Below are 58,721 nucleotides of genomic sequence, written 5' to 3'. Positions count from 1 at the left end.
TATATGCGGAATTTGTCATCTTATACTTTACATCTAAAGATCGCGGAAAGTGCTCACACCACTCGTGCCTCAGTGGTGCAGCGGTTAAGTGATGCGCCACTGCCCCGCGGCAGGTGGCTGTTTCAAACACAGCCACCGGCGGGGCTTGTGAGACACCGGTTGCTCTTCCCGAGCAACCTCTCGCGGCCAATCATTACTTTAACTGCCACCTGCTACGGTGAGCAATTTGATTACAGCCCGTGGGGCAGGTTGTAACGATTTCACAAGATCACGTGATCTGGAGGCAGTTGGGCCACCTGTTTGTTCACTTACAGCTTAGTCACCGACGATGAACACACCACCACCAATGACGCCGGATGACAACCTTAACACTAACGCGTAACACCACGTCTCGAATTCGAATCCGAGTAAGAGAAGCATTAGACACTGCTACTGGATGAAGAAACTATTAATACGCTCAAGCAGTGGTAAGGGGCAGCGGGCGAGTTTTATACGGCGCCTGAAGCAAGGAGCAGCCGCGATCAGATCTTGTCCCCAGGGAAGCGCACATTAGTATTGTAGAGACAACCCGTTCCGGCATTCGAGCAATGCATAAAGGAGGAGTAAGCGGAATATTGCCATCTCAAAAGCGCATTTATGTGGCCAGTGCTAACAAAATGTGCAGTAAGACTTGCTGGAGTGGAAAATTGCGTACAGGAATCATACGGTCAAGTCTACAGCATTAGCGAAACATTGCATTTCATGCCGAAGCTTGAAGGTACAATTTGACATGATTTGAAGGTGACCACTGCAGACTTGACCTACTCCAAATAAATTATCCGGAATATCTTACTGTATTCAGGATATTTTGATGTATCCTGAATATTCAGGAATAGTATACATGATCCATTTTGACGCACCTGAAACATGACCGCGCCTTAATAAGTCATAGGGCGTCATGCAGCGACTAACTTTGACTGTGTACTCAGTGCACGCCTGTTATCGATGATTGACGCCAAATATTTCGATGTCTGAAACAAGCAGTGGCGAAAACAATGGGCCAATACTGCGAAAGCTCACCGACACGAACATAGAGGCCCGGCCTGTTGCTTGAACTCGGTAAACACGACTGCCATTTGAATTTCTTAGCCGCTGTTTATGACCCTTCTAAAAGATTTAGCTGCGATCAACGCTGAAGCCTACGAGAGGATGAGGAGAGCATTTGCGGAGTGGGGGAAAGAGTGGGAGTGGAGAGGAGGGATGAAGTGTTATGTGGAGTGGCTCGGACTAAAAAGATGGCGCCTTACAGATGGCGTTTCCGGGTGTTGACTTGAGCCAGTTCAGCCTTTGTGCATCCTGCTTGCATTCGGTGACCAAAGGCAACACACCCCTGCTGTCGACAAGCAACCGCGACGCCTTGTGTCTCCTCCACGTGCTGGAAGCTTAGCACTTACATTGCTGTTACGCATATGCACGTGTGAGTGTTGCTTTAACCAGAATACTTAAATGCTTCTGAATGACTCTGCTTTAACTAAACCTAATAACAACACTGTAATTTTTCGCACAACTGTGAAAGCACTTATCCCCTTGAAGAAAAATTATTTAGCTAATAACCGACGCGCCAAACTTTTAAATTAATGACAATGAAAGTTACATCTTTTCAAGTGCAACCCAATCAGCTTCTTTCAGAATAGCCTGATTATTACACAGAAAAAATTGACTACTTCTGCGACTTAAAGTTGTTTAAGAACTTCATCTACGTTTCTACACCTGTGTGTATATATTTTGTTAGCAACATTGTGCCCAGCCTGCAATGTCCCGTACTTGAAACGTATACATTAATAATACCAGTATTTAGGATTGAGATGTTTTTATTACTAAGTGATCCATATTTATGAATTTATATCTCCGGCAGAGACGTTCCTTATGTTAATATAGTTATATAAGGCTGGTAAACCCGTTGTGTGAACAGACCTAGCTATGTTAATACAAGCTCAAAGTTAAAATATTCCGCTTCTTTCTCAGAAACTCCATCATCGATTACCTATAGGAGGGAGCGGAATATTGCGAAAAATTCACCCCACGTAGACTATATAATAAATCACTTCTGTCTTCCTGACAGGAGCGGAAATGTGCACATACGCATTTTAAGAGACTCCGCTCCTACCAGGAGCCCTAAGAGGATTCTGGTGTAGGCTAGTTGGTGCATACTTTCTACGACACAGATTGACACAGCGCAACGCAACGAGGACGAGAAGAAACACGAAACACAGGACGGGAAGGCAGCGCCCGTCCTGTGTTTCTTGTTTCTTCTCGCCCTCGTTCCGTTGCGCTGTGTCAATCTGTGTCGTAGACAGGAGCCCTAATGAGGAAAAAGAGGCTCATGAAATCATAAAGCTAAAAAATGCACATTTTCCTTCTCAGCTGTGAAAATATCCTTGTAATGGGTGTTCACAGTGCGCCATCTCTCTCTTCCTCGTTTTTTTTTTTCATTGCTGAGTAAAGATCACTTTTATTCCGCGCTACTCGCCGTCACCCTGCATAAATTGCCGCTGCTGTCCGGCACAGTTTTAGCGCAAAGAAACATGAGAACTTTACCGTTCTGGACGTTTTCAACCTTCATGCATTTGACTTTTCGGACAGTGAGATGTGATAAGATTGAAGCGTGCGGAAAAAAGCCTGGTAAGCGCACTTTCTGCTTTGCTTTGAAATATTTTCGTTTTGATTCAATTCGAAGCTTAGAAGTCTTATTTGCTGGTGTTTTTGAAGTACAGAGCCGAAATAGCACACAGAAGCAAGCACAATTTCTGCGCTTTAGATGAGTAACTTTTCTCTGCGTCTTGGCAAGTCCGCAGCAGGCATGCGTCAGGCCGCATTAGCCACTACAAGTGGACAGATTTTTTTATCAAGGGAAAAAAAAACCCAGGTGTGCATGGACATTATTTTTAACATGCTGTGGCGCTTCATACCTTATAACAGTGGCTTTTTGGAGGAAAGAGAAATAAGTGGCCACATGCGCGTTTCACAATGAGTCAGATGGGAGTATGCCCATCCATTGTGCCGGTAGTATTTGAAAGCCTAAATATAAGTTTGAGCGTTTAAATAAAGTACCTGGAGAGGACACTGAAAATGGGCAACCATTTCGTTAACATGAAGGTGGTGTTGCAAATGGGTTGCAAGCCCCAAGGGTAGCGTTGGCCTGGCGGCCTGGGGCACAGCTGGAAACATCCGAAGGTCCTGGCAAAGGATGAGTCGACTGCCAACAGAACAACTTGTTTATTCTAGCATCGCAAAAGAGCAGCCGGTCAGGGCGACCACGTTACTCGACGGAAGAAATCGAAGTCTCCCTTTGACGTCCGGGCCAGCTGCCTTTATACCCTCGGAGTCGAGGGCAGGAAGGAACGGTTCGGGATGAAGCGCACGAGACGGCGACGCACGGACATGTTGAGACGTGACGTGTCGCGTCCGCCGGGCCGGCGTCGGTCAGACCTCCTCGCCTCCCAGTTGGGGAGCTCCTCTCCCCGGCTGCCGCGCTTTGACAAGCGTGGGCACCAACATGCACACACACACACGCACACACGAAGACACGTGGCATTGAAACCTGCCTAGACGCGCTTGGCGGGAGGCGTTGCGGCAGCACTGAACGGGCCAAAATGACCGCCACTTTGAACGAAGCCCCGGCGTCCGACGTGCTCTGAATATCAGCTTGCTGCGCCTCCGACCCTTTCTCATTGTTCGACAACGACGGCCCCGCAACTACCGCCTTTGCAGCGAGCTCCCGAACTCTCGATCTGGTTAAGGCCTGAACGCTAGCCTCACCAAACAAAAGCCCCTTCTCGCGCAGGAGGGGATCGGACCTGTTCGAAAATAGGTACGGGTACTGGGGGGGGGGGGGGGGGGGGGAAGCATAGATGACACTGCGGCCTCCGTCTAAATTGCTCCGAAAGGTCCTTCAATAAGCACTTTTGCTACGGGCAGACACACGCTATGAGCTTCCACGGCTTGCTTGATCCATGCGCACTCGCCCGTGAACATATCGGGTTCTACGTAAGAGGGGTGAACTACATCCATTGTAGCTGCGGAATCACGAAGCACTCGGCACTCTTTCCCGTTCACGAGGAAGTCTCGCATGTAAGGCTCGAGAAGCTTCATGTTCTCGTCAGTGCTGCATAATGACAAAAACTCGACTTTTGTTTTTGTTTCTGGACACTGCGCCGAAAAGTGACCCGGCTTCTGGCACGTATAACACACGCGCGCTTGCCTCGTCTCGAACCGCTTTCTGCGTTCGGCTTCGGCTGCCGCCGTCTCCTTACGTTCGGTCGGACTGCTTTCACTCGCATCCGGACTACGTGTGTCCCCCCTTGCTCTCATGGGTGTGAACTTCGGCCTCTCAGACTTGGAGCCAAATTCACCCTTTTGACCGTCCTTAGCTCCGCGAGCCCGATGCGTCACAAACTCCTCGGCTAGCTCGGCGGCTTTAGCCACTGTACTAACGTCTGGCCTATCCAAGACCCAGTACCGCACGTTCTCAGGTAACCGACTATAAAACTGTTCCAGCCCGAAACACTGCAGAATTTTCTCGTGGTCACCAAACGCTTTCTCTTCTTTGAGCCACTCCTGCATGTTTGACATAAGCCTGTAGGCAAACTCTGTATATGACTCACTTCTGCCTTTTTCATTTTCCCGAAACTTCCGACGGAACGCCTCCGCTGACAGCCTGTACTTTTTTAGCACACTCGATTTCACTTAATCGAAATCCTCTGCCTCCTCTCTCTTCAAGCGAGCGACTACGTCGGCCGCCTCGCCGGGTAACAAAGTGAGCAAGCGCTGTGGCCACGTTTCCCGAGAGAACTCCTGCTTCTCGCACGTTCGCTCAAAGTTAACCAGGAACAAACCAATGTCCTCTCCAAGCTTAAACGGCCGCATCAGGTCAGTCATTTTGAACGATACTCGTTCTCCTGCACCGTGTGCCTGACTTCCATTACGAGCGCGTTCCATCTCTACCTCGAGACGCTTCATTTCCAAAGCGTGTTGACGGTCGCGCTCTTCTTTCTCGTTATCTTTTTGTTCTTTACGTTCGCGCTCGTCTTTCTCTTTTTGCTCTTTACGTTCGCGCTCGTCTTTGTCTTTTTGCTCTTTACGTTCGCGCTCCTCTTTTTGCTCTTTACGTTCGCGCTCGTCTTTCTCTTTTTGCTCCCTCTCCTCAATGGTCTCAAGACATTCCGACAGCTCGTCATCCTCAGCCTGCAACTCAAGAACAGCCCTTAGCAGTTCTGGTTTTCTGAGTTTGTCTGAGACATCCAGACCCAACTCTCTTGCAAGCTCCAGCAATTTCGGTTTGCGCAACGACTTCAAATCCATGGCTGCTCCGAATGCTGCTTTCTCTACTGCCTACTATTGTCTTGCCGCAAACTAACCCGGCAGCAACGACAACACAATTACCAGCTCTGTTTCTGACACTAACAAAAGCCTGGCAAAACTCAGAAGAAGAAAGTCCCGCACTCACCAAACCTCGCAGCCACCAATTCAGCGCAGTCGTTCCGCTGCAGGCAACCAGTCATCACACAGGGCTCGTTGCACTGCTCCCGGATGGTCGTTGTACTGCTCAGCATACAGTTGACCGCATATCTTCGCTGCTGGCCTCCGTTGTCGCGATCTCACCGCTGGCAACCAGTTGTTGCAAATGGGTTGCAAGCCCCAAGGGTAGCGTTGGCCTGGCGGCCTGGGGCACAGCTGGAAACATCCAAAGGTCCTGGCAAAGGATGAGTCGACTGCCAACAGAACAACTTAATTATTCTAGCATCGCAAAAGAGCAGCCGGTCAGGGCGACCACGTTACTCGACGGAAGAAATCGAAGTCTCCCTTTGGCGTCCGGGGCAGCTGCCTTTATACCCTCGGAGTCGAGGGCAAGAAGGAACGGCTCGGGATGAAGCGCACGAGACGGCGACGCACGGACATGTTGAGACGTGACGTGTCGCGTCCGCCGGGCCGGCGCCGGTCAGACCTCCTCGCCTCCCAGTTAGGGAGCTCCTCTCCCCGGCTGCCGCGCTTTGACAAGCGTGGGCACCAACATGCACACACACACACGCACACACGAAGACACGTGGCATTGAAACCTGCCTGGACGCGCTTGGCGGGAGGCGTTGCGGCAGCACTGAACGGGCCAAAATGACCGCCACTTTGAACGAAGCCCCGGCGTCCGTTGCATCCGCGCCGGCTATACCGCGCGTCGTAGGCGAAACGTAACAGTGGTGTACTGTAAGCACGCACAAGAACTCGTGTAAAAAAAAAACTTTTTCGATAATGCGATTGGGGAAATAGAGCTAGGACATGCTGTGATGGTCCACTTTTTGTTCCACATTGCTCTGTGTATAAGTTTCATTATTCTACGTAGAAACATGTTCAGCGAAGAAAATCTATTTTGTTTTATGCGGCTCAGATCCTTCCCAGCCAAAATGAACAAATTGTTTTTAAAGCACATGCTTTGGTTTTCCGAAGTTACATTCATTTGTGTATTGTCATTTGTGTATTTATATAGTGGAGCACAGCAGATGCGATGGCATGTTTTTTTGTCTTCTTGTCACCTAGATTTGTGCAGCGAGGTTAAAGATTTACAGTGACTGACCTGATTGTCGAAGCAGAAATAATGGAGCAGTGCCTGAGGGACATTCTTTTCAACAGGCATTTTGGCATCGTCTCGCGGTGCAGCCTTGGCGAGCAGGTATATACAGAAGTGCGGCAAGAACATTATCTTGGGCTACCCTTGGACCACACCTATGATGATTAAGGTACGACATACACCAAACCTTCCCGTTTTCAAAGCGCTAGGTTTGGAATTTAGACAACAGCTCATATTAGCACTAAAAAACTCAGAAGATGAAAACATTGAAATATAATGCGCACAAACCTAGTAAACTGGGTGGCACGAGGGACATGCAAACGAACGCGTCCTACCCTCATCTTCTGATGGATAGTAAGCTCGTCTTTACCTGTGACTACATTGAAGGCGGCATGTTGAATCCAAAGAGCCAGTGGTGTTTTAGAGGAACGCAGCAGGTACGATGGGTGGGAAAACTCAGGAATGCTAAGCCTAGAGCCAGGTCGGAGAACTGGATTCGGAGATCTGATTGGATTTGGGCGGAACAGTTCGCGCATTGCAAGATCCAAATCACGGCTTATAGATGTGATCTGACGAGACAGGTCTCCGTACAGCAGTGGAGATAGCGGCACACTGAGCGTGTCAAAGTAGGTTTGCAGAAGGGTTGAAATGCGGGCCAATTGGCTCATAGTAACTTGACGTGAGCACTCCTTCTCTTGTATCTTGTCTTTTGTGACTGTTTTTTTTTTCAAGTAGGTCTTATCGAAAGATTATCGTGTTCCGATGGTAAATAAGCTACTTTGAGTGAAAATTGAGCTTTGTATGAGTGAGAAAAGAAAAAATTAAATACATATATCATCGCACCCGACTGTATATAGAAGTAATTTATTTTCAGTTCTTTTTTTCTACGCGAGGGTTCCTGAGGCCAGGCTTACACGCCATTCACCTCTAGAGAGTGATCAGAGGGTCCTTTTGGGGATTGGTGTCGCAAGTCCTAAGAAAAAAAAACACCATCATAGCCTGAAAGAGCCATTGAGTCGATCTTTATTGCGAACACAAATTGGATGCAGGAGAGATAGGTGTCCCTTTAACAAGTCTGGTGATAGTGAAGATTCAGTTGTTACGCGGTTTAACGAACTTATGAGTGACATTACGTGTTCATTAGCGCTATGTATAAGTTAGCGCAAAAATTAACATAATTTCAGTGTTAATATAATACCCAGCCTATACCGGTTAGTTCGCCTAACAACAACTACACAAAAATACCCCACGTTATAAACAGTTGCCCAACAGTTATTGGGCAAGGAGTCTGTAGACCTCTCTCCAGAGTCTCGGTCATCGTCAGAGCAACGCAATAACCTTAACAGAATATTTGGTAGAAGCGTCGACTAAGGCTGATTCGGAGACATAACTCTCGGTATTTCTTGCGACATCTAGCACAACTGTGCAAGACTTCACAAACAAAGGCTATCCGCGATTTTATGCCTACCTTTATTTCAAACTGTTAGGCATCTGGACACTGTTTCGAGAGACTTGACTCCCATTCATCCAATCTCGGGCCAAAGACATCAATCATCAAGTACTTTAAAATTTTATTGTTCTTCTCGCTTCGTTATTATAGACGACTCTCGACAGGAAGCTTTGGTCCGGAACCAGTGTCTATTTTAACGTGGCGCGAAGGTAAACGTAATTTCGGATTACCTGGACATCGCAACTTTAGGCACCGTAGAAGAAACATGCACAGTGCTGCTCTTTAGTGCCTCAGTAACTCCATTCGCACGACACGCAGCTTAAACTACACCTGCCTGCATGCCATGTGCCAGTGCAAACACTGTTCATGTATGCATACAAGGTGCTTCACATAAGACTTTACGCAATTTAAAAAAAAAGGCTTTTTGAGTTAGAAGATTACTTTTTTTTCGGCATAGAATTGTCAGCGGTGTACCACGTCAGAATACAGCTAAGAAGTGTTAACTAGTAGGCTGGTTAAATGATACTAAGTAGCTAGAACTGTTAGTCACCATATTTACTGAGAGGCATGTAGCCCGCTCTAAGTAAGGTTCATATCAGCTTAAAGAATTTGGAAAACGCGGTTATCCTTGGCGCGTGATCGATTAATTTTGGCTATTTAGACGGGTTACGTGCAGTGGAGAGGTTGCGTTGCCTGCGAGCTTGTCGAACGTGCTTGTATTTTGGCGCGATGTAGTCAGAATTTCTTGAGCAATAGCGCCGAGGTTAACTACATTTTCGAAATTCTATAAAGTGATACTGACATTACTTACGGTGGACCACACGCCCCACGATAAATTACGAAACTAACGGTATTAGTTGAAAAGTTAACTGCAGAACATTAGTTAACCGGCTTACTAGCTATTACGTCTTAGCTACATTCATCGGCGCTACACCACTCACAATGCTATGCCGAAAAGAGCGTTATTCTAATTCAAAAAAGTCTGTATTTAAAAATTGCATAACATCTTAAATGAAACTCCCGGTGAAGCCCTTACCGCTGAAATAATAGTGTGTATGGCGACTTGCCGCTCAAGGTGAATCTCTGTAATCGTGAAGGATCTGGAGGGCATATACATAGGAAGCTCACTCGAGGGCATTTTGTTGCTCAGATTCTGTGAGTTTTCATGCGAGCGAGACGCTGAGCAACATATAAGGAAATATGAGCGGCTATCAGCACGAAACTAACAATGAACAAGGGATGCTAACTGAGAGCATTTGAAACTGAAGATAAGAGTCAGTGTACTGGTTTCGTTTGGAGTTCTGCATCAAAGTTAACGCGAATTATACTAGGCATTTACGAAATGAAGTTATCACTGTTCAGATTATCTTTATATGTCATCAACTTGTAGACAATGTTGAGCGCTAGCTCGTCGTTAATAATTTTTGTTATTGATTTTTGTTTATTTAATGTAAAGAAAAATATACATGTCATTTTAACGCATTTCAGGTTGCTGAAAAAGCTTGCATTGGGATGCACCTTTGCTACTCTCACAACGAAGAAAAGAAGAGACAGGTGAAATATCTACCCATACATCAATCAGCAATAGTCATCGTGCCAGTCGAAAGGCGAGGATAAAAAAGATTATTTTACGCAGTGCGAAAGAGACCATGCCCAGCAATTCTGGGCAAAAGACTTTAAGATGGAAAGAGATGGAAAGATGGAAAGAGATGGAAACTGTGTATGAAAGCAATTTTTTCGTATAATTCTAGATTTCACTATAACAATCAGTATATCCACAGATCCCTGGACAGCTGTCCTGAATTTTTTTCTATCCATATTTTTGCTATAGTCAAAAGCGTGCACCATTGTTTTTCTATGGCAGTCTTTATATGATCGATGCGGTCGATGAAAACACTTTAAAAGAAAGATATTCCTAGAAATGGGAAGAATGAACCATTACATTCAATATTTCCTTAACAGTACCTTACAATTTCTTATTTTCAAAATTTTTGTCTGAGCATGTTTCAGCACACAATACTGCATTTCAGCACACAATACTGCAGTACTGCAAACAATATTGCTCTGGTCATCACTGCTTCAAGCTGGACAGGTTCTGATTACGGGAAGTTGTTTACGGAGTGCCTAATTTATTCTTCCAAATAAGCTGGTAGAGGTAAAGAAAATGTGGATTAGTGTCTGTGATTTCGGTAGCAATGATGCAAATACTGCAGTGCCACTTTGATAAATTATAGTGGCACGTACTGTTAACAATATTTTCCTTCTAGAAGCCCCATTCTAAAAAAAGTTTCTCAGTGACCGAAACAAAATAAAACTCGTCACGTGTTTTCAGACTTCATTGGAAAAAAGCGCAATAATGCGGGAGCGCACACGTTTCAAAAGATTATACCTACATTTGTCGCCATTTCATTAGTATGCAGTGTGTGCATCGCAGCCTGGTTGCAAATGCAAGCGTGATGAAAACTTTCGGTGCTATAGATTGTTTCTTAAAGCCATTGCGGTGACAAGTGGTTATGGCATTCGGCTGCTGACCCGAAAGACGTGGGTTCGATCCTGGCCACGGAGGTCGAATTTCAATTGAGGTGAAATTCTAGAGGCTCGTGTGCTGTGCGATGTCAGCGCACGTTAAAGAACCCCAGGCGGTCTAAATTTGCGGAGCCCTCCACCACGGCGTTCCTCAGAGCCTGAGTCGCTTAGGGACATTAAACCGCCATAAGCCAAAACCAGATTGTTTCTTAAGTGGACAGCATTGATTTTAAATACGAAGAGCTTTGCAGCAAGCAATGCAAAAGCTATGTCCCTGCATTGTTATCTAGTATAATAATAAAAGAATTACCACAGCATACTTAAGTATTTCTTGGCAGGGACATCATTAGATTTATTGTGTTTTAGCAACACCAAAGGTTGTTGCGTGAGGCCTGAACAGTGGCTCGAATTCTGCCTAACGTATTTTAGGGCGCAATTCCATTTTATGATTTCCCATTACTTTAAGCTGACGCACCGCAGAGCTAGCTCAGCAGTAACCGTAGTTAATTCCCCATACATTTCGTTCCACTATTGTGCAAGCTAGCTCATTAATACCTAAGTTTGGCATATCAGTTCGTTACAAGGAAATGATTACTAGTAGCAAAGCAAAGTCTACACAAAGAGTAAAAAGAGCAATGTAAAAACGCAGTACGCTGTACTCATAGGTAACTTCAGGGCTAATGCAGACAAGAAGGAGGCATGAGACCAGGCTGTGGGTGATTAAGTTCTAGGAATATTAGGACGCAGCTATTAGCAGAGTTTGAAATACTAAGTAGTCTACAGATCACGGAAACCTTCCGTTAACGGGAATACCAGAAGTGTACTTGGAAGAGCCTGAGGGGCAAGACTAAAAATCAAATAGTTTTCTTATTTTGATATTGTTTCCGTATCATGGACTCGTGCAATATGTGGCGGTGTTCGGTTAGGCGACTAGCCACCACAGGATGGTGAGATCTCGCATTAGTCTAGATTTTAACAAGGAAATGTGGAGACTAGTGAGGAAGAAACACATTAACAACCTAGCGGTAAAAGGGATGTAGACGATTTGTCGATCAGGATGAAGAGCAGAAATACTGATTACACCGGCAACGACAAATTTATTGTTGAAGCGATGAAGAAATCTCACTAATACCGTCCCAGAGGGCGCAATAGAAACAGGGGTGGGGAAGCTAAATAGGATATTCGTAAGCTTTCTGAATAGATGCAGTACTTAAGAAGCGGATAGAAGATTTAGATAGAAGCAAACTGGCAGAAATGTCAAAGCTAATTATAAGCGTAAGGTTTGAAACGAAGAGAAGCAAGATATGGAGAGAAAAAACATGCCACTCTCTACGAGAAATGGCTCGCGACCTCGTGCGTACTGGGATTTTGGAGGAAAGTTAACAGGATCTCAATCGATGAGAAAGTGGACGGCAAAGACATTAAAATTATATATCCATCAGCTCAGTGTGTTTTGCTTACAAGACATTTACTAAGATAGCCGCTAATAAACTTTGAGGAACCATACACCAAATTCAACTAAATACATGGTGGCTCTAGTTCCCGTGAGAGGACTCCACTGTCAAGCGTTGAGGATAAAAGTTAATAGAGAGTACCTAAGTGAACCCTTATACACTAATGGATTTGCCTTGGTAAGTAAAGAACTGGGAAGCATTATCGATGACTTAGCCAGGGAAAACAAAACTACAGGTTAAAAAATTAGCGTCACAATATTTAAAGCAATGCTAAATAGTGCCGGCAGCGCACAACAGTTAACGATAGGCAGCGAACAATTGTAGTTCACAGGAAGTACATCTTCTTAGGGCAGGTGGTAACCGCTGACCCGGAACACGAGAGTGGAAAAACTTCTGCAATAAGAAGGGTGTGGAGTGCATTTAGCAGGCACTTACATGTGATGAACAGCAGCTTTCTTATATCCTACAAAACGAAAGCATACAACGATTGAATCTTGCCAGCTCTCGCCAATGGGCCAGAAACCTGGCGACTAACGAAAAGGATGGAAAATAAGTTGAGGACAGCCCTGGGAAGTATGGAAAATAAAGTGATAGGCGTAACTTTAAGAGGCAGGAAAGGAGCAGAAATGGGAAGAGAACAATGGCCAATTAATGATATCCTAATTGAAATCACGAAGAAGTGAATATGGCCAAGGCAAGTAATGTGAAATTAAAATAACTGATAGTCGCTTGGGGTTACGGAATGGATGCCAAAGGGAGGTAAGCGTAACAAGGGGAGGCAGAAATTTAAGCAGGTAGTCGAGGTACGGAAGTTAGCGTTAATAACGTGGCCGCAGCTGGCACAAGACATGAATAACTGTAGGTACGTATATGAGAGAAGCGTTTGCCTTTAAGCGGATGTAGTTATGCTGCTGCTGGCGATGATGATGATGATGATGATGATGACGGTGGTGATTAATTAGCAATGAAGTCCAGCACGGAGCTAGTCATATTTATTTTTTTTAATCAATTAACCCTCGAACTCCCAGCAGTCACCCGAACTACTTACCTTAGCTGACAGAGTGACTAACATGTCCTGGATCAAAAAGAATGTCTTTTGGCTTCGAAAGTTTCAGAAAACAGGCATCTGCTTTAAGTAGCCGCGTTGTTGCAGAAAGATTGGACACGAATGTCATATGTCTTATGGTTTGATGCCTAATCTGCCTTAGGAGATGCCTTTGATCTCAGCAGACTAGCTTTTCTCTTACTGATAGTGTAGTTTGTTCATTCTCGTTTCATTTGCCGGTGCGAAGTCGCGCAACATTTAATGCATCATTTCTACTTAATTCTGCTGTTAATTTCTAAGTTTGCTACGCGTTCCCTGCATAAATCGATATTTCTTGCAGAGTGACGGCGCCTTCAGACAAGGTCTCAGGAAATGCATTGTAGCTTCGACACGGATACTGTATGCCCTACAACCTGTATGTATCACTCTGTGTCGTTTGCTGAGCTAAAATACTTGCATGCCTGCTTACACGGGCTTTCTTTTTAATCACAAAAAGCTCAAGCACAGCCACTGCGTAGCCACAGAACAGAGTGGTTCCTGCCAAAATTTTGTGTACTTTCTGCGTTGCGAGAAATGATTTAAAACGATTTCCATTAGCTTGTGGTTGTATAATTACTTTCGAAGCACAGAAAACATCCGCACACGGGCTGTTCACAAATCATGCGTTGATTCTTGCATTACTTGTTTCTGCTTACATGCGTAGCAGGTAAACAGGAGACAGATACATTCTGCGTCGCTCTTCTGTAGAGCGCTTCAGTGGCGCACTGCTTGGCTAACAAAGTGAGATCCCGCCACGGCTACTGCATTTTTGAAGCAGCGCTTGCACACAAGCAGAGCCACATAGACCTGCATGCCTGTTCTATGCTCTACATAAGAACTTTATCAAAAAACAGAGGCTGCTGTTTAATTCCAGTTTTAGTTTCCGCGGCACACCACTCGACCGCTCTACGCAATGGTGACGCAGACTGTACACCTCTTGTTATGCTTATTCAGCATGAACACTACTTCATGCTGCAAGGTTAGTTTGTGACAAGCCTGCTTTTTGTTCACGGCTGGCGTAGGGTTGCATATTATGGCGTCACCTGTTTTAAAGACGTCACCAGGCTAATGTTTGTTGTAAACCCTTTAGGCGTAGTCTCCATTGCACGTGTTTGGCCAGTAGGTATTGTTTTTTTAAAAACAGATACGCTGGTACGAAAACGCCGACTTGTTTTAGCTAAGCTGCTAATGTTTTTATGGTCGCAGGAGCATCATACACCAGAATACATATAATACATACATAATAAGTGTTAGGCACGCGCGTTATGTGGACAAGAAACCTTCGAGAGCAATTCTACAATTTCCTTGCTTACAGCTGGTCAAACTGCATGAAGAAAAGCATAACAAACAGCAAACTTCAAATAAGTGTTGAAAACAACAAAAAGCAAAGCCCGGACGCCCTCTTGGAACTTATTTTCAAAGTGCAGAGCTGCCACGACATATTAAACCCTGCGTCTTCAAACTATAACTGTTTGTTACACTTTGCCTAACCCCAATACATCTTAGGCTTGGAAATTACACGCGAGACCGGTTTCTGTTTAATTATAAACCATGCGGTCATCGCTGCCACTTCCCATTCACAGAAGGTGTTCTGTTGGCGCAGGGCTCAGTAGATGAAAAAAAAAAAGTCTTTCGTAAATCGTAGAGCTAAATAATGACATAATACCATTAGGTAGGAATAATTTTTTTCGATAAACAGGTGTTTTAGTTCTTTGAACAACTTCATACCTAGTTCATTTTCTAGTTGATGGCAGAATCGCAACGTTTTTCTGTGCCAAGTATCACCATGCCTAACTCACCCTGGGTAAAGATTACAGCCAAGGATATTTTCCGCCATGCATGTGCGAGCGGCTAGTCTGCAGAAGCTGGGCCTTTTCAGTAGCTGTAATTTACTCAAGCCCTATAGCTAGCTGTGCCGCGCATAAGCTCGGTCAAGACAGAGCAGAGCATTGTTTGGCTTGCAGCACATAATCTGGCTCGACGCACCTCAATACTACCTACTCATGCTTTGCTCCCTTGGCTTAGGCCGAGAGAGACTATTTGTACGTAAGGTTTTCATACGTAAGCGTATCTCCCCTTTCCTCGATCCACTTGACGGCATTGGGTGCTACTCTTCCCTCGCTCTTTTTAACGCTCCTGTCGGCACCCTTGATAGCCACAGGCCGTATTCAAGTTGATCATTTATAAAGCAACGGGTCTTTTTAGCATGAACAACCGACGGAGGCAGAACACTGAACGGCAATGTTTTCCCTGCGTATTAGGAACTAAACTTGTGTTTTGCGCAGCCCCAATTTGACAGAAATCTTCGAACATGTTTGCGCTAAGCAGCGGCGGGGCATAAAAATGCTCGCCTTCGCAATTATTCCTGAAGTCCATTTTATAGCATCTTCTTTTACAAGTTGAGTCTTATGTCATGAAAAGTGTATATATTACCGTGGTACAAAAGAAGTACCGATTTGTGTAGCGCGCAGCAAAAGCAAAGCGAAACTTCGTGCTTTCGTTTCAAGTGACAGACATGATGATCTCATGAGCTATAATACTTTAGGGTTCTCAGATCGCAAGAAACACCTTGCTGTGGGTGTCAGGCGCCCTCTGAAGCGATCTTCTTCCAGGTGAATTTCTCCCAAGCACGCCAGACGAGGGAGAAACTGCCTGCAGAATAGTTAACTTTTGTCATCTACTGCTTCCTGATGACGCGATCGATGGACGAGGTATGAAAAAAAGATAGAAAAACTGAACCGAGTTGCCCCGTCTGCAAGCGTCCAGCGCCGTCCAACACGGCTCACAAGTACGCGCTCCTGCGTTCTGCCTCATTATGGCGAGTTATCGCGATAACTCACCTAGCTCTGAAACGGAGGGGGAAGGTGATGTCGTTCAGTGCCCCTTTCTGTCGGATGTTCAACACGATAGGACTTATATCCTCCGAAGTGGCGAGAAGAGAAGCGGGGAGCTTACACCCTACATAGGCTAATGGAGCGCAAGCAGAGACTCGGAAGTCTAAAAGCAAGCAGAGGAAACTTGCGCCTGTCGCAATAGGGGCCGCATATACTTGACAGGAAAAGTTGGGTAAACATTTAATTTGAGATACAACGGCACTCGCATCTTTGCCGGCAGTAAAATCACTTATGATGACTTCAAAATCAGGTGATTTGTAACGAAGAACAGGGATTATTATTTATTAATTCACAGCATGCCAAAATTACGATAAGCATTTTGAGAAGCGTAGATCTTTCCTAATGTATATAAGTCGGTGACTACAACTGATTAAGTGCTGATTCACCTAAATAGTCGCGGGAAAAATGGACGAATGCTCATTATAGGTCATTTTACAATGCAGTAATATGTATGCAGCAAAACATAAGCTATAAATAATATATACACTGGTGAAGTTTATATTTCTTTTATAGGGTTAGCCTCAGCACCTGTTTTGGAGGCGTAAATGGATAAACATCAGTCGTTGAGCTTTTCATTCTTACTATTTTGAGGTTTGTATTCATTGTTGAGCATAAATTAGTATTCTAAGTATTCTCATTTGGATCCGTATGAAACACCTCAAGCATTTCAGTAAAACTTCGTCTGGTTTACTTGCTGCGGCAAAAATAGAAACACAGTTAATGTTAAAAGGGCAACGACTATAACCAAATTAAACTATGCTTCCCAATAAAAATAGATATCTAGCCCTTTGTAACTATACGTTGATGTTTGTTCAGATGCATTCACTGCTGACAAAGATGCTCAAAAACGCAACACCTGTTCTCGCCACTCGATTCAAACTAGTAGTGATCTATTATTGCAAAAATACAAAAAAGGAAGGAAAAGATTATTGCCACTGGCGGCAATTGCTATCTAATATCTTAAGTACCCAAGCTGCTGCGGGCGGAAATAAAGTGACAGGGAGAGGATAGCAGGAGAGGAGAGCGATAGCGAGAAATGACAGGGACTCGATTCGCACTCGTGACCCAAAGGCTGAAAAACACTAGTGATGACCATTTGGAACTGAATGGCGATCTAACCTAGTCTCAGAGATCAGTGCGCGAAAATTGGTCTTCACGTTTTCGCAGCTTTCTTCTGTATTGATATTTTTTGCCTTTTTTAGCTTATAAAAGTTCAGTTTTCGATTACTGTAGCCTCTTCGAAAATAATCTCAACATTGTAATCTATGTTCAAACCATCGATTATCAATTTGTTTTGTGTATCTATTCAAACGTTAAGAAAGAATATAGGTTAGAATACATGATTTGTTGCGAAGCTTCTTTCCTTTTCAATAGAATCCGCCGAGCATGCGTCTTTTCAACGGAAACCCAATTAACTTTTTTTCCGGAGTTCCGTTTCCTTTCTTCCACAGAAAACTTTCATATTCACGGAGGAGCAGTTCGAGTCTTTGGTGACGCATTTCAATGTGAGCAGCTAAATCTATATACCTCAAACTTTTCAATTCTGCAGTCAGTTGCGCTCAGGATAATGGTAGATTGCACGAAAAAAGGAACACAATAAACTAAGAAACACACATTTAAACACTGCTTTAGTACTCAATCGTCTTATTTGCACCAACAATCTTCGAGTTTTTTCAGAACCACGAAATGCTGGAGATATTCGCGTCTTAAGCAGAACTTTCTGAGCCTTTCAATTTCCCGAAGAAGCAGGAATGGTTTGCAGGTCCAGAATTTAGCTTGCAGTCTGTTCAGTGCAGAAATATCTACATTATTTCAAGACGTCCGCTTAAGAAAGAGTAAGCGAAGTGATTACATGCGTGCGACATTCGCACTTTAATAGGACAGAGTCTCTTATGTAATACGAGCTAGCATCCTCGGCTATCTTTCGCGGTTCATTAATTAATTAATTAATTAATTAATTAATTAATTCAAAAGTTGTATTTTTGTCTGAAATCACATTAGCACGTTTTTATACATGTGTGCGTTTTGAATGAATCGATTATGAAGGATGACTTATACTCAAAAGCTCCTGGTTGAAGCTCCTGAGCTAAAACTCTTTTCTTGCCTACATTTTATTTTACCTTCGTTCCGGCGCCTTCAAGATGTGTCTTAGAGGTGACATGCTACCTTTGGATTCTTCAGTGATGCAAGCTTCACTGCGCTACATCTTGAAGAGCTTCAAGATGAATGGCCCTCGTCAGTGAGCCACCTTCAAAGAGACCTAAATACAGAGATGCTGGCAATTTTCTGGAAACTGAGGTGAAAACATAAAATGTATGCAGGAAAATAAACTAATGAACAAGCATGAATCTCAAATATTTGTGCCGTTACTTCCCTTTTTTTAGACAGGCTGCAGCTACCGGCACTGAAAAACTCATCTCCCCTCTTCATCCCTGTAGATAGAAAGCCCAGGCAGGGCTTCGTAAGACAATTTATAGAAAATTACTTCGTTGGGAACTGAAATGACCAAATAGTCGTTTCCAGCACATTCAATTGGAGGTTCTGCTAATGAAGGATTGAACGCAATAATAAAGAATAGATGGTAGGTGTAGAAAGAAACTTGCCTTAGAAAGGATCCTAGGATACACAACTAGCTGTTATTTACCTTTTATAATCGGCGGTGACAAAGCGGAGGCATAGGAACGCAGAGAATATTTTATTACCGTCATGAACTGTATACTTAAAATACTCGGTTCAACATATGTGCCAGATCTCAGGTGGATCCTGCATTTCTACCTGAGTAACACCTATTTTATTTTTGACCAGGTGTTTTACAAACAGGTTCACGGCACAGCCATGGGTGCTTCGATTTCGGTTACCGCTGCAAACCTTACAATGGAATGGCTGGAAAGCCGCACACTAGATTCATTCAGCCCACAACCAAATATTTTTGTGCGGTACGTGGATGACTGCTTTTCTGTTATCAAGAAGGATGCCTTACTTGATTGCACAGCGTATCTTAACATTATCGAAAGAGCCATCCAGTTCACAGTCGAAAAAGAAGAGAATGGACAACTTCTATTTTTGAACGTCTTAGTGAAACAAAGCCAGTCCGCGCTCACATTCAAAGTGTACAGGAAGAGCCGCACTCATACTGGCCGCTATCTTCACATTAACGCCCTTCACCCAGCCTCTCACAAGAGCTCAGTGGTTGCCTCGCTTTTTCGTCGAGCAGACCGCATCTGCACAGAGCCAGAAGACGTGAAGGCCGACCGTCAAAGAGTCCGCAAGGTTCTCTCCAAATGTGGCTACACGTTGCCTTTCGTCAACGGTGTGGAACACAAACTAATGCAACCCCCCCGATCTGACAGTGGCCTAGCCGCCAAAAACGTGCACCTGTGCCTTATGTGCCCGGGATCAGCGAAACCTTGGCGCGCATATTGCGATCTTACGACGTTGAGGTGTTAGACGTGCCGGCGAAAAAGCTGCGACAAGCCCTCGTCAACGTAAAGGACTGCCTGCATGCCAAACGAAAAATTTTCGGGCGTAGTATACAGTATACCGTGCAGAGACTGTGACCAAGTGTATGTGGGGGAAATTGGAAACTTTATTAAAAAGTTGAAACAACACCAGTATGATGTTGCAAACAAGAAAGCTTCGTCAAATGCTCTCGCCGAACATTCTGAAAGCAGGCAGCATGATATAGATCGGAGCAACGCGCGCATTTTAAAAACCGAAAAGATTCTCCAAAGCCGTTTATATCTAGAATCCTTAATCATTCAGACAACTGAACACACTCTTAATCGTACTGACGGGGCACTTCCTAGTGCATACGCCCGCGGCCTGGGGCACATTTTCAAGCTTAAATAGCTTCACGTTAAATAGCTTCAGCTTCACATTTTCAAGCTTAAATAGCTTAAAGACCTTTCACGTCTGTACCTGTTTGCGAACAAGGCTCCCATGTGGGGGTCAAAACGCCATTTAGGTGTTCATTTTTATTTGGTCAGTGTTCTGCCTTCTTATTCAACATATTCTTCTAGAGAAATAACGCTGCCAGGCGTCCCTGTACAAGCAGGCTTTGCGCTAACAGTTGAGTGGGTGCCATGAACACTCCTGCGACGCGAGTTTGTTCGGAAGGGGGAGCAAAGTGCCCAGTGACAACGTAGTCTAACCCTACTGCAACCCCTCTAAAACGTCGTCGCCCCACGGAACCCACATATTGTTGTGAAGAGCAGGATTCGAGCGTTCGTCAGGCTCCAGGTTTCCGGGCGGAACAGCTGTCTGCTCGTAGTACTCCAGACGGGATAGAAGCCTTTGCACAACCTGCAAAAGAATACATTTGTGACATCAGAAAGCCACCCGTACGCGTAAGCGAATATGGGTGTCACTGCTGTTAAATTTTTACAAGGAAATGCCTGCCACTTGCACTTTTCTCCAGCAGCATCTGCACAGTGCCGTCATCTGGCGCTCCCGCTTGGCGACAGCGCCTTATTTCAATGCAACCCCTGCATTGCAGAAAAAAGGCTAACAGCCCGGACAGTTTTAATTATTGACTTGCATCTATGATTTCAGATTACTCTGTGTAGTCTGGAAGGCATTAAGTATATTTATTATGTTCCAGAGCATTTTTAATGTAGCCTCCTTTGAGGAAAGCGCATGTCTCTTACCTTCAACTATAATTCTAACTTTTTTTAGCACTACTATTAACCTCTTGCTAAGTAACAGAAGGGCATGCATAGGTGAGGTGACTTGTATAGGTGAGTACTTAGGGCTCAATTTTGGCTAAGAAAAGAATTAAAAATTCTACAGTGTACGATTCGGTGCACAGCCCGCAGCCTCGTACATTGTCCGCTCCTTCTACATGGAATCGCGTTGTGAGTTTCATTCCATATTAGGCGATACTGAAAAGCAAAATGCTGTGTATTTCGCACCTATATATAGTCCGGAAAACCCAAAATTTTATATCTTACACATGCACAATATGAAATTTACAGTAGTAAATTCATAATAAAATAATACATTCTACAATAGAACAGTTCGTAGTAAATAGTACAACAGTAAATGGTAGAATTTACAGTAGTAAAATATACCCAGCTATTAGAGTGCCCGAGGACCACACGGCGAAACAAAAATTGATGTCATGCTCAGATTTTGTGCGCATTCTTCGCAATGTTAGAGAAAAAAATGGACAGGCAATTATGACAGTCGGTAATGCGAAATTTGAGTGCAGCTCTTCACACGCCTCCTGCCACCGCTGGCAGGTGGCGCTGCTAGCCTCCCTGCGGGACCTTCCCGTGGCAGCCACCTTCCGTTTGTTCATTCTTCCGCTCTCTCCGTGGCAGGCGGCGTTTCGGTCTTCTACCACCTGCCACGGTTGTCAGGTGGCGTGTTACGCAGACTACGGTGACAAAGACGACGTCTACGATGCGCAAAGCCACGAATGTGCGCATAATTAGCGCTGCTCTCCAAAACAATTTCTCAATGTTTAAGCTTTCGCGTTGCTTTCACAAATGACAACTTTCCGAAGGAGGTTAATAGCGACTTCCACGACTGGTGACTCGGCAATAAAAGGGCTTCTTTTTACAAGCACATCGACAGTCATCTACGGCACTGGAGAATTCCTTGTGGGTATCGATACGCTCTATTTCTTTTTGCTTACGTTTGGCTAGGTTAGGTTACAAGGCCCAGATTTCAGAGGGCTGGAGATTTTGGTATTTAAATTCCCTATCAATCGCACAAAGTTCTTATTTGCTTATTGGCCATTAATATTGAACACAGCCATTTAAGCAACTGAGGAAGCTAACTTAAATACTCAAGGGGGAGCTTCAGGATCAAGTTTAAACGGATCAATTTTTAAAGCGTAGGTTAAGACAAATGAGATGAGAAGCGGATGGGACAACCGCTCTTGCCTTTTGTCTTTACCTGTGCTTTCAAAATTCCGTGTTTTATACCAACTAGCCCCGCAGACAACTTTGTTGAATGATCAGCCTAATCTACTGCAGCATGACCAACCTCTGGTTTCTCGTCTGCGATATTGTGGTACTCGCATGGGTCTTCAATTATGTCGAAGAGGCACGGCGCAACTGTTGAGTCACAAGCAGTGCGGGGTAGCGCGTGTACACTTTCACATTCCAGTGGCTTTGAGTAGAGCACGCCGTCGGACAGTAACTCCTCCTTTTCGCCGCACAGAGTCCTCGTAACACCTGCGCTAGTGAACATTCTGGCCACGACCGAGTCTTTGCAGGCATCCAAGGCCCGGCTGGCGCCGTTGCTGTCGGGATCCACATTGCCGGACACAGGAATCCATCGGTCGCTTCGCCCGCCGAGGACTGTGCCGACGACGAGCTTGTACTGGCCCTGAATTACGGCGGAGTGGTTCTCGATGGGGTCGATGTTCAGGAGCACCTCGCTTCTTGGCGCGGCGGATTTCGGATCACGAAGAGACCGCACGTGACTGACGCCGTCCAAGTCGGGGCCAAGGTCCCCCGGAGATCCTCCTGTGAGAAAATGGGCACGAATAAATGAATTGTTCTTCTGTACTTTCTTCTGTTATGAGACAGTAGTATTGTAAATAATAAGGGAACAAACGTATACACCTGCAGAAGTTTCATTTTTCGCCGGCCAAGGAAGGCGTATAGGTACGAGCGGAAGGGAGGCAGGGGCTCTTCAAACAAGAGATGTTCATCCTTGAGATTCGAATTTGTGCAAAAAGAAAAGGTGCGGTTTCAGTAAGAGAGTGGCACCTAGTGTTGTTAAATATCAGAACGAACGTGGTTACTGTCGTTCCTTTTAGCAAATAGCAGGGCAGAAGAGAAACATTTCTTAACTTTACTCCTGCTCACCTGAATACAGTACAAAACAATTAAGATTTGTGACTTCCCCCACATTAACACTAAGACACTGTAACGCTCCGCTGCAGTCATTTATTGCAAAGAAAGCTTTAGCTTTTGTGACTGTACGTTAATTTCCAGAAAGTACCCCGGGCGATGCAAGAGTAAAACGAAAAGAAAAAGAAATCAGGTACCATTATTTTATTGAGGAACAACATTACTGACGTACCTACATCTGCCGAGAAAGATTATTTGTTCTGATACCTCCTGACAGGGAAATAATATATGCTCAGAATCAAGCATTTATCAGAATGGTCTCCCTCCAGCATTTTACATTCAGATGATTCTCTTCACCTCGGCACTTGACATGTCTGCTAAGGGTTGTGTCGATAAGGAAGCTCTTTTTGAGCCAGAGTTTTTGATGTACAGGAAAGGTTTTTCTGCCGGGCTCGCTGACACTCAAATATTCATTTGCAAGGGACACCTACCGGCCATCTCGTACAATGTGGGCAACCAGTCAGTCACGTGGAAGAGGCGGTTGTACACGGATCCTGGCCCAAGCCAGATGTGATCGGCAGTCCAGATAAGACCTGGTACCCGCACACCACCTTCCCACAGCGTGTACTTCTCTCCCTTCAAAGGCCAGGGCGAGGCAGCATCTAGGCCGTCAGTAGTGGCGCAGGCGCCATTGTCGGAAGTGAACACTATTATGGTGTCTTCGAGCATACGTCTCTCGTGGAGTGCCCGGACCACGATGCCGACAGACTCGTCCAGAGCAGACACCATGCCTGCGAATCCAGCCGCAGGAGGATTAGACACGGAGGTTTTGGCACTCTTGCTGAGTCCAAAAAAAAAATGCCTACTAGAACTGCGAGTAAATAAGCTCAGGAGAAAATAATTGATGTTTCGAAACATCTGCTATCAACAGGGAACAAAAATTATTACAACACCACAAATTTAGGAAGAATGTTGTCCTAATCTAAAAGCACGTAAAGATAGAAAAGAGAACAGAATTGCCTTTTAGGACCACGAGCTCCATTCGCCAAAAAATGGGAAAAATTCAAATTTCAAGCGCTTTAATAAGTTTGCAATGGAGCTCATTGTCTGAAGGCATCGTTTCAGTTATTTAATTGTTGGATCGAGAGAATTTTTAGGTAAACTTTAATTTCGTAGGTTTAACGTCCTGACCAACGCGCGCAGATATCGTGCGACACATGAGCGTTTTTCTATATCGCTCTTATCTAAATAATACGGCCGTGGACGGCATCGATCCGGCGACCTTAAGATCAGCAGCCCAACGCAAGGCCATTGATCCACCGCGGCTCATCAGGTGAGTGAAAACGGTTTGCTTTTCAAGCTTTTGCGAGCAGCGTTCCCCATCGCTGTGAAATGTCTTCGTGTCAAACCGTGGGCACACTTCCGTTTTTGGAACAGTCAAGGCAATATAAGACGAAATAAGTCAAGCCCAAGGCTCGTAGACAAATATTTCTGGTGCTGAAATTCTAAAGATATGAAAGCAAGGAGAACAGATTTCGACTTGTGTTTTCGCAAACGTGGATTTCACGCCCTAGAATATACATGGGCGATCGTGTCGAAACGTCTCACTGAGTAGACAACGCTGGCACATCTCAATGGGAGTTTTCACCATCGTTGTCATCAACGCGTGCGGGCAGCGGGGGCGAGACCGGCCTCAAGCGTAAAGACATTCTGAATTCATAAAAGACCGCGCTGTCAGTACAGAAGCATCAATCGCCTACGTATTTAACCTAGGCTTTTAGAGGTCCCTGACAGGTAAGAAACAAACTTTCAGATAGTAGAGGTGCCATATGAAGTTGATCTATATATCGTGAGATTACTGAATTCCAATGGAAACGATGACATTTTCACTTAAAAATGGGATTTAGAAATGCTAGAAAACGTAAGCAAATTAAATACGGTCTTCTCCACCATCGGCTGTATACGCAAGCGAAACAGTGTGACGTTAAGACAGTTATCGTATATGCAGCCCTACAGCGTCAATCACTTCGAGTCGGCGGCCATGGAGTCCTTTGCGCTTTTGACGTCATGAGTTTGAGTCCACAGAAAAGAAACAACTTTCCCAGCGATAAAGACATCTTTTGCTGTCCATTAAGCATCAACGTATAGCCTGACTCAGCCGCCAACCGGTTTTTGCCGAGGTCAAAATCTGGATAGAGTTCTTCTCAATCCTCGTTGAATTTCAACGAATCAAGAATATTATTTTTTGCCTTAGTGTCTAGAATCTCAGAAATATCACTTTTTAGTTGCGTGCTCAAAGTTGAATTTCGACGAATCAAGAATATTATTTTTTGCCTTAGTGTCTAGAATCTCAGAAATATCACTTTTCAGATGCGTGCTCACAGACTTTACGCTTTCTGTAGCTCCACAGTTCGTTTTCACCTTTTCTTGCCATTTGATCATTGCCAATCTTTACTCAGCTATGATTCGCCACGGTCCCGTACTCTGACGAGCCGCGATCATGCAGTTGGCGCCGTTTATGATGCCTCTTTTCTATTGCCATGAATCAAGCGGTTTCAAACGGCTGAACACGCGGGGAATGTGCAGAATGGCTGCGATATGATGAGGCAAACTTGCATGCTGCATGAAGCACCCGCACGACAGCGGAGCCTAAATGGCAGCCATCAAAAAAATGACAGCCTAAGCCGAGCTATTTGTGTATGCGATGCGCTTGGACAGCCTACAGTGCGTCCTTGAGTGACAAATTTTCATAGAAGGTGGGCTTATACGGTGGGCGCAGCTGGCAAAAGACAGGGTTAATTAGAGAGACATGGGAGAGGCCTCTGCCCTGCAGTGGGCGTAGTCAGGCTGAAGACGATGATGCTAATGATGACCTGTTTTCAAGTACTCGTTCACGCGGTTTTAATTCTATATGCGTTGTTGGGCAAATACGTGGGCCCGGGATAGGTTGATGGCAAAACTAGGGAAGACAGGAAAAAATATATGAAACAGCGTAGGACGGACACGACAAACGTTTATCGACATTCAAGGTCCCCTATGACTTTATCAGTTGACCCTTGAACATGGTGTGAAATATATACAGGTGTTAACACAGCACGTGAAACGCACTGAGCGCCAGAGGCCAGATAAAGCACCACCATCGCTACACGAAACCAAGCCTTTAATCGCCATGTTTTATATCCGTGAAGAGATAAAAGTTCGACGAAAAAAAAAAGAATATAGGTGAACTATCTCGTTGCATAGAAACCAAATGTTATCGCGCACTCTTGGTTTTTGGCCTTTGGCCAGCCAGCCACCGCCCACGCAACCACACCATACGCGTTCGCCAAGTGTTTTTTTTTTTTAACGAGGACACTAGACCGGGCGGGCAGTGAAGAGCGCAAGAGGAGGCGGAAAGCTAGTGATCTTTCCATCGGGTGAATCAATGAGGGAACGCCGGGCGAGGGTTACTTCTTTTTCATTTAGGTTTCTACCCATGTAACAGCTTCAAGTACAGCGCGAAAATGCGCGGTTTAGCTGTGTCACCTCGTGGCGCCTAAACAAATGTCGCGGCCCGCTGTGTCTCCATATATGCAGGGTGTCCCAGCTAAAACAAAGTGAAGTTTTTTTAGGAGTTATGTAAGGTACCGGCTACAATTTTTTCGCTCCACTCACTTCAATAGGTCGTCGATATTAACCCATAAACTTATAAAGTATGTTTTTAAGCGCTGCCGGTCAGCAGTCGCTGGAACTTGTCTCGGAACTAGGAGCAACGCGAAGCTCTACCGTGGGCAGCCCAGAAGGCGCCCATCTAGCAGCGCCTAAACAAGTCGCGGGTTAAAGCGCTGTACTTGCCGTTCATTCAGGCGCCCAGATCTCATTGTCATGTGGCATTTTAAATGTTTTGCTGGGTTTTATTTTTGCCTGATAAAAAGCCCACGCTAAAGCTACCTCGTCGGAAGCACATGGCTCGGAGCATTTACATGGCGCCTGACAACTTTCTAATTCACACCTGATCGTTTAAGCCATATTTAAGTAATTAGTTATGACAATTAACAATTAAGGTAAGCGCAATTAACAGATACCAAAAGAAACTTCGCATACTCCTAACAACAGTCATTTGATTTCAGCTTGAAAAAACCTTATGGTTATATCTGCTATCTTCATTTCTGCCGGAACAAGCTGTATATCTTACACTATGCCATTGAGTAACCGCCATCCCCGCTAATGTTGTCTTGAAGCCATTGATTGTGAAATAGTAGGCTCTAGTGAATTCGGCACGCCTACATAGAGACTATCGGCGGTTTATATAGCACGGCAATTTCATACACGCCAACCCAAGAGCGTAACATCGCTGATCTAGTGATTTACAGGCGCACTGACCTCTTCAGTAATACTGACATACGATAAATTTGCAACGAGTGCATGCCTTTACCACTATGAATGTATCAGGGAGTTTCGATACAGAATGAGTACAGTATTTGGCTATCAGCAACTATCCAACTATTCGTGAAAACAGCTTTGAATTATGGTGCAGCTTTGGATTGTGGCTGACTGCGCAGTCGTATTGTACAGCATACCGTACCGGCGTACAGGGTCCTGTTGACATGTCCGATGCCTTCGTATCCTCGCAGATACTGTTCGGGAACCTGGAGGCGCTCTCTTTTGGTGGCAAAGTGGGGCGCCAGGTGAGCCAGATAGAGGAACATGGGCTGCAGCCGCATGCATGCATTAGAACATTGATGCATGCTCTGGGAGGTGCTAGGAGCCAGTACAGTCAAATCACTGACAAGAAAAGAAAATAACATTGGCGGTGCAGTTTTGACTAAAAAAAATGCGCTGAGTTTAAAAAAATACTGGTTTGCGGGATGCATTTATTTCTTTCACAAAACGTTTACGCAAGGCAAAAATGCCATCGGAGCAGAGAGCATGTCGCAAACTTTTTAGGTCACAGCTTCGAAGCCTGATTGCGCCGCTAACGTCGCCAGATTTTCAGTCAGGTTGGATAATCCGGTACGTTTCTGGTACTTCGTACTTTTCTAGACAGGCAACAATTTTATGGGCCAGAAACTTACGCCCATCATTTCTTCCCACCTTTGGAATGCTACATAATGAACCGCACCCTTCGGCATTAATAGTTTTCAGTATCTTTTTAAGTTATATAACCGGAATTTTTCATCCTTTCTTCACATATGTTTCACTTATGCTTCATCGCCGAATGTTATGTACACAGTTTCAAAAACCATAATGACAAGGTATGGTGTCCAAGTGGCGACTTGAAAACACTTATCGCTGAAACATGGGCATGCCGGAGAATGCCCACGTTTTGTTAAGCGAGTAACATGATTTTGAGTGCTGCGGTCACTGACGATGTATCCGTGGCTACATCAAAGAAAAGCAATCGCGATATTTGACCGCACACTTCTATACGATTCGATTTCTTTTTGCTTAACACAGCACGAGATCGTAGTTCAAAACGGGGGCGAGCAACAACTTCTCATGCGGCACGTGGTCTTGATACTCATAAATTGAAAGTTTATGTTGGAGAGTATTGCAAAGCTTCTTTCCGCTCCAACTACGGCGTGCACTGTAGCCATTGCTACGGTGCGCCCTGGTCTTCGCTAATCGCACAACAGGGTAGGCGACTCAGGCTCGCCAGTCTGGTAAGATGTTGCGTGACTGACTTGATCGCGTACTCACGTTTTGTCTGCTTAGAACCCTTTGAACCTATTGTAGGTCCTCTTAATGGCCGCACAGCCTCTTGAAACAAAGCGCAGCTTTCGTTTATGGCTACACAGCGTTTTGCGATCCTTCCAAGTCAGGTACCCGCATGAACAAGTCGTGTTGTACTTTTGTAGTAGTTATGTAGTACTATGTAGTATTACAAAAAGACAAAACAAGGAAATCACAGCCGCGACAATTGCTACCTAATATCTTAAGTACCTGAGCTGCGGCCGGCGGAAATATAAGGGACAAGGAGAGGATAGCGAGGCAAACATCTCGAATCAAAAAAAAGTGCACACGGGAGTGACAGCGAGAAAGGGCAGGCGAGAGATATGCGCACTACTTACAGAATGCGTAAACAAGTTTGCGCCAGTTGCGCGCGAGAGTCCCGGGCCTGTCTGAAGTAAAGCTGCGCGCAAGCGACCACTAGGAATATTATTTTACAAGACATGCAAACACACTGTATATAAACAAGGCCACGTGGGCATAGTGTCGTGTTACTGTAAATAGTCACTCACGGCACACTGCAAAAGAGGCCGGGATGGGGCGCGCGGACGTTTATTGTCCAACCTTAGCAGCACACGTCACTGAGAGCACTGTAAAGGCATGTGAAAGCGGGACAATACGTGCACGACGGCTCACCGTCATATCACGGAGGCGCGCTCTGCCGCGCGGCCACATGGGTGTCCTTAGATTGTTCGGAATGATTCCCAACGCACTGTAGGCCCCGAGCATCCCACAGCGTTGGGAAAGTGGCACAGCTTGGGAGTAGCAGCTCTAAAGTGTTTACTGCATCACAATCACTGCACGCGTCGCTGAGCGCCATTCCTGTAGGTGCACCCGTCGTTCAACGAGCCACAGGCAACCGATGCGCACTTCCATGATCACCGCGCGATGGGGCACGTTAATGAGCACTTGTCGACGACGGAGATGCGTCCTCCAGTGCGCGCGTACTAGACATGCGCAGAACGTGAACTTGAGCAATTAAGAAATTACGTTTCAACCCTTCAAGTGTGCAGTACTCAAGAAGTACTTTGGTTTGGGCTAGTTGGTTCATAGCTGTAGATGATGTCAGGACGGCGCGAAAAGAACAAGGACTAGAGAGGCACAAGAACCGCTTGTCCTGTTGTGTTCTTGTGCCTCTCTAGTCCTTATTCCTTTCGCGCCATCCTGACATCATCTACGTGTAGTACTCACAGCCCCTACTTGTGAGAGGGAAAGTTTACCTGAGAACATTAACATTAAACATATGCGACAAAGAAAACGCACAAATAGCATTTGCTTACAATCAGCATCAATAAAAATTGGCGGAGGTTTGGCATAGTTAAACATGGTATTCAGAGAAAGCTGCACAGCAATGTTTCTTTTCGTGATGTACATATTTGTATCGAAATCTGTCAAAAGCATAGGTGAAAACAACTTAGCTAACGCTCTTCATTTTTATATCGAATTCGCGAATCATTTGTAAAATTTTTTTCTCTCCTTCTTTTTATTTATCGATTTCAACACTCTCGGTTATGTTTTATGTCAAATAATTTATATTTTAAATCGTGACCACAGCTCGTAGCAATAAAACGCTAGACATTCGAAAAGCGTGCTTAGCGCATGCATGCGGCACGCCTTACATGCCACTCACATTCAGTGGTTATTTTTATTGGCAGACACAAGGCGTTTACTGAGTATCAAGACGCAAGTGGAGCTTCCAGGCGGCGTTTCAAGAACCCAATGTTAAAAAACTGGGTAAAAAGCAGCAAGTAAGTGTTGCGTCTGCCGTTTTATATTCATCTTTCGACGAGAAAGAAATTTGGGGTCTAACGACAGGACCTTGTCAGACATAAGAGCAAGGAAGTTTCCGCACCCTGTCCTTCGGATGGCTTCTGATTATGGACACAGCCTCTTCGCTGACGATGTGTGTGTAGTAGGCTCCATCATCACTCCTGGATGGCTGGAGGCCCCGCCAAAAATCCAGGCCGTGTGGCATACCAGGCTGCGCGAATTGCCGTTGCTTAAAATCTTTATTCAATACGGCTTTCACACGAAACGCTGACGCTGCAAAGCAACACTAAATTCTCGAAAGAACTTGAAATGGAAACTAATTTGCAACCCACATTATCCGCATTGTTTATGCGACAGGGCTTATTACAGATGAATTAGCATTGGCCTGGTAATATTTTTTTATAAAGTGTTTCACAGCAGTGTCACCGATTTTGTAAAATACAACCTTTGTCCGCAAAGTTTCGAGACTGATTTATTTTCTTCTCTAGAAATGATTCCCCAAAACATATGTTGGTGCGTATGTGTAGCGCCGTTCTTTCGGGCTCACCTCAGCTATTTATGTTAATTGCTGTGGCAGTCGCTAGATGGCACTACATGTAGAAAAATGCGTTGTCACTAGTCGTCTGCGCATTCTACTGTGAGTGAATGTGGAGAGATGGACGTCCACCTCGAACAGCGTGTAAACATAAAATTCTGTGTAAAGCTTGGCAAGACAGCCAGACAGACGTATGAGCTCCTTCGTGACGCTTACGGCAACGAAACATTATCGCGGCCGCGAGTTTTCGAGTTACACAAGAGGTTCGTTTCGGTGAGAACGTCGCTGGAAGACGGCACAAGGCAGAGGCGCCCTTCAACCTCACGGAATGAAAAAAACGTGGCTCGGATCGGGGAGATCATACAGCAAGACCGCGCCATTACAGTCCGCACGCTATCAGATGCTCTCGACATTAGTAAGGCAACATGCCACCAAATTTTGCGTGAGAACTTGGGGAAACGAAAGCTCAACGTCAGACTTGTGCCGCACTCCCTCACAAACGACCAGAAGGACACGCGGGCATCAATGAGCGCTGATTTTCTCTCCGAGGCAGAGAAGGATGCTGCATTCGTCGACAGTATCATTGCTGAAGCGAAACATAGTGCTTTAATACGACCCTCAAACAAAGGGGCAGCGCGCCGAATGGCGGCCCACAATCTCTCCGGCGTCGAGAACCGTGCGGCGACAGAAGACCGAAAGAAAGGCGATGATGATAGTATTTTTTTTGACGCCAGAGGTGTTATACACCACGAGTTCGTCCCACAAGGGCAGACGGTGAATCAGGAGTTTTATATCCGTGTGCTCCAACACATTCGTGATGCACTGCGACGCCGTCGCCCTGACTTATGGGCATCTGGAAAATGGAGCCTTCTCCACGATAACGCAAGAGCGCACACTGCACTCAGCGTGGCAAAATTTCTCGCCAAGTACAGCATTACTATACTTCCCCATCCGCCATACTCGTCTGACCTCTGCCCATGCCATTTTTTCCTGTTGCCTCGTGTGAAGAGAGTTCTAAAAGGTCGCTGGATGGGGAGCGTGGAGGCCACTCACGACGCTACGACAAAGGAGCTGGCAGCCCTGCCAAAAGAAGCGTTTTCCAACTGTTTCCAACACCTCAAGAAGCGTTGGAAGCTGTGTATAGACTGCAACATAGACTATTTTGAAGGGGCACTGCACAAATGATTTCAACGTTAAACGAATCTTTTTTAAATGGGTTCAGTCTCGGAACTTTACGGACAAAGGTCGTAAGCATTTTGTGTTAGAACAACCCTTTTTTCGGCATATCATTGTCAGCGGTGTAACGCATCAGTATACAGCTAAGACGAGCTCTAGCTCGCATTTTTGGGGCCGCACACGTGTGAAAGCGATACCAAGCTAGCGGCCAGCAAGGGAATCAGCCATGCCTACGCGCGGGCGGCACCTAACGGAGCGCGTGTGACGTGCTTGTTTCGCAGCGCCCGACTGGGAGCGGCGAGTGGACTCAGACCACGTCGCGACCCAAACCAAGCAGCCCATGTCCCGCGGATGGTAGCACCTACCGTAGAAAGGCAGCTGCGCATTGCTGGACCGCTGCACCGCTGCGCCTGAAGTGGTGGGAAGACTCCCAGTGATCTATGAATATAGAGATTGACCAATTCCGCATATAAGGACCTCAACCCATTGTCGCTATCCGAACAGCTGCCATCCGTGAACATCGGGTCTGAACACCGGAACCGAAGTGAAAACTGAACTGCTAGCGCACCTAATTTGCACTTGGCCTAACTATACGCAAATAGACCATCATAAGCTAAAAGCTAACTACTCTATAGTACTTTACCAGCCTGCTAGCTGGCACGTCTTAGCTGTATTCTGATGCACTACACCGCTGATAATGCTATATCGCCCAAAAAGACAGTCTTCTAACTTAAAAACCTATTTGACCTTACTGCTGACAGAAAATTACTTGTTTTTTTGGGGGGGAGGGGGAGGGGGGGTTTCCTAGGATTGCATGACAATGAGTATATGTGTAATACTTACATTTGAGCTAGCTGGTCCAGCGTCTTGGAAACAAAAAAAGACGCGCAAAAGACGACTGACGTAGAAAGAACAGGCACCACAAGTGCTGGCTGGCAACTTATCGTTTATTAACAAAATGCAGAATAAGTACACACACAAAACAACAAAACAGAAGAAATCAATCAGGTGCGTCTAGATATGAAAGCTCCCTTTCATGTAGGACAACACATGTATGCTCGTTCTTACAGATATGATAGGCCTCCAACACCTCCCTTGTTAATTGATAAGGATGCCAAAACAAAATTGTGGTTGTTGTTTTCTTGTTTTATGAGTATGTACTTATTCTGGGTTTGTGAAAAGGCGTTCAGTGGCGAGTAAGCGTTTCTTGTGTATGTTCTGCGTAGTTCTCTCGATCTTTTAGCGTTTTTTTCCAAGAGTATGGGCATAATTAGAGAGGACCACAGGCCGCTCTCGCACCATACTCTTAAGACACAGCTTAAGTGTGCCCCTAATTTTTTTCTCTTGTGATCGTTCGGAATAGCGACAAGTTTGAGGTGTAAAAATTTCTCAGGTAGCAATAACACCTATATATAATTGATTTTGTAGGCGCCAAGTAAGTTTACAGCATCCTGGGGTAAATTTATAAAGACCACCCATAGACATGAACAAGTTAGTCGAGTTAGGCTATTTAGTATTATATCTTTTTTCTCTTTGCGCTTGGTTATTGCGGACACTTACACCAAGTCCCGATTTCTGTTTTCAACCAGAACATCTTTGCACCCTTGCCTTTAGATGTACCGTGCCGTCTACAGCTTTGTTTTTCTATTTTGCAAAGTTCAGCTTACCGCATCTCGACCGTGGTTGTAGTAGTCCACGAAGCCGCCCCTGGATCCCACATGGCTGGAAAAGCCTCGTCTGGTGGGAGTGTATTCAGACTTGTAGTGGCCGAGATGCCACTGCAGCAGCAACAATACTGAGCACTGAGCGAAGATCCTAGTGCGCTTTGGAGATGACTGTCGCGCTCGTCGAAGCAAACATAGAACGACAAGATTTAGTTCTCGTGAACACTATCTCAAGTTTCAAGAGCACTATGCTAACTTACATCCGCATATATCTTTGTTTTTTAGCCAGAAAAGTGAGCGAAATGCGAACGAATTTTTCTTGTATTTACGCGTGCTGAGCATGGTCAGTTCTTTTTTGGCTACAAGGTACTGGGCCGCAAGAGTTTCCGCAAAAGGCACTAGAGGCAATACATTCTACACAAATGACGGGCACAGACCCTAAATGGCGTTTTAGGAGCTGCTTAAAAGGGGCATGAAATGCTTTCCGCCTAAGCCACTTCTCCTTTTGACCCCGAGAGTTTCCCTTCACGCACCTTGTGAGCAAGAAAGCATGAAATGTAAACAAACTGGAGTAATTATCTGTGGGACCACTTTGCTCCACGTCTCTGCAATACAGTTTTCTTGTCTGCAGGACACTACTTCCTTCACAAAATCCCCAGTCTTCGCAACCTTCTGCGTTTTGAAGAAACAAATAGGAATGACGTACCACATCGTTTGCTGCCTATCGTTAAGAGCTCCGCCCTCCTGAGTCTATTGGAGAGAACTCTAGATTTGTTAAAATTAATTTTCAGACCAACCGTTCTGGATTGCTTGCCTAGGTCCTAGATCATGCCTTGCGATTCGGCCCCTCAGTTTCATAGCAATTCAGTGTAATCAGTGAATCAGAAATTACAAGGGTATTCTCATAAGCTTTTGTCCCTACTCTTCCCAATTTAGCTCTCTGAATACCTTCTGTAAACATATTGTGAATAGTAACCGAGAGACCGCATCTCCTTGCCTGACAGCCTTCCTTATTTGTGTTTTATCCCTTTCCCTGTGATGGTCGCTGTGCAAAAGCCAAAGATATTTACCAGTACCTTTACATATGCCTCTTCTACACCTTGGTTACGCTATAGCTGCACGAGAGCTGAGGTTTCGACTCAATAAAAAGATTTCTCGTAATCTATGAAGGCTATATACAGAGGTCGGTGTTATTATGTGCATTTCTGCATAACCTGATTGATGGTGTGAATATGATTGTTGAGTAGGCCTTCCTAACACCAGACTAGTTGAATGGTTGAAGGAAGGGTAAGGTTCATTTATTTCGATTACGCGATAACTAAGAAAATACTTTCTAAACAATGGACGTTAGGCTGATATCTTTGCAATGTTTCAAGAACTTGAGGCCCTTTTTTACGGATTAAGATGAAGCTAGACTTTTTCGAAGATGCCGATACTCTTGAGGTCATGAGGCACTACGCATACCACGAGAAAACTTTTTCGAATACATTATACACACCATCCCTAAAGAAATCTGAAGTTTTTTAATACATTATACACACCATCCCTCAACACATCTGCAGTTACCTGATTCTAACTAGCCGCGTTTCCCATTTGCATTGCATATAAAGCTTTCTTGACTTCTTCTTTTGCTATCAGCGGGTTCTTCAATGCGTACACACCACTGGCCTTATCGTTAGCATCTTTAATAATTCGCCTACGCTATAAACCTGTCTATAAATTTTTCGCCGTTTTAACTACCTTATCCATGTCGACAATGACACTGCCCTCCTTGTCTCCCAGGGGATACCGCCGATATCTGTCAATGACCAATTTCCTATTGACCGTTCTTAGGCTCCTTCCCTTATTTGGAGCCCGCTCGATCCTATCCACATTACACTTCCTTATTGTCATTAACGTTATGCTTATTGATAACATGTTACAGTCCTGCCAGCTTCATCCTACATATGGGGGTGGAGGCCTTCACACCATTTCCGTTTCTTAATCAGGCCTTTCATCTGCTCAGTGAGCTTGACTGTATCCCGCATAGCTAACCTACCTACTGCTTTTGTTATGCTATTCGTAATGATAATTGCGAAGGCGTGTTTATTCTCCTGAACAGATCCTCCTACGTTAAAGTGTAATATCTATTCTCCAGCGGGATTCTGAATTCCTCTGCTTTCCCAATCGCCGTTAAGTCGCAGATGTGCTTCTTCCTTACTGTTTTCCTCCGTTCGCTGTTCAAACCTCGGCTAATTAGAGACCTCATATCTCATCTTGCCGAGCACCTCCGCAGCCTGCATTATTCCGGGGTGCGCTTACAATATGAAGTATATTTAATTTATAGTCTCGCTGCTCGGGTTTTCCTAAGTCGTCTTCCGGTTCTCCCTTTAGCGGAATAAGGATTTCATAAAGGGTGGACAACTCCGTTCTGCGAACTCTACTAATAACTCACCCCTGCTATTCCTAGTACCTATGCCATAATTCTCCATTGCCTGGTCGCCTGCCTGCTTCTTGCCTGCCTTAGAATTTACTTCACCCATCAGGACCATGTACTGCGTTTTTACCCTACTCATTACCGATTACACGTTTTCATAGAACCTTAATACTTTTTTCTCATCATGATTAGATCTACATGCATAGGCCTGTAAAACCTCCATGATGAAAATAGCGCAAAGGGAATGCGAAAGACGGACAGGATGCCGCAGACAAGCGCTATCCCCCAACTCCAACTTGTACATCTGATTAGGCTTAGTTACAATAACCACCACATTGTCATTATTGCTGCAGATTTCCTGTACGTTTTCAGCTGTACCCTTATTATTTACGAATACCCCACCTCGCCCTCGACGGTCAGCTAAACCACTACAGCATGTAGTAGGCGTCTGCGCTTTAAAACTCATATGCTTCATATTTTCTCATATGCTCACTGAGCCTTACGAGATCCTATTTATTGTCCGCTAGCTCCTCGAACAACGGTGCTAGGTTTGCTTAAAGTGATAAGGTTCTAGCGTTAAACTTTGACAGGTTGAGTTTATAAAGGCAGCCTGTCCGGAGCCCGGACATTCTTAACCACCTCCACTGCGTCACAGATCTGACAACCGCCTTGGTAATGTGCGCGACATTGTGATTCAAACCGCCTTCCATTTTTACATGCGAGGCGGATGCTTTACCTCTTCGTCATCGCCGCTATACAGATGACAGATAGGGATAAGACATTTTGCGAGGGACTCACTTAAAATTTATGCGGGAACACAAAGAGCCCCTTTTAGATATGTGAAAAGTAAAACGGAAAACCAAGCATTTTCACATACCACGACAGCAGTTTCACTCGAATCATGATGGTCACAGTCAACACACTAACCTTTCCCAGCATGTAGGACGTGTATCCCAGGCCGTTTAGCCACTCGGGAAGCAATTTGAAGTGCAGTGGTAGGCCCCGTGGCTCATTTTGCTTAATGACGAAGCTCTGCGTTCCTGAGCATAGAAAAGATACTAAATGTCAGTGGGTTTAGTTTATGGGGATTTAATGTGCCAAAGTGACCCAGTCTATGAGGGACGCTGTTGTGAAGGCCTCCTGAAATTTTGACCACCTGGGGTTCTTTAAGGTGCACTGACATCGCACAGTACACGGACCTCTAGAATTTCGCCTCCATCGAAATTCGACCGCCGCGGCTGGGATCGAACCTGTGACTTTCGGGTCAGCAGCGGAGCGCCACAACCATTGAGCCACTGCTGTGGCCTGAAATATCAGTGGAGGTAAATGATCTCGAGGGAGTTCAGCTATAGGCATATAGGGCTATATTCAGTTTAACATCAAATAATTTGCATTGATCCAGTACGGAATGACATCCGCTGCACTTTGTACAGAAACACTTATGCGGACTGTTCTGCAAGTACCGATACAGAAACGGAGGAGCTTTAGTTGCGCTATTCAAGTCATCGGCAAAAATTTTTAGAATGCCAAGTATGCTGGACGTCCAAGTATATTCTGCAAGGTTAACATTGACAGCAGTTAATATGTTCTTCGTGTCATATACAGACGTCCATTCGGTTCCATTCTAAATAATCAGAGAGGGTATCTCCAGCTATATGTTAAACAAGAAAGCCAGATGATATTTTCAAGGGATTTAAAGTCGTCAGACATTAACTGGGCGTCGTGTACACTTCATCCTTGCCCCAGTCTATACTGAAAACAAAATGTTAGATATTGCTTGTACGTGTGACTCACTGCAGGTTATCCTTAATTTCGTTGCAGTTCAAGAGAACTCCAAATTGATTCTTTGTTTCTATCATCTCAAATGGACTGAAGGGACTTCGGTGCATGCGATAGATGTCCAGCGCACTGTACCCCAACCCATAACTGAACCCGCTCTAAGTCTTTAAGTCGTATATTTTGATAGCGGTCGCTCCGCGGTCAATTGTGCTTTTTAGAAGTCAGGCTCAACTAGGCGAAAATATTTTTGGAAACGAAGTTTTCGTTTCCGGCATAATACGCTGCCGGCACCGCCTGCCCAGGAGAAAGCTGCGCATACACCGGTAGCTGCTTCACGTGCAAGGACTCCTTTGGTCCTTGTAGTGCAATATTTGCGACTCTCCCGAAGCTACAACTCTGTGGAGAGGGAGAAGGAGTCTCGTCTCCCCCGCCCCTTCCGATTTCATCATGATAGCTTCATATTCGCCGTTGGTGCCTCCCTGTACTGCTCGAATGCAGACCCTGCGGCCTGGCGACTTTACACCAAAGGTGCGCATCCTTTGCTGTACTTGCCCGTGTGTATCGGGTAGCGCCCGGTCATGAGGGCTGATCTGGAGGGCGAACAAAGAGGCTGGTAATACAGTCGGTTGAGGCGCACGCCGTTCCATGCAAGCGCGTCGATGTTGGGCGTCCTGATCTGGTGGCTCCCCTGGTAGCTGAGATCATTCCATCCCTGCCACATGAACATAATAGCTTTCGTCGAAGATTTAACAGTGCTGGCATACATGAAGGTGAAATTCGTTAAAACAGATGCTTGGGCGAGTTGGTAACTCATTATAACCAGAACAGCGCGCAATAAGACACGGACACGAAGGGAGACACGACACACACGAGCGCTGACCGAGACGGTGTTCACTGGGGCCTTGCAACGCAGTAGCGCATCAACTCCTTCAGACACGCACCTATCTGATTCTGATCTGTTTTAACCTGACACGAATTTCATTTCTAGTACATCGGGCCCTATTCATTGTCTGTCCGTCCATCCATGTATTCTCGTCACCTACATTGCTGTCGCCGTATGCAACGCACGATCATTGGCTTTTCTCGTCAAAGAAAAACGTGTTCCAACGTACGTTCTGCAGCTGTTTGGAGGATTCCTGCCTTCGCAAGGCCATTGCTCAAGAATTTGCCACATCCTGAAGGCTGAATGGAATAGACAAGCTCGGTTTTACAGGCGCAGTCTTTTTCTTCTGCTGCAAAGAACCGAAGCCCCACCACATAGAAAGAAGAAATGGAAAGAGTTTTCGGATTTAGCGAACGCAACGGCTGACTTCCTGTGGCACCAAACCCTTTTCCAGCTACGCGCATCACCGGCCAGAAAGAAGCACACGACAGAGAATGTCATCCACACCGCCGGGAACGTGTCGCTGCCTACGGAAGTGCGTCGTGTTCTCTCCCAGGGGCCGAAGTACGCCACGGAACCCAAAAGGTCGCCCGCAGAACTTCTGAGCCTGGTGAGGCAGGTGTCCAGGTTGGCACCGGCGGCAGAATCAGGTAGGTGCGTGTCTGGAGGAGTTGATGCGCTACTGCGTTGCAAGGCCCCAGTGAACACCGTCTCGGTCAGCCTCGTGTGTGTCGTGTCTACCTTCTTGTCCGTGTCTTAGTGCGCGCTGTTCTGGTTATAATGAAGGTGAAACTTGAAACTCTGCAGAGTACATGTAGTTCTTTTTTTTATTGCGACAGTGTGCCTGCTGGCATAAGGTATTTACAAACATAGGCACACACTGGAATCTCGGCAAAGACTACGCCGTCCTTAAAAAATTCGCCATCCCCGATGGCTTAGTGGATTCTGTGACAAGAGATGGCAGACGTTTCGCCCTCGAGCGCACGAAGGTACCACACCAATGGCATGCTTGACGATTTCTTCCGCTTGCTGCGCATAAGAGTAACCTATGCGATCTTACGCTAATATAGTGCCGAAGCTACAGTATGGACGCCAAGCCGAATAAAAAGCCTATAATAGACGGAATTGAGCATGCATTTAATATGCGATACATTGAAATAGCTCCACGGCAGTTAGCTTTTGTGCTCTATCATTTCCGAATTTATTCGGTGCAAATACTCTTGGCCGTTTGGCTAGACAACTCAGCTGCAGATCAACCATCGGCGCCAAATTTATCTTTTTTCTGTGCTGTCACATGCTGTATTACTCTTCTGCCTACACGTACCCGCCGAGCACAATGCGTAGAACTGTGAACCAGCAAATGAGCGTGAGAATGATTCTAAGAGTACATGACAACGTTTCACCACGACAGGCTATTGGGCTCACCAGGTCATCGGCCAGTATGAAAACAATGTGTGGTTGCTTCCGCCGAGAGGGCCACATGAAGGTCGTCGCAACGAGAACCACCGCGAATGCCAAAGCCGACGTGGCTCTGAGTCGACCTCGCCGGTAGTTCTGTTTCCCCGCCTCGTTGGCCGAATGAACCGCTGAATCTGCACCATGTCCTGACGCGTTCACTGGTTTGCCTTCATCTTGGAGGGAACACTTTCCGGTTGGGCTAGCCGACCGCACAGTCCGGTCGGCCCTGTTCAGACATCCGACATTCAAGGTAGATGCAAGTATCCTTTCACATGCACAGAAAGCCATGATAACCTGAACGATGTAGGCTTTTGTTGCACATAAACTACGAATGTGCTGCTTTGGAAGTCTACAAACATTCCGGTGTGCATTGGAGTTCGGTCTACGGCAGGAAACAGCTGCGCAGCAAACGAGAGCATAACGGAGAGAAATGAGAGAGTAAGGACAACTTTAAGGGCCTCAGCACGCGCAGAATGCGGCTTTTTTTATCCCTCTCTCCCATGCATGCGTCAAACACGGAATGGCGGGATAGAAAAAAAAACATAATAAATACTCATGGAACAGCTGCGTCCCACCCGCACTACAAAACAAAGGGAAAAGAGAGGTACATGACTTCAGCTGTCTACGTCTGGCTGGCACATGGTCGACTTGTTTCATGTTATTGGGTTAAGAATGAAGAAAATCGGGAGCTTTAAAGCATTTTAATTTGAGGCTTAGATTTGTGCTTTTGCTTGAGTAAGAAAGGAGATTCGTGATTGCAATTTTGTGGCACAAGTATAATTTATGAAGCATTCCTTTCCCTTTTGACACTTTTATTTTTATAAAACAAATATACTCACTCACTAGACAAGATTGTGGCGCAAGTTAGGATGCATCCGCCCACATCTTGAACAGTTCACGCTCACAGTGGCATGTGTCATTTTTTTTGTAATATCTCTGTGCACGAGCCTACGCTAACATGATAGCGATATAATAGTTAACACGATGGAGGCAAGACCGGTAATCAGTCAATTTCAAAGTTCTGCTGAATTGTTCCCAGCGCATCCCGCTTCTAAGAAGCATGTTATAAGACTCGATCTCCAATATGTGACCATTTCAAATGCGCCAAAATGTGTTTTAAAGGACAACTAAAGGCAATTTCATACAGTTAACGTTCGCAGTAAAACTTTTTTCCCTGGCTGTCTCTCGCTATGTTGACATTTTTGAAGGAGCAAAAGATTCATTTATCGGCGAGAAATTAGGATTCAAAAATCTTACCGCCGGTCGAATCAAAATCGCGATGTCCTTACCGAAAAGGATGGGTTGCCAACATTTTGAAGTGAACGGCAGTGTAGCGTAGCCTCTGTGATGTTAATGCGCCCAGCATACTACACAGAGAAGGTTATATACCATTGCCCTTATTGTCAGAAATGTTGTGTAAATATGCAGAAGTGATTTCGTGGCACACACTTCATATTATCGGAGTTTGCAAAAAGTGTACGGTGCTTAGAGCGGGACGCCCGATGGTAAGACGCCGTCAAGCGCTCCGCCAACACAGACAACCACAGGGGGACGGCACAGACACACAAGCGCTGACAAGTGATTTTATTGCCTGAAGGTGACACCTTTTATAGGGCAAAAAAATGCGTGAAAAGGATGAAAAAGATACATAACAAGGATTTATGACACAGCCAACATTGTAAGGCACATGCGCAGGGAAGCAAAACTATAGCACACCAAATCAAGTTAGTTTAGTTTTCTCTTTACATTTCGTTAACAGTTATCTGCTTGGTGAAAGTCCAACTCAGCACCAAAGAGAGATAAGGCCGGGGTGCTGATGCACTCACTGCCAAGTTTCCTTATTTGATAGGCTTCTAAACTAATCCGTGCCGTCTTGCCAGCACTTTTGCCAACAATCTTTGTTCCTTCAATCCGTGCCACGCATCCTTCGCACCATACTTACGTGCGCAACTTAATGTGCGTCTAGGTTCTAAAATTTTAAGGCGTCTTCTCCTAAACGGTCATTCACGCGACGATCAGTTTGACCGACATAATACTTTACCAAACGGCGTTTCATGATTTTCGCTATATCCATGTCTTTTGACATTGCAAATGCGCGGGCACAACTTTCCCAGTTTGTTGGGAGCCGAGAAAAGAACAAGCACGCCGTGCCTGTTTTCATGTTTTTGAGGTTGTGCGAGATACGGCGGATATAGGGCAGAACCACAGGCCTATAGGGGCCTTTTTGTGATCTTCTGCAGTTTTTTTCACGTTCCACACTTGAATTTTTGAAGCAGCTGGGTATCAAAAACGGCAGTCAGGACCGAATAGAGAAACCCTGCTGCCAAAAGCCGGCTTATCGGTTTATTATAACTGTGATGCGTTTGTTATGGGCACGACTTTTGGAGCGCAGATTTCATGCACAGCGACTATATTCCTCTTTTGATTGTCTTAGACTGCGCCAAATTGCATGGCAGCAACTTCTTTTCGGCACGTTGGTGATAGCCCCAGCAAACGTGTCCTTCACAGAATGTGAGCTTAAGATATGAAAACTGTAAAACAGAGACGCCTGGCAGTTCATGGGTAAATCTAAACCCAAGGCTGCGCTAAAGTAGTTAAAACTTCACCTACTGTATAGAGGTAGGTAAAGGTGGTCTTCTTTGTTAAAAGTAATTAAAAAGTCATCACTATACCACAAACTTTTAAAACCGTCACCACTTTAAAATCCCTATTTAAAAACTTATCCTAGCTAAACAAAATATCGCAAAGTACAAGAGCCCCACATGACCCTATGCAGATACCCCTGCGCTGCAAGAATGACTGGTTGTCAAAAAAAGTAAAAGCAGAACGTAAGTGAAACTGCAATAATATTATAAAATTATCAACGGACAATCTTGCTGCGTTCTGAAAAGGCACTTCGCCGTTTTCTTCTAAGCATTCTTTAACATACAACAAAAGTTTATCCTTAAGAAAGGAACAAAACAAGCTTTGTATGTCAACAGAAAAAAGCACTTAAGAAACTGTGTGACATCGATTAACTTTTTGATGATGAAGGAGTGGCCAAAAGCAAGGTTCTTAGGCTCTTTTAACACGAAGTGGCTGACGCTCGTTTGCCACGAACCCTCTTCACTGACAATAATACTGAAAGAAGTTTCTGGTTTGTGGGTCTTGGCCGTAAAAACAGGAGTTAAGCTATTACATCTGCTATTTGTGATGTTCCTGGCAAGAGTGTTCATATCTAATCTTTTACAGAACTCAATAACGTGGTCATTACTCTTACTTACCTTTTCCTAACAGGAACAAAATTCTTATTCACTGCTACTTTCGCTTTCTCACTGTAAGTTCTATTCGGTAAAACTACAATCCCACCCTCCTTATCGGCTTGAAAAAAGCATCAGGTTATTGGTCTTGAAGAAAGAAATCACACTATTTAACACAGTCACTGTGTTAGTCCAGTTCTTTCAGCTATATCACGATGTCAGATCTTCAGATATTCATATCAGAAGATCTGAAGGTTAGAAGATAATTATATCAGAATACCTTCATAAAACAGGACGATATCAGACCTTCAGATCTAATATCATTTGCACTTGCGCTAAAGTTTATGGTGTCTATTTTTCTCCCTTTGGTGAGTAAAATGTACATTTAACTGAGTATTTTTGTTGCCTATACCGTGAATATTCAGTGCCTAAAAATCCGGCCTCTAGTTATTATGAAGGCAAATCTTTGCGGGAGAAAACAATGAAGGCAAGTGTATTTAGACCGGAAAGTACTTTTGAATTAGTTCTTGTATTGAAGAAAAATTGATATTTATTGTTTTCGCCCATTTCGCTGGCAATGCGTTTCGTATTGTAAACGCCACGTGGTTCCAGTAAAGCCGGCGTAACTGTGCAAAGCTAACTCCATTCCTCCCAGGTACATTAGAGCGGCCTTCAGCCAGTTATGTTTTCATGTTATTTTCCGGAGCGCTTGGCTGCTTGAGGCTGGCTATCACTTTTGCGAGAACCGTTGCACCTGTACTTGTAAGAGAACGTCTTCCTATTCTGATAAATGATGGCAGGTCGCTAACATGAGTAGTTAGGCTAGAAATTTCTCTATACAGAGTGTGGAACTGGCAGCAAGGTTAACAAAGTGGTAACAGTGACCGCTGTCTTTTCCTTCATCTGTACGAATGCATTCTGTCGTCCCAAATGCAGTATCGTCTTTTTTCACTGTGTAACTTCTGCAATGCCACCAACCGCCAGAGGTCTTCGAGATAAAATTATTAATATGGACGCGTCTCTCGCGTCCAAGAACCATAACTAATACTTATAATCGTAGACTTCGACTCTGCGGTAAAGTGCTGGACCGGCCAGCGACGAATTGATGTAAAGCCTGCGCTGAAGTTCATTCCAGCTTGAGTACAAAGTTGAGTGTCTTGTTTCGGTCATCTCACGCGGTCACGTTTCTGGCTTCCATGACGTGCATAAAGAACCGTTGCCGTGCCACCAGTGGATGATGTCCTTGTATACTTTCCGGTCTTCTGGCCGTGCCTTATATAACGCTTCGCAAAGGGTGCAGTGGTCGGTGAAGTTGTTTGGAACGACATCGTAGGTTGTCCTCCAAGCTAAGTACTCCTTGTATCGTGATGGGTCAGCAGCCACTGCCTCCAAATAAGTAGCGAGGTGCTTGGGCGAAGGAAACTCTAGCGCGTTGATGTACGAGCCTGGAGGACCGACGTCTGAGTAGTTTCCGAACACGACGGGAACCATTCCGTGTAGAAGAGGATTGTAAAACTTCTCCGTGATGTATCCAGGGCATATTGAATTCTCCAGACCCATGTAAAAGAAGTACGTATTTCCGAAGTGCACCAGACACTCTGGCCCTCGCGGGCATTTCAGGTCGCCGCATGCTCCATAAATGTCGACGGGGATGTGCTTACGGAGTTCTCTCACGAACTCCAATCTTCCGCTACTGGCTTTGCAGTTGCTCACCGCCCACACAGCTAGCTTGGAGCGGTTAGTCGACGCTGCGAGAGGTGGTGCACTGCCATTAATTTGAGCGCGTTTGCGGACGTAGAAGTAAGGGTACGGTACGTCCGAGTCGGGTCGGTACGTGTAGGTCCAGTTGAAGACGTCCTTAACTTTCTCAATTTGCTTGAGTCTGCTATTAGTGGGTGATTCCCAATTCCAGTAGACCCATCTTTGATGTGCGGCGCGGTAATCTGGAAGGTCGTTGCCGTCGATGTCCCGATCGTGCATTAATACGGCGTCCGCCGTTCTTAATACGTGCCTGTTGCTGGTCACGAGGCACGGAACCTTACAGTGGTTGTAAACAATTAGGTTCCCTCTGTTAGAGGGGAACTGCTCCTCCCAGGAGTTGAACACCTTCGTCCATAACAATATCTTAATTGGGCTCCTTGGGGTCCTCTCGGCAGCTTCTTTTGTGTAAACGACCGACGCCCACTCAGAAGGTTTGAAGTCGGTGTACATCACAACGAAAGTGAGGACCGAGGCGACAATAAAACACGCGGCAGCAATGAGGTACCGCATATCTCTTCGCAGTGCTACGCCAACCTGCAAAAAAAAAAGATTACACTGAAGTAACTCCCGGCGTTGTGACCAATGCGGCATAATAAGCAAAAAAGGTGGTGAATGCCAATTTAAATAAATCTTCATCTTGTCTATCCTGTGCTATGACTTGTGTGCCAAAATTTGCGTTTAGAACAAAAAATGGTGCCAAGATCTCAGCTCTATTTTTACTCACTTCTGTGTTTCTCCGCTGGACAATGCGTCGTGCTGCCATGAGTCTAAACTGCCCAGAGATACCGTGTTCGTCTTTTTCAATGTGCAACTGCATTGCATTCACCAAGATGATGTGGAAGTTCATAACTTACGTTTGTGGTCTAGAACTTTGCTCCGAAGCATAACGAAAGCAAGTGGAGAGTTAAACCATGACTAACCGCCCCCGTAGTGGTGCCCACTTGCTTGTTCGGGAATATATGGACGCAGTAGGTGTGCAACAGAGTGCGGTCTTTCTCGCAATTAGCAGAGCATCCGCAATACACTTACTTGAGAATTGGCATAGGGGTACGTGAAGATTTCTGTGATTGCGGAGAGTTCATTAGAAACACCCTTAATCGCTTCAAACCAGGGGCGGATTTATGGGTCACTCTTGGCGGTTGCGGTTGAGGGGAGGCGGTCCAATTTGGCTGATGTATGGTTTGATGGAGTTTAACGTCCCAAAGCGACTCAGGCTATGAGAGAGGCCGTAGTGAATGACTCCGGAAATTTCGACCACCTGGGTTTCTTTAACGCGCACTGACATCGCACAGTACACGGGCCACTAGAATTTTGCCTCCATCGAAATTCAACCGCCGCGGCCGGGATCGAACCCGCGTCTTTTGGGCCAGTAGCCGAGCGCCATAACCACTCTGCCACCGCGGCGGCTAAGAACCGTTTTCCTGGCTACAATGTTTTGCATGGGTTGGTGCGGGGGGGGGGGGGGGGGGGAAGGGGGAGGGGAAGGGAGTTACCGTTCACACCACCCCACCTTAAAGGAGCACAGACATTTAATTTTGCTGGCACGTTTTCTTCTCTATAATGATGCGGAAGACACGAATATGCATAAATCCCCACGTGCTGTTCGCTTACGACCGCTAAATAAACTTATATTCGAGCTTTTTTGTTGCTGTTTCGTTTTCGCTTTCAACAGCCGAATGATGACTGTGACGTCGAAGTGTGTTTATAGGTCACGCGAGGCATGAAAAAAAAAACGCACTACAATCTCTGCTTCTACATTAATTGTCATTGGGTCTTTACAGGCAGGCTGGTTTTCGCACTGAAGTGATTTAAACGACGAAGCAGGGATTATATCGCCATTTTTTCATGTCTCGCGTGACCTATAAGCACACATTGATGTCATATTAATCGTTTGGATTTTAAACCGAAACAGAAACAGCACGAGAAAGAAATTCGATCTTTAATTATATAGCGGCCGCAGAAGTATACCACGCGGTAAACCATGTATAACAATTCCTTACGCATAATTACGAAGAGGAGAACACGCACCCAAAAGTTAGATGCCTATACTTCCTAAAATTCCCCTGTTCCAATAGTAGAATTAGGCGGCATTCAAATCAAACGCGTGTCCTAGCTATAACAATGGAAGGAATGGTGCCAGGTATGTTTCATTGCTTCTGCCTAAATGCTAAATGTGCTTCTTCTTTAGGAATTATTGGTAAACTTCTTCACGCCAATTACTGTTTTGTCAGGTGTTATAAACTCTCCTTTAGTATCCAAAATACTGCACTGATATTGACGCGAATATTTGCAGCGTTTGTTCGTTCTTCAAATCTGCCGCCACACCACTTAATCGCTTTGTTTACGACACAAGACGCGACTAGATTTATCTCGATTGATCGCAGACAGGCAGAGCTGATTCTAAGTTGTTCCGTAATGTTCTAGTAACTTTGCACGCATTATCTCGAAAGTTCGCTATCAGCTTTAAATTGAGCACGGCCGACAGTGGCGGGCATTCTGTTCGACGACCGCCGAGCACGCTTGTCGCTTCGCCGCCGCCGAGTGATTTAGTCCATTGTGGGCGCAAGTCAGACCAATAAACAGTTTTCTTTTAGAAGATGTTTTGTCTGTTTTTATCTCTCCTTTGACTGCCGTCATCACTACGTGACAATATGCTGTGAGGAAACCTAACTCAGTGAATCGACGCTGACTCGGATTTCACGAGACCCGAGAAAATGTCCGCATTAACGGAATCTACAATCATAAAAGGGATAAAATAAAAATCAGAACTAATTCTCTGGCATCGATTTACTTGCATTTCTTAAAAAAAATATCTAATCACTCACTGATTAGTGCGATTTCTTGCCGTTGCACCAAAATGTGCGGAGCGCGCGCGCTGCATCTCCTATGGGGAACTTGCGCTGAAGTTTGCGGTGCCGATTGCAGCGTCATAACACACTGCCTAGCGAGAAGAGCAAGCAATTTCGGGTAGTACTCTTAGTACTTTTCCGCGCCACCTTCAGGCGCTTATTTGCGTGAGCCTCCGCGCTCTGTCGAAGGCGCACATGCCGTGCGTCAGCTCAGGAGTAAAACCAGTCAAAAGACGGAACACAGCGAAGAGACGAGGCACACACACGGCGACTGAACTAGCAACTGTGCTTTATAGAAGAAAACTGTCTCCCAGGAAAAGTGGCAAAGTTTGCGCAGCCCAGTTAACAACAATCTACATCTAAAGATAAGCTGTGATCTAACCCCGTTGTGAAAGGAAGCCAAGTTCCTTCTGCATGAGGTAGATAGAAGGACTGCTGATGCAATCCTCTCCTTGAATACTAATGAGGAACGCTTCGAGGGTTTCGCGCTCAACTTTCCCCTTGCGTCTGCCGACAATACTAACATTGGAAAATAGCGGGTAGCAACCGCATTCCCGGCAATGTCGAGGCAAATTAGCGCCGTCAGTAGGGGACAGAGAGTTGTGGTGTTCTCTTAGTCTGTCATTAATACATCGGCCTGTTTGCCCAATGTACACTTTTTCGCAGGTCAACGGAATTTTGTAAACCACACCTGTGCCACAGGTGTGGTTTACAAAATTCCAGCTGTGCGCCTCCGGAGGCGCTAAGCTGGGCACGCGCCGGCGCCAGTACGTCCGTCGCGGCTATGACCTGCGAGGCGCGCCAGCTGTGCGCCATGTGGCGTCATTGCTCCTCGCGCATGCGCAGCACGGCTCTCCAGGAGCCACGCGAAACTGCTCAACCTCGGCCAGTGAAGCTCACGCTACAAAACGCTCTGCTATTTCGAGTATCCTATCAGTGCTGGCCGAGCACCATAGCTCAGTGGCTATCAGAGGTGGGCATCTGACCTAAAAGATCTGGACCTCACCTCAACTTGAAAAAAAATTTGCCGATCTCACTCAACCTCAGCCTCATCAGTTGAGGTTGAGGTCTCCTTAGGCGCCCTCACCTCACTTTTCCTGAGGCAACTGCTGACCTCACTCAACCTCACCTCAACCTCAAATTGTGAGATTGAGGTCGGCTGTTCGACCTCAGAAAACTAACGAAAAACGAAACAAAAAGCGATTAAGAAGTTTTTCAGTTAAAACCAATTCTGAGAATCCTGTGAGACAGCAAAACCAAAATGATGATGGTATTATTTAATAAGGTGTCTACAGACACTATTGATGTGCACGCATTAGGAGAAGCTTATAATCTGGATGAACCCCCAGAGAGTATATGACCTGCGGGCAGAGGTGTCCCATGCGCGGTTACCACCAGTACGTGAGTGAGCACTTTATATGTGCCAATACTTGGCAACCTGCTTCGTGTATACTTGTTCGTATTGGAAGCCTCTTGCTCATTCACGCACGAACCGGCAATTGACAAACACAGCCCTCCTACACCATCTACCAGAAATAGGGAGGAGGGGCGAGGTATTCACGATACTCGTCGATGTACTTTCCAATGCGACGGTTGTGCAAACGCATATCAGTATATTTCGATTTTCTATCTCTATCCGGCATAGCGAGAATGCTGTTTTCAGTCCTGTGTATGTTACCTACGGAAACACTTAACAAGCTGCGACGACTATAACACACCAACAGAGGCACGTTGTATTTATGTCTGTGTAGAAGCGAGCGGCTTCTTTTATTAATGCGAAAGCAATAGCTAGATGGTTCACTTTCCAGGTCATATCCGCAAAGAAGTATCCGCAAGAAATGGCGCCATGCGACGTCACAAGCCGACGAGTCATGCGACGATGATGATGACGTCACACAATTAAGCAATGCTAATTTATATAATTGGGTAACGCTAAAACTAATTGGTATGATTAGTGATGACATCATATGAGTGTGACGTCATACCAGGTCATGTGACGGTGATGCAATGTGCCATCAAACCTAGTCACGTGACGGCGCTGTAATATAACATCACACCTACTCACGCGACAACGATGTAATTTCTCGTCATACCGGGCCTCCATACAACCCCCTTGCACACCATTTCAAGATCCATGTGGACCCCACATTACTACACATGCGCGCATGACGCATTACAACGAGGGCCCACAACCCGGCCCACATTAAAAACATTCGGATTGTCCAACAGGTAGACGCGCCAGTTCTCTTTGGGTTGCGGGTTGCTACCCGCTATTTTCCAATGTTAGTATTGTCGGCAGAGGCAAGGGAAAAGTTGAGCGCGAAATCCTCGAAGAGTTCTTCATTAGTATTCAAAGAGATGATTGCATCAGCAGTCCTTCTATCTACCTCATGCAGAAGGAACTGAGCTTCCTTTCGCAACGGCGTTAGATCACAGCTTATCTTTAGATGTAGATTGTTGTTAACTGAGCTGCGCAAACTGCCACTTTTCCTGGGAGACTGTTTTCTTCTATAAAGCACAGTTGCTAGTCCAGTCGTCGTGTGTGTGCCTCGTCTCTTCGCTGTGTTCCGTCTTTTGACTGGTTTTACTGCTGAACATGTACCAACTGACCCAGATTTCAACACTACTACAACACTACTCCAGTTCTCATGTATATCATGCTGCAAATATCATGCAACGACACATGCCTTTGACTCTCGAGATGATGGCGATGATGATGATGCTAACAGTGTATCCTTACGGGCCCGGGGAAGTCTGATATACCGCTACCAAATTAAAAGTTGCCAGAATATTGATTAAATATTGTACATTACCCAGCAACCGAAGACAATTATTGTGCGGGAAAATAGGGATACCTGCAGCTAATAATTAAGGATGGTGATGTTCGTGGGAGGTCACCACCTTCCCCCGTTTGCGCCACTTCCCTCCAGGTGGCGATGGTAATGGTTTCGAAATCCTGGGAAATCTCCGATGACTCGGTGAACCTGCGGCATTTAGAAAGAAAGGGCTAGATTACGTATTCCGAATACTGTGCCAACTATTAAAATCACACGGGTCAAAACAACTGGCCTAGAATGGGAAGCGTGAACCGCTCTCTCTATCTGGATCACCACGGATCTTCACTCAAATTTCCCCACAGCGAAATCTTCTTCTGCCGCCATTCTCCCCCCAAATCCGCAAATACCCCCCCCCCCCCCCCCCCCAAAGAAAAAATAAAACCACCCACCATCCCTCTCCCTACCCCGGGGGAAAAAAACCGCCTAAGTACTATTAAGCCTCATCAGAATTCTGAGTACCATTTTGTCAACGAGTCTGAGACAAGGTGCTTTAAGACAATCACTTGTTTTCCTTCAAAACTGAACTAATCAATTGTACGCCAGCATTTTTGACGTTTTTTTACACACGAGCACCGCGCGAGCATTCAGCGATGCCGTTTAAGATGAACGATGGGTCTCTGAAAAATAGCGAAAGGAAAGATAACGTGTAGTGCCTGGTCGTCTGCAAGGCAGGTCGCCAACCTAACTGATCCCATACGAGAAAAAAAAAAGAGAATGATTACAAACGTACAAAAGAACCTGCCACACTAAAAACAGAAGCGAACAACAGTGTGCCCGATTAAACGTCATATTAGGCGGTTTGAAACAGCGACTCAGCAGCACAGCGCGAGCATGTAATCAGTTCCATTCACACATCTTCATTAAAAAAAGGAAAAGGAATCAGCTACCACATCATCATACATTCATTAAAGTTTTGAATTTTTTCGCCGCTGCAACACCGCTATTCTGGTGCGTTCGCCTCGTGTTGTGGTGTTTCGGCATAATAAGCGAATTTCCGAGAAGGAACAAAGAGCAGGAGACCAAGGAGAGGTTAAAAAAACGAAATTATATTTGTATCTGCTTGCATTATGGAACGGGAATATACATAATTAGTGTTACATTCGAAAGGGGAAGTCACCGATCAAAAGCTTCGACGTTGTTACAGGTTTTTCTGGCTTCGTGCTTTTTAAATCAAATGAGCAGGTGTCATTGTTAGGAACCACCTGAATCACAATCTCTCGCCGGTGCCGACTACCCCAATTCCTATTAAGTCAGATTGTACTGTAAAGCAGGACCCCTTTATTCGACTGCAAGGCAAGAACTATGACGTCAGTGCCGGCAGCGAGCATGAACACGAAGCTGTCTTGCTCGGGGCCATCCGCGCTGCGAAAAATTTATTGCGTGCTTGTTGGACTGAACTTGTTTGCGGCATCATGCAAAGCTACCGCGGGTCAACGTGAGTTAGCGCGCTCCCGGGAGTTTGAGCCGACCGGCAAGCAGCCGGGTGCTACGCCAGCGGGGCAAGGGGGAGGGAGAGTGGCGTGCTGTGACAGTAACACTCCTTCCTGGAAGACCAGAGGGGTGCGTCTTCCTGTAGGCTCGGACTGAACGGACATTACGGCGCAGCGCCGGAAGCTAAGAGGGAACTGTGGCATCCGGTTGTCCAAAGAGGGGAACCGAACACCAAGAGTCATCTTTGCATGAACATTGCAGCGGTGCCCTGCAACTCAGCTTCGGAAGCGGCACTCGTCGGAGTAAGACGTGGCAACTGCAAAAAGTCTCGACCTCACCGAATGGCGACCTCACTCAACCTCACTTCACGACGTGAGGTTGAGGTCATTTTGACGGTGAGGTCGACCTCATGAGGTTGCCCACCTCTGGTGGCTATAGTGCTCGTCTAACCCGAGAAACGCGGGTTCTATCGCGGCCGCGGCGGTCGCATTTCGATGGAGGGGAAATGCTAGAGACTGATATACTGTGTTAAGTCAGTGCGCGTTAAAGAATCCCAGGCGATCGAAATTATCTGGAGCCCTCCACTACGGTGTCCCTCATAGCTTAAGTTTCTTTGTAAAATTAAAATCCATAAGCCTAAACCTGATATTTGTAATGCACTGCCCTCCTTTTCTTAGTGCGTACCGTTTTAGTTCTTAGTTCTATTGCATGCTCTTAATGAATTTGAGACTACCATTCTCCTTTGAACACTAAGGTCGTCGTTCTCAGTTAAAACGATATATTTGCTTTGCAGCAAGATTATAAAATCTTCTAGTTCCAGCTTACACCTAAGTCGTTAATGTGGTCCTTCCTTGCTAGCTTCCTAAGTTCCCTGCTAAAATCTAGGCTAATTCGAGTCCCCTTTATCCTGTGGTGACTATCTTACATTGCCGACCATCTCCATATCCTGCACGATGCCAGAATACGCGCACAAAATGGAGTCTATTTCATTTTTAGTCTCGCCATGAGCGCTCTTCCAAGTCCACTTCCGGTTGTCCCATTTGCGGAAGAAGATACTCATGAACCGCATACTATTTGGTTCTGCGAACTTTAATAATATCTCCACCCAGCCTTTCCTACAATTTATAACATAGTCCGTCACTACCTTGTCTCCTGCCTACTTCTTGCTTACATTGGCATTGAAGTCACCCATCAGTTGTGTGTAGTGCGTTTTTTTTTAAATTTTACTCATTGTCAGTAATACGCGCTGAGTCCGTTAGCGTAACCCATTGCAATTGTTTTAATGCGATGCATGTCTTTTGGCGTAAAGAAATATTCTAAAGATATAGGTGAACGCCAGATTTCCCCCCCAAAAATCCAGCAATATTCGGAAGTGGGGTGCCCCGATCAAACTTCGATATACAGTGGTCAACGAGGGGTGGTCCGCATCGGAGCACCTGATTTTGGCGTAGAGCCATCTCATCCCATCGTGCAAGGCAGCAAGGAAGGTCAATGCCATGCTGTTGGAGTAGTGATTACATGGCGCATTGCCGGTCTTCTTATTTTAAAAGGAATACATCTTATCGCTGTAGGGGCAGGTGCCGATTGAGGTCGACGAGGAGGCGTTGTGTCCTCGCTCGGTCTGTCTACCGCGGCTTGTACGGGGTGTATGCTTCGACAGTTCCGTTGTATTCGTACTGTGATGAAGAATTTGTCGAATCCTGAATATTCTGTATAAAAAAGAAAGTGTTCATAACACTCCGCAGTCTTCGGCTGGCAACTGAGGAGTCTGTGATATAGATGTGGCTTGCAGAGGGCAGATGGAGCGGATAGAGCATGCATCCTGAAAGGCCAACAGCGCCCCCTGTGTCGACTGACAGGCGGGGAGAAAGCGTCAGGACTAAGGACAGCCGTGGACACATGGTCTACACTAACACCAACGTCAACACACGCCACGTCGCGCCACAGAAGTTTCCTCCCAGAGGAAGTGCCACTAGTCACAACATTAACTCGATTGGGTGGCCAGGGCACCATGTGCGTGCGTGTGTGGGTCATAGGGCGATTAAAAGGACATCCATCCATCCATCCATCCATCCATCCATCCATCCATCCATCTATCCATCCATCCATCCATCCATCCATCCATCCATCCATCCATCCATCCATCCATCCGTCCATCCATCCATCCATCCATCCATCCATCTATCAGTCCATCCTTCCATCCGTCCATCCATCCATCCGTCCATCCGTCCGTCCGTCCGTCCATCCGCGCATCCATCCATCCATCCATCCATCCATCCATCCATCCATCCATCCATCCATCCATCCATCCATCCATCCATCCATCCATCCATCCATCCATCCATCCATCCGTCCGTCCGTCCGTCCATCCATCCGTCCGTCCATCCATCCATCCATCCATCCATCCATCCATCCATCCATCCATCCATCCATCCATCCATCCATCCATCCATCCGTCCGTCCGTCCATCCATCCGTCCATCCGTCCGTCCGTCCGTCCGTCTGTCCGTCCGTCCGTCCGTCCATCCATCCATCCATCCGCCCGCCCGCCCGCCCGCCCGCCCGTCCGTCCGTCCGTCCGTCCGTCCGTCCGCACCTACCTACCTACCTACCTACCTACCTACCTACCTACCTACCTACCTACCTACCTACCTACCTACCTACCTACCTACCTACCTACCTACCTACCTACCTACCTACCTACCTACCTACAGCCCACCCACCTACCCACCCACCCATTCATTATTTCGTATACTTCGGCAATTTATGACTTTAAGCTTAAGTTACAGTCTTCAACTTATCACGCGAAAAGTGAGCTTGATTGACTTCATGGAAACCATATTGGATAGAGAGTCCGAAGCTAAATTACGAGAAGTCGGTCTTCATGAAGGCATGTGTTTTATATATCTGTGCAAAGTGCACTGAAAGCAAGGAATTACAAGTGCCACTTAAAGAATTGCGATGGATATGTATAGTTAGCAGAAGTGATAACCCCGAACAAACGTGCACGCATAACCCACGCTATCAAGAGCACCTTTTTATCTTAGAAAGTGTTGTTCAATCTAGAGTAAAATACTCAAACTCAAAAACGAATTTCTACACGGAAGACGTGTGACATTGCGAAGTACTGTAGCCGAGAAATTTGTGCATGAAAAGGACACACAATACGAAGCAAAATGTGACAGCATGTGAACTGCGTCTGCAGTGTGTCCTGAATAATAATCAGGCGAACATACAAGAACTTCCGTAGGCATCTTGTTAGTGCTCTTTTTGGCCCTGCAGGCCAGAGAACACGCCAACCACAGAGACCACCAGTGGCTTTACACGAGGATAACTATCCCTTAGATTGCACTATGTATGCAGGAAACACTGGCCGTAGAATAAAAAAAATGTTCGAAGCAGGGGAGTAGTAGGAGCAACCGTCGATTAGTGATCTGATAGGCGCCAGAAATTTGAAGTGGTTGATTTCTTTCGTGCGACAGGTTTACTGTGCTCTCTGCTCTTCCTTTGGAAACAAAAATGTCTCCTTCTCCTCTGCAGCTTCCCAAAGTAAACACGCTTATCCTTGTACAAAATTGCAGCACTCACCTGTAGCGTCCAGAGCAGATTGGTTATTCCGTCCCCATATGCCGTCTGTCCTGGCGCGAAACTAACGTGAGCCGCCTACGAACAGCCTGCCGCACTCGATACGAGACTGATAACAGCTACGCTTCAGACAATGCGTGCGTAGAGCTGGCGCCGGGGAACAATCTGCGGCTTTCAATGGGTAGGAGCAGCTGACAGGAAAGATAGCGATATAAGGCTTGACTTTTTTGTTTGATTGAAGGGGTTTTTTCACCATCTCAAGCTAGAAAACAAAGGACTCAGCAGGTGTTTCTATTTATTTCTTTATTTATTTATTGAATTTATTTGTTCAGGATACCCTTAGAGGCACTCCTTAAGAGGGTATTACATGGGAGGTTGAGGCGAAGAAACACTGGTGGCACATAAAGGAAAGGTAAATAAATGAGAAGTCACGCTAAAAATCTTACTAAATATGTTTAATGATTGAATCAAAGGTCTGAACGAGTGAACATTGACAAGAAAACTTTAGAACACATAAAACATCAGCGCAGTGAGAAAAGAAGCAGCAATAACCCTTTAAGCTCAAAAAGCGTTGACAAACACAAAATTCAATAGTAGGAAATATATGTGGTGATGACCAAATGTGTGACCGTACAGATTAATAAAATTTAATAATTTTGTTTTGGCAGGTTGTTCTGGTTGCGGTAACTTCTGAAGAAAGCAGGTCATGATGGTTCTTTCTGGGCGAACGGAAGTGTTTATAGCCATTGAAGAAGCAAAATCATAGAAAGATTTCATCCTATATCAACTGCTACCTACGGCTACAGGCAGAATATTGCCGTTAATGCTTCACAACCGCCGAGAATCTCAAATGCCCCAACGCGAGCCACTCGCCGTGTTTCATTTAGTTTTCAGCGCTGTCGGCAGGACACGTGGCGTGCGCTACGACACCCATAAGTGCGCCACGGCACCGTCATAGGTTTATGGCGGTGCACCGGTGTTTCTGTGCTCGTTTATCGCGAACTCCGCCATGTCGTGAAGGGCGTGAGCCTCTTTTATCCATCTACACAAGGGCAAACATTTACACGCATAACTTTTTATCTCTCCAGAAGATAAATAAAAGCGCGCGGGTTCCACGTGCATTACATTTCAGGTCGAAATACACGGAGAGAGATCCGTCGTGTCTTACACAACTGGCACAGTGAGCGTTTCTAAAGCGCTGCGTGACGGGTAGACAGGGTATTGGAGTCGAAGAGGTCCGTGGACGCAAACCGCTGTTTCTAGCTTCGTTACGTGGCGCCTGATACCGCAACTTATCAGACGTCTCGTACCAAAGAAGGAATGCGGGGATGAGAAGAGTGTGGGAGGGGGGGGGGGAGACGTTGATATTAAGGGTTAAGGCTGTGAGTCACGTGGTGGAGGTGCGAACTTTTATTGCCAACGATATAAAAGGTGGGGGCGAAGCCCCCTATATGGCACTTGGATGCTCCCTCACTTTGAGGAGGCACCCCTACAAAGCAAAGGACAGCCCTTGGAGAGCAATCCTTCTCAGAGCGCTGGAGATGAGCCGGCGCTGGTCTTGAGGACAAGTTTCGGCCAGAAGACTCTCCCCGTAAGACTTCGCCACGGTCGGTGATGGGGGATGAGGGAAGATGGGGCATGTGAACGGAGTGTGTAGAAAGACTCCTAGTTTGCCCGAAAGTTTGCATGACGAGGGGAATTGGTCTGGGTATCGGGCATGTAGTAGTATGGGGTATGGAGCAGTCCAAGTTGTAGTCGTCGCCAGTGTGCGGCCAGCGCTATGGTGAGGAATGGGGTTGGGGGTGCGTGCTCCCTTCGTTGTTCCCGGTATAGTACGGGAGAATATCACGGAAGGAGAGCAGGCGCTCCCCACCCTTTGATGGGGCTAGACTTCTGCCCGGAATATGAGACCTCGGGCTAAGGAATGAGCCTCCTCGTTGCCAGGCTGTGCAGTGATCGTCGCTTGCGCCTTTTATTCTTTTGTGGGCTGACGTTTTCATTCGTGCAGGTCACATTGTTTGGGGTCATTTGAATGTGCCAAGACTCGAGTAAGGACCCTATTTGGTGATTTGTTTCGGTTCCGAAGATGGCACTTTCTTCGAAGCTGATCATTTTGTCTGAATCTTATCAAATCAAACCAGACAGGCAATTCGGCCGAAATGTTCAGTTTTCAGTGATACTGCATCGGACTGCACTCCTCAGAAACAAATCGACAACGACAAACTGTCGGCGCGCCGGCTCATTTGGCGCGTCATGGTCTATTCTCGAATTACCTTGTTATTAACCTTGAGAAAGTCTTAGAGCAGCGGCGTCGGATTTTTAAAAATATGTGTGTCACGTATTCCTTTGCACTGTTCTTCATTTCTTAAGAGAGGATGTAGGGGCGAGAGCACGTAAATTAACCGGGTCAGAAAAGAACTTTTCAAAATGGAAGCAGTTTGATAACCTGTTAGTTCCGAGTTAAAATTTTCCCCCATCCTTCCTCCCACCCGCAATCTGCTTTTTTCCTGGACGAAGAAAACCGCTTCCGGCGATCGTAGCAAATAGCTCAATTTCATCACCATTCTTAGTTCACGTTATCACCCTCTGTTCAACGAGAATACATCATTCTTTCCCATGCTCCATATTTAGTTCTCCATATATCCATTGTCATTGGCCAAACATTGATATATTTACACTGAACGGAGGGTGATAACGTGAACTCAGAGTGATGATGAAATTGAGCTATTTGCTGCGATCGCCAGATGCTGTTTTTCTTCTACGCGGATAACGGCCTAGTTTCAGTGAGACGTAGCTCATTTAGCGGAAGCTGTAAATA

General features: G+C 45.7%; 1 protein-coding gene and 1 long non-coding RNA gene across 3 annotated transcripts; both read right to left on the bottom strand.

Annotated features, from left to right (window-relative positions):
* Positions 1 to 14,308: 14,308 nt before the first annotated feature.
* Positions 14,309 to 44,624, bottom strand: LOC144125563 (arylsulfatase B-like). 2 transcript variants are annotated; one of them, XM_077659053.1, is made up of 9 exons: positions 40,170 to 44,624; positions 38,414 to 38,573; positions 37,010 to 37,122; positions 33,670 to 33,780; positions 30,374 to 30,502; positions 27,377 to 27,503; positions 23,304 to 23,603; positions 21,998 to 22,482; positions 14,309 to 20,308 (listed from the first exon to the last, which is right to left on the bottom strand). In XM_077659053.1, exons 1-9 carry the CDS (start codon positions 40,488 to 40,490, stop codon positions 20,159 to 20,161), a joined length of 1,896 nt encoding a protein of 631 aa, XP_077515179.1. In that variant the 5' UTR covers positions 40,491 to 44,624; the 3' UTR covers positions 14,309 to 20,158. The 2 variants fall into 2 exon arrangements, with proteins under 2 accessions (XP_077515179.1, XP_077515180.1); XM_077659054.1 differs by lacking the exon at positions 38,414 to 38,573 and having other exon boundaries at positions 40,170 to 40,286.
* A 660-nt stretch (positions 44,625 to 45,284) lies between these two features.
* Positions 45,285 to 56,049, bottom strand: LOC144125564 (uncharacterized). Its single transcript, XR_013313390.1, has 3 exons — positions 55,907 to 56,049; positions 50,907 to 51,035; positions 45,285 to 45,736 (listed from the first exon to the last, which is right to left on the bottom strand). It is a non-coding gene; the product is annotated as an uncharacterized LOC144125564 (long non-coding RNA).
* Between the last annotated feature and the right edge of the window lie 2,672 nt (positions 56,050 to 58,721).

Source organism: Amblyomma americanum, chromosome 3 (assembly GCF_052857255.1).
Source record: "Amblyomma americanum isolate KBUSLIRL-KWMA chromosome 3, ASM5285725v1, whole genome shotgun sequence".
NCBI lineage: Eukaryota > Metazoa > Arthropoda > Arachnida > Ixodida > Ixodidae > Amblyomma > Amblyomma americanum.
The sequence above is the reverse complement of the archived record's forward strand: the minus strand, read 5'-3'. Positions and strand labels throughout refer to the sequence as shown.

What these genes read in the sequence shown, in the direction of transcription:
- LOC144125563 (XM_077659053.1), bottom strand. Translation starts at nt 40,490, where the DNA reads ATGGCTTTCTGTGCATGTGAAAGGATACTTGCATCTACCTTGAATGTC. An exon ending in ACAACCACGGTCGAGATGCG is followed by an intron (nt 30,503 to 33,669) that starts GTAAGCTGAACT and finishes CAATTCGCGCAG; the next exon opens with CCTGGTATGCCACACGGCCT. An exon ending in TCGCAGACGAGAAACCAGAG is followed by an intron (nt 20,309 to 21,997) that starts GTTGGTCATGCT and finishes ATTCTTTTGCAG; the next exon opens with GTTGTGCAAAGGCTTCTATC.